This window comes from Acartia tonsa, chromosome 7 (assembly GCF_053477335.1).
Source record: "Acartia tonsa isolate MP-2025a chromosome 7, ASM5347733v1, whole genome shotgun sequence".
NCBI classification, from domain to species: domain Eukaryota; kingdom Metazoa; phylum Arthropoda; class Copepoda; order Calanoida; family Acartiidae; genus Acartia; species Acartia tonsa.
In genome coordinates, this window is record NC_137266.1 from 47,344,587 (window position 1) to 47,416,675 (window position 72,089).

The 72,089-nt window shown below is 32.6% G+C and overlaps 1 protein-coding gene across 1 annotated transcript; it reads right to left on the reverse strand.

Annotated features, from left to right (window-relative positions):
* Nucleotides 1–2,499: 2,499 nt before the first annotated feature.
* Nucleotides 2,500–42,238, reverse strand: LOC145323874 (uncharacterized). Its single transcript, XM_080166461.1, has 6 exons — nucleotides 41,938–42,238; nucleotides 36,837–36,917; nucleotides 30,781–30,864; nucleotides 29,865–29,958; nucleotides 13,398–13,517; nucleotides 2,500–5,899 (listed from the first exon to the last, which is right to left on the reverse strand). Exons 1-6 carry the CDS (start codon nucleotides 42,079–42,081, stop codon nucleotides 4,680–4,682), a joined length of 1,743 nt encoding a protein of 580 aa, XP_080022587.1. The 5' UTR covers nucleotides 42,082–42,238; the 3' UTR covers nucleotides 2,500–4,679.
* Between the last annotated feature and the right edge of the window lie 29,851 nt (nucleotides 42,239–72,089).

Sequence of the window (72,089 nt, forward strand, 5' to 3'; positions counted from 1 at the left end):
ACTAAATAAAAAACGGTTCTCAGCCATACTTAAAAATTATGTATAGCATCGTATCAAAGAAAATTTTTAATGATTATAAAGATAAAAAATCATAGAATTTATATCAGTTTTAGCTCGGGCCTTTGGCCCCTCAGTGCCAACATAACTGAGTTTAATTTTATAATTTCTCATTTCAATATCCGCGAAAAGCTGTCAATAATACAGTTGGATAAATAACTATTATTCCCTCAAAATGTCTAAAATGTGTATATGCAATATTATAATTTTACTGGGGAAGCTTTTTTATAGTGCCTATAGTGGCATACTGGCCTACCATTGGTCAATTAAAGTGTATACTGGTCTATAATTTGTAATTTAGGCTGTGTATTGGCCTATCAATGGTCATTTGTATTGAATGACGTCATTTTTATACAGAAACTATAAAGAAATATGAAAAAATATATATATGCTTTATTAAGTTTTCATAATGACTCACAATGCAATCTACAAGTACCCCACAATTTTTACCTTGTATTATTGCTGCGCTACTAATGTACAAAATTGTCCTTGTTGTTTTTATGTTTTTGTAAATGGTACATCCTAATCAACGTTAAAAATCTGAAATGTTTCTTATTAACAAACAATAATAAGGGCGGCACCCATATAAAAAAAAACAGGCAGGGAGGGGACATTGGACTTTATATTACACTAGTACCCAAAGTTTTATAACCATGTCATCACGGTTACTTAAATATTTTGGGTACCATTGTTGAATTTTAATTGGTTGTATAATTAATCTGCAGAAGGGTAACTTTGAATGTCATCATTGGGGATTTTAATCAATTTATCGCCCATTGTTTTATCCCTTAAGATCCCTGCCTGATACTCATTGATTCAGGGAATGGTAACACTGTCAAAAATTGTATTGCTATAGTGTTAACATAAGTATTTAATTACACTGTCGATATTACGTCAGCTATAACCTTTTTGGGCCATTAACTGAAGTAAATATTGTCTAAAATTATATTTATTCGACATAAACTATTAAAAGTGCACGTTTGCAAAATTTTGCATGTATATACTCCATTATTTTATTTTGTCATCTTTAATTGACTATCCAATATGTCCCTGTCAGATTCTTGTTTTTCGTTACGGAGCTACTCGATAACTCATTGGATTTCATATAAGTCTTTGTTTTCCTATGTTAAACCAAAACAAGTATGTTCATAAGAAGAAATTGTATACATTTTGATTACAAAATAAAAAAAAAGTCAATTCAAGTTTGAAAGGTTTTGACAATAAAACATTTAAGAGGACAATTTTTTTGTTATTTTACTCATTTGTTTTTGAATAATTTGTCTTTTTTTAGTCATAGACATACTTTCTAAAGATGATATCAGTTGTTAAAATACAAATTTGGCTTATTAAAAACAATAAACTCTCTCTCTGGTTTATCAGAACACTTTTAGGACATTTTTAAATACTAGTTACCAGTAAGTTGGTTTATACACATCTTTGGAATTTCCGGATTAGCAACATTTTTAGCACATTTATTAAATTCAGCTTTGTTAAACCAAGCAGATTTGATAGATTGTCTATTTATATAATCCTTTAAAACCATTATAAGCGACAGAAAAATATGGATGATACTGACCATTATTAGAGTAATACAGAAGAGGTGGAATTGGTTAAATAACTTTATGTCCACACTTCGAGGACCCTGTACCGTCTTTCAATTGGGTCTTTGAATATCAGCCAATAGTATCGTAAATATTAACACATCCAAGTCGCTTCAAAAGAGCAGAAGGCAAGTTGCTAGAGGACGGAAAAGGTCTTCAAGACTAGGGCATGGTAGTTATCTGTGTTATACATCAATAATTATATTTATTCCGACCTCAGGCAAGTATTTGCTTAGCTAACATCGTTTTATAGTATTGGGATCTACACAAAAAAGGTTGACTAAAACTGGACTAAAACCTTACATTTGTCCCTTTATCATATCAATCTAAGTTTAAAGCCCTAAGATTATGTAGTAAATTGTAATAATAAGTTGGATTATGCACATACGGACGTACGATCAGACATGACTTATAGAGTAACTTCGCTAAATATAAAATAAAAAAAAGTTTTAACAATTTTAACATATATGTATTTGGTGTTAGTCTGTAAATAGTCATAATAATAATTTTTTATACATAAAACATAAAAACTACATAAAAATAATTATGTTTGTTAAGATCGAGTCAAAAATACAAAAAAGTTTTCAGTTAAATTTGAAAAACAGCACAAGAAGCTAGAAAAAAGAGCTACAAACAGTCCTTATATATAAAGTAGCAGGAAGCCTATCTGTATGTGTTGTGTACCGAAGGATCTGGCTGGACCGATATGGTTCTCCTTTACAGTAAAGCTTCTCATAGGTCCCCGGAAGGTTTTGGGGGAGGGTGAAAGTAAGGGGAATCGACTCCCCCCTACCTCATTAAGTGCCCCTAGAGACCTCTAAGGGCGTAGCCGCTAGTTAACTGATAAAGCGAATAAAAAGTATTAACAATTAATAAAAAAATCCTTTCTTCGTATTTTCAACTTGATCAAAAAAATTATGTTTTTCTTAACATAATCTAACATATAACAATTAGTGCTTAATTTTACAACAGTGTATTTTAATAAAAAAGTATTTCTAAAATCAAATAATAGAGAAGGATAGACTAAATTTTATCTATTATTTGCCTTTAAAAATAATTAATTTTCTCCCATAATATAATGTTATTAAAATTTAAGATTTTTTTCATAACAAAATTAAACATAAAATACTTATTGATTGTCTATTTTTAATCTAAAAGAATGATTAAATTTGATTTATTTATTGTTTTAAGAATATTTGAATTGCATTATCTTTTTTGTCTGATATTGAGATCAAAATAATATTATTACAGAATTTAACAAGGATAATAGTGTCAATAAAAAGCGCAGCACTAACAAGCTGACAAAGATTTCAAGGAAAAAAACAAATTTTATCCTCTTTTTTAACTTAGTAAAGATTTTCGTCTGAAGCTAAGGATCTTCTAAACCGCTGGTCTAAATTAATTGTACATTTGGATGAAGCCTTTAAGATGAAATGAGGGTGGTTTTAGGCTGTTTTTATTACATCATTCGCCCTCCATTAGAGGCTAGGGTCAAAGCAATTAGTAAATTATATAGTTTGAATAAAAAAGAATATCCTGGAAAAAGCTGTCTTTATATAACTGAAGAAGTTGCCTTTATTACAGAGAGGAAAAGTGACTATTGAACAGTAGGACGGACGTACCAACATACAGTTTTCAAAGAGTAGCTGCAGTATTCATAATAAAAACTTGAATTTATTTTTTATTCATAATTAATGAATAAAAACAATTCCAATTAAATATTTGTTTTTGATACTTACACTCTTTGAAAATCAAAAAGATTTAACATTTTAGTAATCTATACATAACCGGGGTAAAAAAAGTATAAAAGAATACTTTATTTAAAAACACTAAAAAGCTACCCATATACAAAAAGAATAGATAAAAATTCTTTCATATTTAATTGTAAAATACAATAGCCCAAATAAAAAGGGTACCATATAAAAAAAGTGTTTATGAAAAAAAGTATAAAAAATGTACTAAAGTACTCTACCTTTCCGAGCTTTCCAAACTTTTTATGTATGTAAGATGACGAAATAAATTAAATTCAAAGGCATTATAGGCTCAATAAAACAAATTAAAAGAGATTTACTGTGCTATTTTGTATAATTAGCTTCATTGTAAAACAACCCATGGTATCAAATAAAACTTAAAATATAATACCCGTCTTTTTTTGTAACAGAATTCATTAAAAAATTGGCCATCCATTTAGACTTTTGACAGCCTACAGATCAATGAAAATATTCGTTTATATTCTTCATTAAATAGTAAGGAATTTGATAGTTTAGAGTGTTTTAAAGTGATAATTTAGTATTGTCTAACTAAATCCTATGTAAGAATTAGTACCCAACTGGTTCTTGAATTCGATTTAAAATTCTAAAAATATAATTTTTTTTTTTGAGGGAAAAATTGCTATTTCAGATCTTAGTCAACAAGAAAATGTAGCAAAGCTTCAAAAGATTACCTAAAATAGTAGTTAAATAAAATATTTTAGAACTGTTTTGCTTTACGAAACACACCAGCTAAGAAAAATGAAACTGCAGACAAACAGACACACGCAAATTGTAGAGTAGCTTAGCTGCTTAGAATACTAAAACGTTAATGTTATTACTTGAAAATATTTTTGGAATGTGCAATGAAATTATTATTTTTGACTAGCTAGGCATTTTAATAAAATATCTTATATACACTGTTAAATTTAACCAAATATTAAAACTTTTATTACATTCTTAATTGTAATTAAAGTTTCTTAATAATAAAACTAAAATTATCTAAGTAAATATAAAAGTAAAAAAGCTCAAATGGTTATAATATAATTTACATTTAGTTGAAACAAAGTTTTTTTTTATGAAAAGTTAAATGATTCATGAAAAAGAACTATTTTGTTTCAAATTATATCTGAAAATGTAGAAGCAAAATAGTTCTTCATAACCAATCTTCACTAAATAAAACTTTAAAAAGTATTTTCTTTATACTAAATCTAAAACATAATTCTTTTTTAAAAATTTTGATATTCAAATAGTTTTTTTGAGAATAATTTTATCACAAATTATTAGCTGACTCTTGTAGCAGTCGCAGTGCCTCATCAATATGAGGATTAGCAAAATTGTTGCCACTGCTGCTCTTCAACTGGCACTGGGCGTCGGACGCAGTGACAACAAGCGACTGGTGCGCCATCTGTGGCGTTGAGGGATAACTATTCCCTGCTGCAGGTTGGCCGTTGCTAGCTCCAACAATGTGCGAGTAGATACGAGGGCTCTTGGGAGGTGGGATTGGCGGTTTCACTTTTTTCAAGCTGCCGTTGGTGGTTATCTGACTTCCGCCGCCGTCAAGGCGTAATTTTCCATATAAAACCGGGGAATTTCTACCGCTACCGTTGCCATCACCGCAAGCTCCTACTGGCTCTTCGATAAGAAGGCGAGGTCTGGGCCGCTTGACCGTTCCATACTCGCACTGGCCGCCATTAGTGTCAAGTCTCGGCATAGCGCCAGCCGGACTTATTCTAGTGTCAATCTCCATGGTGTGCATGCGCGGCGGTATCTGATGGCTGCCGCCGTCCTCGGGACAAAACCGGATAAAACCTTCATCCTCGCCAACCAGAACATTTTCAATGATATTAATCCTTGATCTTGACACAGAGCTGCTTGTTTCCAGACCTTCTTCCCGCAGCGCCAGCTCGTTTTCCCGCAGCACCATTTCATTACCGCCATTCCCGCCGCACATTCCGTTCAATTCCATCCGCTGCTTTTTGAGCCGCACACTTTCTGCCGAATGGTACATTGAATCCGATTCTCGCTTTTGTTGGTAGTTTCGCTCATTAGCCGCTATTTCTGAGTAGAATCCAGAGCTGGGAGTCGAACACGAGCCCTCTCGGTACACAGGATTCCCCGGGTGCAACTGTTTCACATCCAAATCGGAATCAGTCAATAGATGACCGTTGTCATTGGGGCTACCACCTCCAGGTAGATGGCGAATACGGCGGGACATGCTTCGAATTTTTGTGCACAGCGTTGCCAAAATTGCCAGTAGAATCAAAATAATGGTTGCCAACACTAGGATCAGAATGTGTTCTAATGAAAATTGCGTGAAAAGATCATCATCATCTTTATGTTCAGATATGGCGGCTTTGTCCAGTAGAATGGCCTCGCTCTCAGGTATACAGGCACAGGCCTGCTCAGAGTACACCTCTCCATACGGACACGAGGTTTCCAGGGACTTGAGAGGGCAGCCACAGCTACAGCTTCCTTCATCCCATACTCGTCCTAAATAGTTAGATAGATAAATAGGTAAACATAGAAATAGATAGATAGCTAAATTTAGTTATTTAGATAGAAAGCTAGATTTATAAATACATAGAAATTGAGAGGAAGAGAGATTAGAAATGGAAAGAAAAAAATAAAGATACTTATTGATTGATAAACAGATATACAGATACATAGAGAGAAAAATAAGTAGATGAACATCTACACCTTTATATAGGTGTAAATGTGGTATTCGGCAACCGTGAGCCATGCCTATGGCACCCCTGATCTGGGGTTCGGTGGAGGGTCAATGGCCCTCCCCCGAGTCCTGGGGAAGGGGTCTGATGACCCCCTCCCTATGCTTAAAATTAATGATTGAATCTGTCATGTTTATTATGGTTAACTGTATTCTTAATTCTCCCCCACCCTTTTCAGGGATGGGGGATCATTATTGCCCAAACTGACCACTGTATATGTATTATAATGCTTTTATGTTATGATTATTTATTCCTATCCATGTAATTATTGTTTGTTGTATATAGCTTTAGTATCCTTTAAACCTTCAATAAAGTGACAACTAAAATAGATGTTGATTACTATCTAGTGTAGCTTCTCTATAGTAAGGTGTCCACGTCTGTCACACTGCCGTAATCTAATTGAACTCCGGTGTCTGCCATTTATCCTCGGCGGATACCACAACTTTTGGTGACAGCTGTGTGAGATTACGGCAAACCACAAGTGTAGAGCAGACGCGCATCTGAGGCCAAGGTACTCCCAGCAGTGAAACTGGCAAAACTGACACAAGCAACCTGAATTACCCACCCTGGACAGCAAAGTCTAACTCTGCATCCGGCAGTTGTGGAAGCAAGACAGCGAAACCTGACGAAGAACCGCGAGAAGCGCCGACATCTAACGGAGAATCGAGCGTTCAAAGGGCTGAAACAGGCCTGCGGACCGGCTGAAACAAGCCAAATAAGTGTAAACGGCTGAAAATAGGCCAACTTACTGCAAGAAATAGCAGGATCCGAACCAGTGGCGCTAGCAGGACGGGACATTCCCTGCCGCCATCAGCCGGATTCGGATCAGCAGCGCTAGCAGGACGGGACATTCCCTGCCGCCGATAGGCTGAAACATGCCACATAGCTGCGAGCTGCGAGCCAACATACGAGTGTAGTGCACCAAAACAGAGAAAACTACGTCAACTCCAAGTATCCTGAGAGGCTACAACGCAGCCGCCCATCTAGAAAAACAGATATTATATCACATTTGCAGGGATTACCACCCTGGTGTGATGGCTAAACAATAGATTTATGAGCAAAGCTTGGCAAACAAATTGTTGTGTTGTGATAAAACTAAAAATAGAACAGGCTTGGATTTATTGTGTATTGTGATAACAGCTAAAAATAGAACAGGGTTAGTAAACAAATCTGTTATGTAATTGTGATAAGGACAAAAATAGAAGCTAGATGTAATATAATAAAGACCCTGATACACAATCAAATCACCTCAAACCTCCAGCACAACAACAATACACCCCTTATTCCAGAGGAAGGGGAGGAGCCCCCCTCCATTGAAGGCAAATACAATCAGGGTGATATAATAGATAAGCCTAGGATTAAGAAGAAAAGGCATTATTACACCAACACACAGTTACCCCCCCCTCCCTCACAGGGAGAACGGACGGAGTTACCCCCGTCCCCTCACGCGCTTCCCCCCTTCCTACCCACACTAGACTAAGTCCGTCTGTAGTGTGGGGCTAGCGACCGGGCACACAGAGCGCCTTTCACGGGTAGCGCAACAGAGTGCGGAAATATCATAAATTCAACGGACAAAGCGGACCAATGAGAGAGCGAGTTGAGGGAGAGTGCGCGTTTTCCCCGTGTGCGCGGATTTGACGGTGCGTACGCGCGTTGCGAGGACAGGAGATTTCACGCACACACACACACACCGGAGCGGAGCTACTCCATAGCATCCAACAGGGGTATTTTTAGCAACTAAAGAATTACAAGCTTCCCTCCTTCTAGCTCTAGTGTGATAAAGGAAAACCCAATCAGTTCCTGACAGCAGTTCAGACCCTCAACATCTACCTATTCTACAACCTCAGAACCCAACTAGTGCCAAAGTACAGCTAAGTTATACAGTTGCAACTAAACTACCAACCTAGTGACACAAACAGTGTTGGCTGTTAGGCTAGGAAGCCCCAAGTGACAAACCATTCATTTTTAGTACTGTATAACTTTGTGTCCCGCCGTTGAACCGTTGACCCGATGGACCAGCCGCAAGCCCCAGGAGGTGAACAAGCCCCAGGATGGCTCCAGGATGACCCTCAGCCGGCCCCAGCTGAGTACCGCAAGCTGATGCTGAGCAATCTGCCGGAGTATAGAGGGCCGCCCAAGCAATCCTGGTCGTCACATATCTGCAGACTCGAGATGTCATGGGCGGCTTACCGCGTGCCACCTCATGATTCCCTCAACCGCCGCAACGCCCTCCTACTGTCACTGGTAGGGCAAGCGGCGGAAATGGCGTCCCATCTGTTTGGCGAGGCAGGCCAAGCCTTGACCTACGAGCAGGTCAAGGCCGAGTGTGAAATGCTATTTCGTCCTGCTTTTGAATCCCAAACGCTTAAACAAGCGTTTAGGGATTACAAGCAACACTCGACAGAACCGATACAGGCGTACATATCCACTAAATGTGCCCTGTATCGGGACGCCTACAGCCATGAGGATCTTGAGTTGTTGGTGGACGAATTAAATCGTGGAATTCGTAACGCCAATGTAAAACGCATCATGATGGGACATGAAATTACGAGTGTACCTGAGTACACTCGTAAGGCCATGTTTACCGTCACCATGATCACTAAGCAACTGAAGGAAGGTGTGTGCCTAGTGGACTCTACCGACGGGCTGACTGGATCTGCCAGCATCCAGTTGCCCCAGTATGATGAGTCGGAGCCAATGGAGATTGGCGCCTTGGCTCCGGGTCTCCACCAGATGGGGAAGGTCGCTCCAGATGACAAGGTTCCAGGCCGCTGCTTCCGCTGCCAGGGGAGAGGCCACTGAGCTCGAGACTGCCCAACGCCTGTGGAAGTTAGCCTAGAGGAGAGACGCACCCAGCCACGCCGTGACCGTTCTGCCAAGTGTGAGCGTTGCCACTATGACGGTCACACGGCGGCCGATTGTAGAGCTGACTGGGCCCAGGTAGCCAGCCGCAGGCGCACCGCCGATAAGGGTGCCCCTCCAGGGAAGCCCAGCAGAGTGGCCCACATGGAAGGGAGCGCGCCCCCAGCACCACAGCAGCAAGCAGCCGCCCCCAAAGCTGCGGACCGAGCCGATGGGATGCCGCAGTTTGGGACTGTCCCAGCTAGGATCAACGTACTGGGCAGCGCGGCTGAACCCAACCGGGTTGGCCTAGGCTTCAGTCTTAACCACCTGGGGCCAGAGCTGATACAATCCAACAACATAGCCGAGCCAGAGATGTTGAGGCCCCAGCCTTTTAGCCTCAACATGATGGAACCTGTCCGACTGAGCCTACCCAGCAAGAGTGGAGGGGCGCTACCCAGCGTCCCTGAGACGGTGTACGGGGAGGCCCTGGCGGCCGCTGAACGAGAGAGGCGAGAGGCGCTAGCCAGCGCCTCCGCATCGATGTATGGGACGCCACCCGGCGTCGCCACCTGGGATGACGGGGGGGTGCTATCCAGCGCCTCCCACCTGGTGCCTGGGGCGACAACCGTCGCCGCCACCGAGATACCTGGATCCTGGAACGAGCCAGCCTCCCACCTGGTGCCTGGGGCGACAACCGTCGCCGCCACCGAGATACCTGGATCCTGGAACGAGCCAGCCTCCAACCTGATGTCTGGGGCGACAACCGTCGCCGCCACCGAGAGACCTGAGTCCTGGAACGAGCCAGCAACCCCAGAGGAAGGGGTGACACCCGTCACCCCCAGTCAGCCAGCGCCGCCAGCCTGCAGGGAGAGCCCAGCTACATGCCATCCAGAGCCCCCTGCCAGCCGAAGGAACCCAGCTGCTCAACACCAGGATAAGTTGAATTTGTTAAATGTTTTGTATCCAAGCCATTGTAAAACCCCAGCCTTGCCTGTGCCCCCTGCACCAGAGGCTGGGGAGATTGAAATTTGGGAAAATAAGGACTTGCCTGTGCCACATGCACCTGAGTTCCTAGGGCAGGGGAGGGAAGTGAGTAAGGGCGAGCCTGTGCCACATGCACTTCAGCCCCATGCCACTGGGCATGCCTTGGACAAGGGAAGGGAGCACTTGGGGCTAGGGGAGCCGACACCCAGGCAAGTGCCAGTTGCTTGCCAGTCTGTCATTGGGGAGGGTATCGGGGTGCCCCGGCCGCACAAAGATAACGCTCAATGGAAACTTGTATCTAGCCAGGAGCAGCCCAGCCGTGTCCAGCCACAAGAAGCAGCCGTGACCAGAGCTGAAGATCCCCAGCCGCGGGTGCGAGGTAGATGGTTGCCTGGAAGCCTCTCCCATTGGTGGATGGTCCTGTGGGGCCTCCTGCTGGCAGCCGTGTGGCCTACAACCAGCTACGTCCTGGTGGGATGGGACTGTGCCAACCCCACCCATGTCACATCCTACAATAAAGAAAAGATGTGTAACACGGAGCCCCTACACCAGGAGGTGCCCCTGGGCCATGAAGTGCACGTCCTGCAGCAAGTCAAGGTGAGGGAAACAACCGGGTACAGTTGCCAGCTCACCGTGTCCCAGTGGACGTTCAGGTGTGGGGTATGGGGTCACCTCAAGGTGACCTCGGTCCCCACCCTCATGAGGCCAACCAAGATAGACCCAGAAGCGTGCCGAGACCTGGCCAGGAACCGAGTCTACACGCTGCCAGGCAAGACCCAGCCACTGACGTTCCAGCTGAACCATCCCCTGTTCTTCACCATCGATATGGTGGGCGCCCTCGTCAACAGCCCCGAGGGGGTGGGTTGTGAAGGGGAGGACATCCACTTCGAGGGCCAGCTGTACCGCAATGAATTAGTGCTCCAGGAGCGACGGCTGCTGGTCAAGGAAGAGACCTATGTGGTAGAGGATGGACGGGTGGAGTCCCAATCTGACCACCTGACCCTGGAGTGTCCCCATTCTGAGCTGTCCTGCATCACTGGGGAAGCAACCTACGTGTGGGACCACCTGGGGAGAGATTGCCCCTTGAGGCTGATCCGCAGCCTCAAGCCCAGCCTAGTGATGGATGCATACCTGGTTGACCACCAGGCCCAGTTTTCATCAACATGACCAACCCCACCTCGATTGTGAACTGCGACTTCGAGGCCCATGCCACCAACCATCCAGCGTTGTTCGTGGCAGCTGACCCAGCCGCGGCTGCGCTGCCCAGAGTGTCGGCCAGGGATGTTGACGTCCCCCTACAAGCCCAAATACATGCAGGTTATATTGGGTTTACCCTGGAAACGCGCATGAAAAGCACAGCAGCAGAAGAAGTAGCGGCCAACTGCTGGAAGCTCCAGCAACTAGACCCGGCCCACCCGGTGCGTGTCCAGGGGAGCACGTTCTCAGTACTGAGGGGAGACATCCTGCTGCAGCTGACCTGCCAACGCCATAAATACGTTGTCCGCGAACACAAGGAGTGTTGGGACAAAGTGCCAGTAGAACCCACAGGATTTGTAGACGCTGTGACACGAGTATATAGTGAGCACGCCACCAAGATTCCCTGCTCCTCCACCTACCCCTTGACTGTGCACGCAGAGGAAGGCTGGATAGAGCTAACCCCCGCTCCTAAGAAGAGGCCACCCCCGCTGGATACGCCTACGCAATTGTTGACAGAGCCCTTAGATGACTTCAGTTCAGGGGGCTTGAATTCGCAGGCTGAGTTGAACGACTGGCAACAACTGCTGGCGTTCCCAGCATACAAGAGCGCCATGCTGACCGGCCTATCCTATGGCTCCTGCGTTCAGCAAGGCAGCTGTTCGGCCACAGGAGACCATGGGATAGTGTCCTACAACATTGACCGACTGGCGGAGGAAGGAGAGGCCACCCTGGATGTCTGGGCTGGATTTAGGCAAGCTATCCACGAGTGGGGAGATGGCGCAGCCATACTGTGCTTGCTGTTGTTGATCCTCAAACTGCTGGGGGACCTAACCATCATTTCTCTGGCAGCAGCACAAGGAGGCATCCGAGCAGCCCTGAATGCGATGTCACAAGTGTTCCTGTACCATCCAACTTTGTATAGGAAAGCTATGGCTAGAGCCAGGCTCCCCCATGCCAAGTCCAGGGACTTTTCAGTGGACTGGGATGCCATTCCCATTGGCAGGGAAGCAGCCGAGGAGATGGTGTCTATGCAATCGACTGATAGCGGGCATGACCGCCCAGGTAGGCCAGGACCGCATTCTGGCAGACCCCGCGGCCCCTCAGGAGGACAGGCCGCTGCCCAGACGATCAACCTGGCAGCCAGCGCCCCAGCCGCTGCCAACAACAACCAGCAGGCCCCACTGCTGACCGTTCCGGCAACACCTGTGCCACCAGCCAACCTGACACCTGCTGGCGCTGACCAACGTGTCCAACCCAAGCCAGCCTCTGCCTTCTATCCCACATTGGGAGCCCATCAACCCTGAGAAACACTCACCACTAGGATTCCATTGAATCATTATCGTTTGTACATATCTTAGCCCTAAGGAGCGGACCGAAGGCCTCAACCACTGTCGGAAGTCTGGTAGGGAAACCCTCTCCCAGCCTTCCGAGGGGAGAGTTGTGGTATTCGGCAACCGTGAGCCATGCCTATGGCACCCCTGATCTGGGGTTCGGTGGAGGGTCAATGGCCCTCCCCCGAGTCCTGGGGAAGGGGTCTGATGACCCCCTCCCTATGCTTAAAATTAATGATTGAATCTGTCATGTTTATTATGGTTAACTGTATTCTTAATTCTCCCCCACCCTTTTCAGGGATGGGGGATCATTATTGCCCAAACTGACCACTGTATATGTATTATAATGCTTTTATGTTATGATTATTTATTCCTATCCATGTAATTATTGTTTGTTGTATATAGCTTTAGTATCCTTTAAACCTTCAATAAAGTGACAACTAAAATAGATGTTGATTACTATCTAGTGAATGCTAGAGAAGCGTAGCTTCTCTATAGTAAGGTGTCCACGTCTGTCACACTGCCGTAATCTAATTGAACTCCGGTGTCTGCCATTTATCCTCGGCGGATACCACATAAAGACTGACTAGGGAGATATAAGGAGAGAAAGGAAAAAATACTGAGGAAGATATAGATAGAAATATACTATTACTAGCGGCTGCGCCCCTGGCATCTAGTGGCTATGTATTCGAAGTGGGATGGAATTGGCAAAAATAGCTCTAAAAATGCATGACTTAAATATAAAAAATAGCATAAAACCCAAGGAACCTAGGTTAAGCATCCCTAATATGGAGATCTTAATAGGTTTAATAGTTATTAAAATCTTAAGTTTCAAACAAATAAAACCTTACTACTTTATATAATAGGATATAGATATCTGTAGATAGAAAGATATGAATTGTATACCTGTATCAAGACACTCCTGGCGGCCTAAGATATCATGGCATTGGCAGCTACACATCTCCTGCCTGTAATCCTGGTTGGGCCGGCAGTCGGCAGCGGTCAGCTGGCAGGCGCAGCTACATTCTGGGGATTTAATCAATTTACTTGCTGCTTTTTTTATTAAGTAGCTACTTTTTTCCTTGAGTTGGTTATTTAGTTAGAAAGTAAAGATCCAATCCAATGCAGTTAAAGAATATTGTCAAGATGTGCGAAGCGCCAGAAAACTTTAAAATTCTTTTTAAATTGATATATAAGGGGGATGTCACGGTGTTTCATATTTATTTTTCCAGTGAAACCGGTTATTATCTGCTGGGTTCTCTTATAATTTTTCAATTTAATATCCGCTTGAAGCTATCTATAATACGATGCGATGAATAACTAATAAATTTTTGTAATTGAATGGGTGATTTTATATTATATGGTGTTGTGCTTGACTAAAATGGTGAAAAAAGCTTTTACATAAAGTAGAGTAGAGTAGCTAAAAATCTTATAAAAACAAATATCAATTTAGAAATAAAAGAAAAATCCAAACTACAAAGAAAGTTTGAACGACTTAAATCGTTTATAAATGTTTGTTTTTGTTCTTTTCAAACTTTTTCAAAACTTATTTATTAAAACGTCTTTACATTTTATTTTCAAAAGTCAAATTTTAGAAATTATTCTAATATTTTTAACAAGGACGATTTTAATCTTATGTAGCGCAGCAATGACTAGCTAACATTTTACCAACATTAATCGGATAATGATAGTTAAAATGTACAAATTTTAATTCAAGTAGACATTTTAGGACTGATATTTGCATGGTCATTATGAACAACAAGAGTCTTATTAATGACATTATATTAAGTCGATATAATGACAGCAACAAATTTTGCCAGGGAAAATCACTTTCCAGGAGTGGAGAGTGCAATGGCATTATAATTAAATTACTATCAATCCTACAAAGAAAAATTACACATATAAGAATTGAGAAGAGGGGAGGATTTAATTCTTTCTTCATTGTCCCATCCCTGTGTATTCCTGAGTTTATAGAAATAGAGAGGTCATTGTTTGACTTAATTCTCTTTGTAAATAATTTCAATACAGCAGCTAGGATTAGGATAAAGTTTGCACAAATTCATTGGGGTAGAGAGGCCTCTAGAGACATTTAACGGGGGAGGGGAGGAAGTCGACTCTCTTTTCCCATTTTCAAATCTAGTTTAAAGGGAATATATAATAAAATAAATTTAAGGGGGGAGGCGTTTTTCTCTAGAGCGATCTGTCTTGGAAGGGTAGTGGTACCCTCCCCTAAAATAGTTATAAATATTCCCAGGACCTTTAAGAAGCTACATTTGAGGAAAACTATATCAGTCCAGCGGTTAGCTAGATCCTTCGGTACGGACAGGCATATGTTACTTTTAAATAGGATATGCCAACAAAAAAAGTTTCTATAAATGATGAAAGAGAATTTGATAGCACAATGTTTTTAAGAATCTTTATCGCCGTTTCCGAGCTTTTAATACTGATTTATGTTTCCTTTAATGTTTGCCCATTTATAATCATGAATCTATAGGGATAGCTTGTTCATTTTTAAGCAAAAAAAGTTAAAAAAACAAGAAAAATAATGTTCATGCATATTGCATATGTAGCAAAGATAGTCATTGATGTAGATACACAAAATGGATGTACAATAAACGTGGATATATTGAAAGGGATAAATTTGTTTTTCAATTAAGCTTCCTTATATGAACCTAATTTATTGGTCAGTTCGTTCATTCATTAGAAAGGGAGAAGAGGTGGTTAGGAAGGTAACGTTATTTTAGCAAGCTGCGAGAATCAATTTATCAAAGTGCATAAAAATCTAGTGCAACATCCAAGTAATAATAAATCGATTACAAACAAACAAATTTTTGTAAACTCAATTGATACAGCCAGACGAATGTTAAGTTAACTTGAAACTGTGCAGAATATACTAACGTAATTGTGTTTGCTAGTAAGATCTTCAAACAGCAAAGTATGTTACATTTACGTTTTAAAAGTGTGCCTAAAAGTCAGAATATTAAAATGAAGTACTTTTTTGGTTGATATGTTTATCTCTTGGGCACTTTTAGGTCCCGAGGCATGATTAGATAGAAAGGTATAGGGACATAAATTAATATACTAAAGAATAAAAAACATTAAACATTTTTAAAATTTACACGGGTGAAGTATCATAGAGCTAGACTTTGTTAGACATTAATCTTTAATTAACCATTTTCTAATAATGACATTATGCCCACAAATGATATAACACAACTCATAAAGAAAATATTACCCAAAAGTGAATTTGATTTGCGAACATTTGTCTGTGTGTGCCTATTCTAATTCGTGTCCATTTGAATAATAAGCCCATAGGCTAATTTGTACAAATATTCATTAGGAGGGATATGACATTTGAAGACATTCCACTTACATGCCTTTTTCATCAAAACTTTGCAGAAAATGATAGAATTTGTATGATTTTACTAATTCAAGAGAGAGAAAGAGAGTTAAAGAAAATATTTATATGAGAAGAAATAAAAATAAGAAAGAAACAAGGATGACAACATCCATAAAAGCGAAGCACTGAAACTGTAGGACAAACGGACACTAACACTTATATAGTGTCAGAACTGAATAATCAGAATATAAATGTATAAGAGTTGAAGCAAAATTGTAAGTGTAAATTTGTTGAAAAACTGCTTAATACAGGATAATGTTTATGGACATACTTACATTTTTAGGACTTGATTATAGAGTTGCTTTGCTTGAAACATTATACTTTGTTGTCCCAGGAATAAACATACCAAAAATCAAATCAATCGGATGATTAGATCACAAAAAAATTTGTTGTTAAAAAAGTAAAAAAATCAACATGTTTAAAATGGACGTACGGACATTCTTGTAATGATTATAGAGTTGCTACGCTTTCTAAATTGTACCTAACTACTAAAGGAATCACCATGCAAAGTTTGAAATCGATAAGACAATTCTAACATGCCTAAATTAACTAAAAAAGCTATCCGTTTGTGACGGATGTACGGACCGAAAAAGCAAATTATTGAAAAGCTTCGCTTTTAAAAATGACAACAAAATTTAGTATGATCTTCATAAATTTACAAGTCCAAAATTACTTCAGAGATAGACTTTTATTTCTTTCGAAAATCATGGCTAATTTTTTTTCTATTCTAAAATGACATCTTACAGGGAGGAAGAGACCAATGGCAGTCAAATTAGTTATTTACGAAAAAGTTTGATTGAAACAGAAATTTAATTTACTTTGGCTGCTTTTAATAGATTTCAAATAGATTTTTTTGACCTAGGATCATTTACCCTTTCAGTGAATTCAAGATTTAATACAATTATATTTTTTCAATGTTTTTATCCGTTTGAAATTTTAAATTCTTGATGATTGATCTCTAAATCCTTATACAACATTTGAAAGCAGTTTTCATTGTGAAAAATAAGAAAACATTCTTAAATTTAGTTAATACAAAATTACAAAAGGTTTTTTCTACTATTATCAACTATCCGAACCGTAAATAATATTTGGACCAAGGTCTCCTTCTACTCTAAGCAATGGATTCTTTTAAAAGTAACATATTATCAGTAGAATATGTTTTTGATCCATATTCGAACTCATTACCTTCCCAAAAAGGGAATAAATAAAATTTTTCAAGCTTGTATTTTGTGATATTTGCAGAAGCCTTATTCATACAAGAAAATTTTCTCTGGATTAAATGAACACTGAAAAGTAATTCATAATAGTAACACAACAATTTCATGCAGTCTTTTTTTCAAGATCTTTGAAATTCATTTGTGATAAGAGCTATTTTTGAATGGCTTTGAGATAGAATCAAAAATTTTCTCGTATTCATTCGAATCCGGTGGATAGGAACCGGTTCTCATCCATACGAAAAAACTATGTCTAGCATCGTATTATATCCAACTTTCTACGAATATAAAAATGTACAATCATAAGATTAAAACCAGTTTTTTTAGCTGGTGCCTTCGGCACCACGTGGCTAAAAAAACTAGTTTTAATCTCATAATTGTACATTCTATATCCGCGGAAAGCCGTTTATAATACGATGCGAGAAATAACTATTATTTCATTTTTGTTATTCATTATGTTTTTGAACATGCACATTGTGTTCGAATAATTCCTAATTCTAAAAGGAGGGAAGAGCACTGTTTATAAAACGTATCCCCAAAGTTTTATAATAACGGTTTCTTATTCGTTGGCTTATTAACTTTAGGGACTTTTATTGAACAAATTTATGTTTTTTATTCGTTGGGTTTTCAAACATGTTAACTACTAATTGTAATCTACAGAAGAGGTAATTTTGTGTATAGCAAAGGGTCCTAGGACAAACGTAGGCGTCCCAAATGTCGGAGTGGACAAACGTCGGAGAGTACATAATCTAACCTATCTTAGATCATCTCATAGGTTCTTCAAATGCCTAACCCCTGCGGGGGGCATTTTTGTACATTCATATCTTAACCTAACCTAATCTGTATATAAACACTTAATTAAATTAATATTTTAACACTGCGTCTGTCCATTCTGACGATTTGGACTCCTGCGTTTGTCCTGGAACCTAGCAAAGAAGTATTTATATGGGTAAATGTGGAAAGTTTAATCGAGTTTTTCTGCTATAGAACTATCCCTGTTTCTGCTTAATCAACGAGTTATCCTAAATTTGACACCCAAATGTTACAAGAAAGATATTTCACACGACCTTAAGCACGAAATAATTGTTGTAGACCCGCCCACTTATTATAAATTTAACTTTGCAGGGATAAAGGAATAAACAAAGTAACAAAAATAGACCTTTGAATTATTTTCTTTAGTGTGTACTATACGTTTTATCCTTTTATCTGTTTTTTAATAAGCTCTATGAAAGGTCAAAATTCCTATCATTTATGTAACTCTTATTGTCTGATAATTTATATATAGATTTGATTGGTCAATATTTCTTGTGATTTTTGCCTCCTATTGGCTATTTCTTAGAATTAAGCATAATTGGCGTCTCATGGTTAAAAATATACCACCGATCAATTGTGACATATTTGGGTTAGGGTATTATTAACATTCTCCATGGGATAAGAAATTAGCGTGGACTTCCTTCCCTTCCAATTGCCAACTGAAGGCTTCTCCCCCATTCCCCCTGGAAAATTTATGTCCACACAGGCCTTTTTACACATCCCTGAATCCCTGAAGATAAACCACGAAGGTTAAATATCTAACAGATAAAAAGACAACCAGTTACAGTGATATGGCAATTCAAGAAAAAAATTATCCTTTACTTACAGCAAAATTGTTATAAATTTTAATAGCTATTTGTGGCATCGTATTATAGACAGCTTTCGACAGATATTAAAATGCAAATGAAGGCTGGGGCTAACAAAACTGGTTCTATTCCAGCGGAATTTAATCGGGTTTGAAGCCATATTGCAAAAGTTATTCTTATATAGAAAAGGAAAGATGTAGTATTTTAGTCTTTTTGTGCTTAAAAAAATAACTCTTAAAAAAAATAACAGTAAATATCTATTGTAATAATGTTTTCTGAAAGTGTATCTTAGATATAAAATAACACTTTATTTACCCTTTTATTATCCTTTGCTAACGACATTAAATATTATTTATTTTTACTTTTATATTTTCTCTACACTCATATATTTTCACTTTTATAGGTTTTGTGGGGAGAAAAACAGGTAAATAAAAGGAAAAGCGTTGTTTTAAAGTTTTAAAAATTAATGAACTTTTTTACTTTTTTACTTTACATTTTTCTAGATATCTATATTGAGGATTGACATACTAAAACTCCCCTAAAAAACAGCCTACAACCTTGCCATAACCCTTTAGAAAACACCCTATAAAATTGTAGATATATTGTACCAGTACTTTTAGAGATCTTATTAAATAAACAAAAACTAAAATATAAAATTAGTGCATACAAGATTTCAAATGCTATTTTCTGTAAAATGTCCAGTTTCTATAAAATCCATTTAACAATTGATATAATTTAAAATATTTTAATATCCCAACAAAAAATTGTCTGTATAAAATCACAAAGGACTAAAACCAAACTTTAGAAGGCCGTAATTGTTATTAATTTAAAATATACTAAAATATTTTATTTTCAATGTTTGAAATGTCAGAGATAATAAATTTTCTTCAGATCTCATATCACTGTTAAATATTTTTTTAAGTATAAAATTTTGACCGAATTCAAATCACAGTGAAGCCAAAAGCACAATAGTAGCACGAGATCGCAAAAGCGGTTCAAAAGTCCCTAAATCTTAGCAGTATATCAGCATAAGTGCTTTATTGTCTAGTGAATTGAAATGTCATGGAAAGTGTCTTGTATTAAAGTGTCAAGTTGAATATTAGTCTTCATGTTTTGGAAAGATTTGCAAAAAAAAGCCTTAAACCACTCTAAAGACTTAAATCTTAAAAAAATGAACTGATAAGGGTTTAGGTTTTCTATTGTTAAAGTAATTTTAATTCTAATTTTATTTTTGATATTTTGTCTTTAAATCATTTTTGTCCAAAAAAATGGTTATGTTTATTCTATTCTAGACATTTTTGTCAATGAAAAAACCCTTTACCAGTAAACCTGCTGTTTTTCTAAGTTATGTACTAACAATAGACCCAATTATCTTAAGATTTGTGTGCAAAATTTGAATGTAATTAAAACGTTAATTAGAAGCAAAGTCAATTTAAGACAAAGTGTCCTCACAATGTGTCTAAATATAACATAATGAAATTGTAATATTTTTTAAAATGGCAATAATTGAGTTTGTTAGGAGAACACATTTTGGTGGGAGAGGACATTAGGCTATTTATACTGGTCCCCAAAGCTTGATAATAATGTTTTCTTATTCGTTGGCTTTAAAAAAATGGGGACTTTCATGGAATTTTGATTGATTGGTTCATTAAGTTCAGTTTTCCAAACGTTGAATTCACTAATTGTAATGCACAGAAGGAGTAAATTTGTGTATCATAATTAGGGATGAATATCAATTTAACCGCCAATACCTTATCCCTTTAGATCCCTGCACATTTGATGGCTTTTAAAAGAGGCATCACTTCAATGTGAAATTGTATGTAAAGACTTGTATAATATTGTATCAGCTATGCTATTTTTGAACATAATTATAGTATGAACACTAAATCTTTAAGATAGCTTTAGTAAAAATGAGATGAGAGGTAAAATGTTTTGGCAAAATCCTCTAATTTGTAGTTGGAAACTAATACCCAAACTCTAATTTAAAATAATCATATTTCATGTCTCTTTAGATAGCTCAAACTCTACAGGAGCACCGTTAGCCTTACTTAACCTAACCTCTCCTCAAAAAATGCAATCATACAAAAAAAAAACATACAAGGTTAGAATAAAAAAGATTCATAAAGCCCCGCATGGTTAAGGAACAACAAGGAAGTTGCTAGAAATAGAGGTGGGAATGGAATTAAACTTATAAAAAAGAGGTTTCTACCAATGTAGTTGCAAAGTACTTACTTTAGCTGTAAACATTTCTACAAAAATTTATAAAATTTTGAGCCAAAAATCAAATTTATGTCAAAAGTTCTGGTTAGTTTTTTTTCAAAATAAAGACACCCCCCCCCCCCCCCCACCGTATTGAAAAATTAAATGGTTTTGGGGGTCTGTGAGAATAATATACCCCACAAATGTAAGAAACAAAGAAGCTAAAAGTTTTTGAAAAAAATGCAAAAATTTTGCAAATATGATGGTACACCCAAATTTTATCTAAAACTGTTTGAAATTTAAATATCACGGTGATAATTTCAAGTAATATCAGGGAAACAGGGTTAGAACAATGGACGATAAAATAATCTTCCCCCCGAAAATCTTATGTGTAAACATCTTTCATTTGATAGATAGTAAATTTAAGAGAAATATTATTCTTAGTTCATAGGATTTATTCCAGTTCAAAAATAGAGTTTATTGATTTTACCCTAGTTACATATCCCTTTACCCCATTCTGAAAACTTCAAAATAGGCCTGACCAATAGAGATTAAATAGAAGGATAATATTTAAAATTTCGTTGTAACTTTCTTTTGTGTTATTCATTGGTCTGGCTGTTAGTCCGTCTGTCGGAAATGCTGCAAATTAACGAAAAATCTACTTCAACTAGAATCAATTTTCAAAACTCTAAGCTTCGTCCACAAAAATTTTACAACTCTAAATGAGATATCTATTTCTTTTAGCTTACAATTACTTTAAATTTTTATGAGAATTACAACTTTTTGTAAAGTAATGTTGCTTTTTAAATATTTTTAATTTAATAATGATAGAAGTTGTGCTTTTTGCCTCAATAAGGTTGGGTTTTAAAGGTTTGGAAATTGGCAGGGAGGTGTCGGGTTCGAGTTCCTCTTGCATTAAGTTAATCTGAAGATGTTAGAAGTAGTACCTAGGTAGTACTATAATCTGTAAGAAGAATCCTATCGGTTAAAAAAAGAACATTTAATCAAAGACTTGTCTAATTTTAAGAGGAGTATTTTAATGGGGTAGGGGGCACTTTTATCCACCAATAATAGGTATGAATCAATAATCAAGCTATTATTTCTATAAACTAACGTCTCATATTGGCAGGAATCGTCATAAAATGCACATAGGCCTACATTAATATGTGTTAGGGGAAAAAGGAAAGACTATGTCCAATAGTAGCGAGGAATTTTAAATGTTCTTTTTTCAAAAGACAGATTAAGCTATGTTTTTAGGTAGCATAGCTACAACAAACTGACATTTTTGGCACGTCATGACGTTCGGACTGACAGCAGGACAAACAGACATACAGTAGCGTAGCAACGCTACTAAAAAAATGCATAAAATTCAGTTTCAATTTGATTTTATATCTCTGTAAATCTTTCTATTTTCAATGATGGGGAAATAAATTTAGAAAACAGGGCATACCAGTATTCTTTTGTATTTCTTATAAGAATAAAGTTCTTGTAGATAAAATTTGTTAATAGATCCTTCCGATGGCTAATTAGGACGAGAGACATATGGAAAAAAATGCAGTCAATAATCAGCAATTTTTTTTTTTTGTAAAATATCTCCCTTTCTCTGATTCTAATGTCTTTTCTTTAATATAGTTTTATAGCTAAAAGTATATATTTTAGTTTTAACTTTCAAGAATAATTAAACAAAAGTAATTTTAGAATATTTTTTAGCTTATGGGTGTTAAAATGAAAAAAGCAACTTTAAATGTTATTTAATTTTGTGCTAATTTTGGATGGACATACATAATTATCATTGTTTTAAAAGAAAAATTAATATATTTTCTCGTATTCATTTGAATCCGGTGGATAGGAACCGGTTCTCATGAATACGAAAAAACTATGTCTAGCATCGTATTTTATCCAGTTTTCTACGAATATAGAAATGTACAATCATAAGATTAAAACCAGTTTTTTAGCCGGTGCCTCCGGCACCTCGGGGCTAAAAAAACTAGTTTTAATCTTATAATTGTACATTCTATATCCGCGGAAGGCCGTTTATAATACGATACGAGAAATAACTATTCTCGTATTCATTCGAATCCGGTGGATAGGAACCGGTTCTCATCCATACGAAAAAACTATGTCTAGCACCGAATTATATCCAGCTTTATACGTTTTTTAGCCGGTGCCTTCGGCACCCCAAGGCTAAAAAAACTAGTTTTAATCTTATAATTGTATAGTCTATATCCGCGGAAAACCGTTTATAATACTATGCGAGAAATAACTATTAAATCATATTATAAAAAGTCATATTTAATCTAGATTAAAACGAGGATGACAACATCAATAAGTTAGCGAAGCTGAAAAAGTTATGGAAGGAAAGACGGACAAGGAAATTTAAAGAGCATTAGTTAAAATCAAGAATCATGAGACCTTTCACACATATTTTTATATTTTATTCATTTATATTTTGTTGCATTACTGATTGACCGATGGATAAAGGAAATTACATATTGAATGCTCATTGGTAAAGAGAATCTTCCTAAAAAAATGAGCCTTTTATCTTGAAAAACAGCCGAGAAAATCAAATTTCTATCTTGATGTTACGGACTGACTGACGGACAGACAAACAAAAAAAGATTATAGAGAATATTTACTACAAAAAAAATCGCAATTAAAGTTAATCTGTCTGGCTCTTTTGAAAGGATTTAAAAAGTTTACATTAATTAAAAATTGTAAATAAATCAAAAATAATCCAAATTTCAAATAAATTATACTTATGTTGTTCAATTTGATATGGAAATATGACAATTTCAAAACTAGCACAGCAATACTTTAGACAGTGTGACACGATTTACAGATATCTTTTTTAATGCACGAAATTTATCCGAAAATGTAATGCCGTTTTTGAGCTAAGGCATAACACTTTTTTACTCTTTTTTCTATACTACCCTATACGAATCGAGATGCCTTTAGAATAACACAACTCTGCATTTACAAATTGTCGCTAAAATGACCCAATCACGTTCGTCCTTTTTAAAATAACCAATAATATGCTGGTATTTTGACAAGAAGAAACGCAATTTGTTCATTTTGTCGGCAAATTTTCAAATTCAGAAATTTAAAGTTGTTTCATCAGCCCTAAGTCATAACATTTAGAGTCAATTCATATGTAAAAGATATACACATTAAATAAATAATAAAAACATATCATGGGAAAAAAGGATAGGATTTTTGTAAAAAAAAATATCATACTGTTAGTAAAAAAGGTAGACAAAAGCTAGATTGGTTGCTAATGCTGCTTATATCAGCCAGGTGACGTTAATAATGACTGGAACCGAAGAACTCTCGGTCAACTAGCTGATGCGCAAAGGTCTATCTATCAAACCCTGATTCAAAAGAAAGAGTGTTGAAAAAAGCATTCAAAAAAACTATTGAGACGATTGAAATCAGTATTTCTACAAATCTGCAATTAATAAAGGATTATTGGAGTTAAAACACTCTTTTTGAGTAAAGCATTCTAATGTCCCCATTGTTTTAAAAGGGGTCCAACCCTGCGGGAAGCTTTTATGATCCTTACTTGACCTAACCTATAAGTGGCTCTGTATTTTTTAGTCAGAATCAATGTTTTTTTTTCTCAGAGGCTATAAAAAAGTTTTAGAATAAGGAGTGATTGGTTTGGATACTTTACTTGTAAAAAAAAGATACCCAATGTTTTGTTAAAAGTTTTATTTTGGGGGGATTATAAAGACACCGTCGCTGAAATCTAACTTCAAGGTTGAATAACAAGAAATCAGCGAGGACAGAGATATGAAAACTGAAGATAAACCATCTTGCTTCCAACTTTTCTGCCAATTGCTCTCTAATTTATTGTAATCCTTTAAAGCTCTGATTATCCTTCTTTTAGACTATTATGTTTCTTATCTTCATCAAATTTTAGTCAGAAACATTAATAAATATATATTTATAGACTTGTGCATAATTTAAAAACCCACTATCTCACAATTTTGACTCAATAATTACCATTTTAACCGACACAAAAGTTTGAGCAAAATAGTTTTTTTCTTGAGATTAATTATCTTTGCCTGAGAAAAATAAGTTGCTTAAAAATATTGAAGCAATTTTTGTCAAATTCATTGCTAAGTTTATGTTTATTTATGAGTGCAACCCTGTGTAACATATGGGCTGCTGTTATATCAACAAAATAATGTTGTCGTTATGTCGATAATATGTTAGCCAAGTCACTTGTAGACATGTTGATAGGAATAAGATTGGATGGATATAAAGATAGAAAGAAAGACAAGTTAAAGACAGAAAGACAGGCAGACAGACAGACAAATAACAAAGGTAAAAGATGGGCAGATTTATAAACTGATATTCTATAACATAGTGCAGTTAGGTTTTATAAAAATGTATTTTAGACTTGAAACGATTGAGTTCTACATTAAAGGAAAGCTTCACATAGGTTCCTGGATGGTTTTTGGCTATTTATTTTACATTTAAGTCTTGGAATGATTTTAAGATATATTTCTGTATTTTCCTATCTTTTCAAATTGGGAGTACCAATATGCTTGAGGCACAGCCGCTACCACATAATACAGACAGTAAGATATGCATAAGATAGTCAATAAGATAGATAGACGAATGAAATATAAAGAAAATAGAAAAAGTTTCAAAAGCTAATTTAGGCAAGCGAAATCTTATAGAAATACTGTTTGAAAACATTTTGAAATGTTATGAAAACAAGGCAACTATTTATATGTAACAGTATATGAAAGGCTGGTTCTTAAGTATATTAGTTACAGTAGTGTGACAGAACTATTGCTGGCTAACATAGACTGGTAATTTACTGTCATATAACTTTATCAAATAGCCATGATAACTAACTCATATATAAGGACTTATTGGACATTGAGTGGCTTTTTAGGCTGTTTTTCAAATTCAGCTAAATTTAATGTGTCACTTTTTTGCAGAGAAAGGTCAATTAAATACATAAAATTTGACTACAAAAAATATTTTCCAAATAAGTAATACTCGTTGAATTACAGATGCCTATCTTATTTAGCAGCTGAGTAAATAAAATGCCCATTGAAAAGCTAATTCTATCCTAATAATAAAGAAACAGGATCTGTGTGTGTTTACCGAAGGATCTCGCTAAACACTGAATTGATATAGTTCTTCCTTTCTTCAAAGGTCTTGGGAAGGTTCATGACTATAAATCGCCCGCCCTAGATAAAAATTAACCCTCTTCCCCCAAAATTTTATTTTATTTTTAAATCTACAAATGAACGTGGGGATAAGGACTCGCCTCCCCTAAAAAAAGCATATTGGACAGACAGCCAGACTGACAAAAAGTTGAAATATTTCTTACAGCACATTTTTGCATAAACACTCTGAACAAACTTGGCATAGGTAAATATTCGCCGGATTTATTGACGTTTAAATTCTAAGATATCTGATAAAAATTGGCGGGTTTTATAGACAAAGTTTTATAGAAGTATAACATCACAATACCAATATCAAATAAAGTATAAATCATCTGTAATACAGTATAACAAAACTTTCTAAAACCTAACTTAATGCTTAACGATATTTTTGAGAATAAAAAGTTAGGGTTCATTTTTGCAAAAAAAATTAAGCAATTTTTAAAGCAATCAATAGCTATATAACCACGAACTTTTTGGCAGTCAAAAAGTATATTTTAGACAAAAATAGATTACTTTTTAAAAACATCAAAAGCAACATTAAATAAAGAAGAGACAAACTTTGAAAAATTCTATTGGGAATTAAATAAATTATTAAACATTTCTTTTTATTTCAGACAATTAATGTTTTATAGATTTAAAAATCAGTCAGTCACTTTAATAATGAATATATTTTGGGAGAAACGTATAGACAGTGCGCTACAAAAGGTTAAATAGAACTGAAATTATTTTTTGGTTATTTTTACCCCACGTCTGATATAAAAGTAAACTATGTGACTGTGAACGCAGGGAGGGAGGGGACTGTTTATTGCACTAGTTCCCAAAGTTTTATTGTGGTGTTTTTTATTCGTTGATTTAACAACTATGTGGACCTTTTAAAGAATTTTAATTGGCTTGTTTTAAGTTGAGTGTCCAATAGTTTCGACAACTAATTGTAATCTACTGAAGGGGTAGTTTTGCTTATTAGCATAAGGAAGTATATTAATACATCGGCTTTTGTCTTATCTCTTTAAATCCCTGGCACGCATACTTGTGTCCAAAATTTAGGTTTTCAAGTCAACAAGCTTATAACAGTGTTTCCTTAATTTAGCAAATAAATCTCAACTTTAGCATTAAATGCAAAGCGTTCCCATACCATGTCAGAACATAAAACGTTGAATTGATACCTTGTCCTCCAGCTTTAGCCTTCTTCAAATAACATTAAAAAATAGACTATAAGGGAATGCATTGGCCTAGTGCCAGGCTAAATAAAATACTTTTGGATTATATTATGTCCGTCAATAAAAGGCCATAAAAATAAACTATTATTACTAAATAACAGCTTATTGTTACTGTTAACCTCGATATGTGCTATTGTCTAAAATTCGCTTTATTTGGTAAACCTAAATTGCCTCAAACTTATTTATCTACTTTATATATTTGGAATATATAAATGCTTTTGAGGGGATAAATATTCTGTAAAACAAGTATCCATTAATCGCGAAGCATAATATTAATAGCAAATGTAGAGATATGTTTTCTCAATAATTTTAAGTAAATGCCTCATATTTGTCAGTAGAATCTTCACAATAAATTTCAAAGGTTATCTCAATTAGCAGCCAAGTAAATTATAATAATTACTTATAAATACAATAGCTTAATGGATCAATATACAAAAATAAATAGGCTGGTTTGTTATTTTAATTGATAAAAGCAAAAATACCGCTAACTTTTTTTTCAGGCAATAAGTCTCTCTCTTTGAAGTGCTTTATTTAGTTTTTAATAATTTTGTCAGTTATAACTTGAAATGAAATATAAATAAAACCGTTAAATCGGATATATCTTCAAGCTACTTCACTTTATTGATTTTTGCCGTTTAAGTGGCCTTTTTGATTGATTGATTGATAATGTCATAAAATTTATTTTGAGCTGTTATAAAAAATATTATCATAGCCATTGCGCCATCCAATTTTAAATAGTAGTAACTTATTTGCCCTGAAAGATCTTGTAAACAGCTGGACCATACAATTTTCGGATAAGTTTTATAAATGATCCAGAAAGATTTAGGTAGGGGTGAGGTATAAGTCAACCCCCTGTATAAGAAAAAAAAAACAACTCCAACCAATCAAATCCAAATTATCAACTAGTTTCATCATTGTGTCTTTATTACTTAAAATGTTTTACCAACAAAATTATTCAAATATTATGAAGAACACTTCCTTAAGTTAATTCTTGTTTAATCATTTTATGCTTTTTCATTTCCTTTTCAAATAAATTAAATCATTTTATTCAACTTTAAAACCCTTTCCAGTTTGGCTTAGAAAACGATTAATATTCACTGGATTAGAACCGGTTCTCAGCCTCTTAAAACTGATTTTAATCTTATAGTTTTTTATTTTAATATCCGCAGAAAGCTGTTTATAATACGATACGATAAAAAACTAATATTCAACTTTTAAATCCTTTCTTTTAACTTAGCATTAAAGAAACAATAAAAGTTAACGAAAATAACCAAGCTATGTTTAAAAATATAATTAAGCTGATCGCCAATATATTCATTAAGAGATGTATAGTATGAACAATTTTATAAATAATTTGAGTCAAAGTCAAAATCATGAAATTGAACAAAAATAAATGTATAAAACACAGTGCAGTTTAAATCAATAACATAATAGTTAATTATCGCATCGTATTATAGATAAAGTGTCTGTAATACGATGCAATAAATAATTTTTCAATGTGGCTGATAGTCGGTTCTAATCCAACGGATATTATCGGTTTCCAAGCCATAATAAGTAAAATAGGACAGGAATTTAAAATTTTGCCTGAATTAGGAATATTGTGCATTTAATCTAAATATTTGAATATCAATGTAGTCAAACAAACTGTACAAAAACCAAAACAAAATTAATCTAAATGTTTAATCCTAAACCCGCTGTTTCTTGTTAAAAAACGTGATACCAATTATTTTTAAAAATAGAATTCAAAGCATCCTCTCCCCTTTAAACTTTAGTGTTGCTATTATATCAACACAATTCGTTGGCCCAAAATCGGTACTTTTATTATATTTTTATTTGTTAGTCCAAACTTTTCTAGAGTAAGTTTAATCTAAAAAAGGGTAAATTTTGTTGATCAAAATTGGGGTATAAATTACTTATAAGAATCTTGAGATCGCAATGTTGTATCTTAAGTCGTTAAATTCCATCAATATATTATAATTAATTTCTATGCAAAGACATACATACAGGACATATCAGAGTTATAGGGTAGCTGCGTTATTAAAAATACTTTTCTATTCCCTTTTTAATGGAATTCAAATCTTAAATCAGACACTTTTTTCCTTTTCTTGTAGGGGGACGGATGGACGGATTAATTTTAAGAATAAAATCCTCATTTTTCGGTCTGATAGTCACACGGGGTTGGACAAAGATGGACTATTATAAAGGGATTTATAATAGAAATGGTTTGTCTCGAAATAAATTTAATAGTAAGTATTTTGGTTATAAAACATTATTCTTTTATTATTCTTTTAAAATGACTCTAAAATATGACGCCATACTGGCCTGCCACTGGTCAATTAAAATGTATACTGGCCTCCCATTGGTAATTTAGTCTGTGTATTAGCCTCTCATTGGTCATTTGTCCTTTTTTCATAGGCACTATAAAGATCTTTGTTTACCCTGCAAATTTGTTTTAAATGCTTATATTCCCTCACTCTGTATGCCATATGTATGGCTGTAACTCTTTGATATAAATAAAGCAAGCAAGTAAATAAATGCCTGTGTGTTCTTCAACCTCCACCATTGCACACTCCTTCCCACACACTCCAGAGTCTATACCACACTGGGCCATGATTATGGGGATCTCAACAATCTAGATAGATAGATAGATAGATAGATAGATAGATAGATAGATAGATAGATAGATAGATAGATAGATAGATAGATAGATAGATAGATAGATAGATAGATAGATAGATAGATAGATAGATAGATAGATAGATAGATAGATAGATAGATAGATAGATAGATAGATAGATAGATAGATAGATAGATAGATAGATAGATAGATAGATAGATAGATAGATAGATAGATAGATAGATAGATAGATAGATAGATAGATAGATAGATAGATAGATAGATAGATAGATAGATAGATAGATAGATAGATAGATAGATAGATAGATAGATAGATAGATAGATAGATAGATAGATATATAGATAGATAGATAGATAGATAGATAGATAGATAGATAGATAGATAGATAGATAGATAGATAGATAGATAGATAGATAGATAGATAGATAGATAGATAGATAGATAGATAGATAGATAGATAGATAGATAGATAGATAGATAGATAGATAGATAGATAGATAGATAGATAGATAGATAGATAGATAGATAGATAGATAGATAGATAGATAGATAGATAGATAGATAGATAGATAGATAGATAGATAGATAAATAGACAGATAGATAGATAGATAGATAAATGGATAGATAGAAAATAGATAGAAAATGTGTAATTTAACAGCAAATGGCAAACAAGCAGGACCATATTGATAGAAAAAAGGTAGACAATGGATAGAAAATGTTTACCTTAACTGCTAATGGCAGACAAGCATGACCATATTGCTGGCATATAGATAGAAAATAAGGTAGAAAATGGATAGAAAATAAAAATGACTACCTTAACAGCTAATGGCAAACAAGCATGACCATATTGATGACAACCTCCATCGCAGCGTTTTACTGATACATGGGTTGGAGTTATCTAAAACAAAATAAAAAATAAACACACAGGACGCTCACGAACCTTCTGAAAATTTAAAACTATAGAAGCTTCGCTTATAACATTGTTCCTAATCCCCAAAGAAATAACGTTTCCAAAAAAAAATTAATAGGACAATTATATCATATAAAAAATGTATACCAAAATATCTTTGAAAATATACTTGATTTAAATAGACATTTAGTATTGATTTTGGATTTGCTACGCTTTAAAATCAGGAAACTTGATGAAAGTTTGAAATCAATAAGACATTTCTATCATCTCTAAATCAAAGATCAGGGCATATCTAAATGTAGAAAAGTTTCGCTCTAAAAACAACATAAACCCTACTATAAAGCGTTTTTATCGCTAAAGGAAGCAATATTGGCGATAAGAAAAGCTTTCAAAGATCTCTCTGAAACATATGAAACAATTCAAATTTTAAAGTCATCTTTTTTGCAGATATATTGGGAAGTTAAAAACAAAGGGTAACACTAGAAAAACTGAAGAAATAGTGTTTTTGTAATATATACAATGATTTGCCCTTAAAATAGCAAACTTTCTTTGAAAATCATATTTCGAAAGATAGATAGATAGGTTGATATTATGTATTTTAACATAAGCATACAAAATAATATTAATAACATTTTTACACATATTCAAATATTTTTATGCATAGTTTGGTACTTTGATAACCTGGGTTGGACGTTGCAAAAGTTAAAAATACCAGTTTAGGACAAACATATTCAGATAAATTTTTAAGGTTTTAAACTATTTAAAACTAATATCAAGTACTAGTTAATATTGTTTCAAAAATTCAATTAGAGATAAAATTAGCAATAAAAAAATCTGCTAGATTGCACAAACAATTTGAAAAGATCATTGAGTAGTCTAGCAAAAAGTGTTTGTCTTTTAAATTGATCTGTTACTCTATTTTAGTTTGAATTTTTGTATATCATTATTTTTGTTTAAAGAAAAGTTCCTAAAAACTAGCAGAATATTTTTTATCATTTTTTTTCATAAAGATTAAAAGTGTTACGGTTTTTAATTAAAAATTATAAAATATTAATAAAATTTTTGTCATATATTATTAATAAATCACTATTCATGACTTATCTGTTAGAAAGCTCATTCATTTTTTAACATTGTGTTCGAACCTAGTAAAAGTTTATGACTCTGATTATGACGTAAAAAAATAGCCAATGAGAGGCCAATATAAATTTTACCGTTGGTCAGTTACAGTGTATACTGGCCTCTCATTGGCTAATTTTTCTTACGTCAGAGTCAGTATTTTTACTAGGTTCTTGTGTTCTCTAATTTTTAAACTCCATCAATAAGCAGTCAGTTTCCTTGAACTTACATGGACGGATTAACTATTTGACGTACGTACGGACAAACATATCTTATAGGGTAGCTAGCTAAGTGATGGATAAATGGTGGAATTGTTAAAACACTATTCAGGAAATGAATGAAATTAAAAAATTAAAAAAAACAAATTTTTGTAGTAAGACTTCTTATATTTGTCAAATGTCTACTTTTTTTGCTAAATTTTAAAGGTTAAACAAGAAAGATTTCGTACATAATTTAAATTGCGCGCTCTTTACCCCGCCATATAGTATCTGCAGTATAAAATACAGAGGAACGGACGTACAGACATACACTAATTATAGAGTAGCCTAGCTGAATTTTTAAATTCCATTTAAATTCAAGATTCCATGTGCCATATGATTTTATATTACAGATTTATTTATTTTTAGAGAAAACTATAATATTTTTGTATAGATTCTCATATAATCGAAGAATATTATATGTATATTGTATAAGTTTTTCTATTTGTCTATTGATAAAAGTTTTATATAGTAAAAAAAACTTTGGTAGACTCGTTTAATTTGAAAATGGTTCAATACCACCCCCTTCCCACATTATCATTATTAGAATTTTGTGAAATGTTAAATTAAGAATACTTGTATTTGAAATAGCTCTTGTATTAACTGTCGAGAAATTAAAGTAAAGTAATAGAGAGGGCAAGGGTTAAATAATTGTATGTATTCGAAGTCGGGACCCTGTACCGACTTTCAATTGGGTCTTTGAATATTATCCAATAGAGTGGGGGGAAATATTAACACAGCCAAGTCGATACAAAAGAGCAGAAAGTAATTTGCTAAGAGACGAAAAGGTTTCCACCACTGAAACTAGTTAGTTGTCTGGTTTATACATCTATTCTTATACATTTATTGTCGAAAATGATGATTGAAATAGTAGGTTGTCTGACCCAATTACAAATTAAGAGATTTGTCCAAAACTTTTTCTCTTAGACAAGATATTGATATGAGAATAAATAGAACAGATATTAGAGAAATAGGATAGACAAACAAGGATGACAACATCCAAAAAGCGAAGCTTTAAAATTAGAATGTAGGTCAAACGAACAATAATTCTTGTAGAGTGTCAGAACTTGATAAGCAGAGCATAAATTCGTAAGTCTAAACTCAATTCACAATTGTACATAAATTTGTTGCAAATTTGTGAAATAACATGATTAATTAAAAAGACTGAAAAATTTTGAGGCCAAACTGTTTTCTTGTGGTGACATTTCTTATTGATATCAACAGGATCCCAGTCTGTCTTAACCAAAGGATCTCGCAAAACCGATATGGTTCTTTTTTCAAATGTAGGTCCTAGTAAGCTTGTTGTTGCTGCGCTATTTATGGACATTTTAAACCTTGTTTAAAATGTATTTCTGTAAAAGGCACTTTACAATTTTTACAACTCCTTTACTTTATTTACTGTACTTTGTTCAGAGGATGGGAGAATAAATATTCTATATTATTAAGTAACAGAATGTCCGTCTGTCTGTCTGTATGCGGGCATGCAGTATATCCAGTAAGATCTTACAATCGTTTTTCTAGTGCAGTATGGCTTCGAAACCGATTAATATCCGCTTGATTAAAACCTGTTCTCAGTCATACTGAAAAACCATGTATATAATTTTCCACGAATTTTAAAATAAAATTATAATTTAATACCAGTTGTTTTAACCTCTGGGCTAACAAAGCTAGTTTAAATCTTATTTTTCTATTTTCATATTCGCGGAAAGCTGTCTATAATGCGATGCGAAGAACAACTATAGATTCTACCTTCTTTTAGGGTATATCTATCTCTGTTGCATGTACTCCAGTGTAATTGATTTGAATCAATTATATTGTTTACTTTAAAAGGCATTCTCTTGTAATACATATATTTGTTTACCCAAAAAGCTCATGGAATTTTAAAGGACACTTCGGGTTTTAAGCATATTCAATATTTTTTGTAGTATTTTTAAAATGGACCTAAAGGACCAAACCAATGATTTCTATTCACTTCAAACGTTGTGGACGATTTCTGCTTCGTTTAGAACCGGTTTTATTACATAGGAAAATGCGGGATCATGGCCTTGACTGAATAACCAATAAAGTCAGAAAAGGTGGAAGGATTGGACTTTAAACCATAGATCATACTGGTGCCCATTACCCAAAGTTTAATAAACATGTATCTCATTGGTTGGCTCACAAAATTATGGAACTTATTTTCAATCTTGATTTGTTGCTTTAAACTAACAATGTCCACAACCAATACTATTGATCTACTGAAGGGGCAGGTTTGTTAATTATAATATGGGATCTGCATAAATCTCCGTTGTCATATTCTTTAATACATCAAGCTAAAATAAAATTAAAAGTCGAACTTTCACCAGTGTTTCGTAGTGTACCTTTAAAGCCCTGTAAAGATATGCCCATAACTGGCAGTCATTAATTAGTGGGCAGATAGAAAAAGATAGTTTGTTTAAGTATAAATACGTCCACTAGTTGTTTAGCGGGTGATGTGTTCGAGTCTCAGCACAAAGGCTTTTGATATAAATAAGTTAAAATGTTTAGGAATAATGCTCGGTCAGTCGCGTGATAGTATTAGAAAATTACCATTTCTCCTATTTTGAATCTTTGAACTAAAGACGTTCAATCCAAATGTCATTGATTAATGCTTGAATAAAATTTTCATTCTAAAATATCAGTCAATATTATGAAGTTTTTAAAAATATACTTAAAGCAATTGTAATAAGATCACAATGAAATGAGAAAATAACACTTAACTATTAAACAGTAAAAGTTAAAAATATAGACAATTTAGATATTAGGTTTTAAAGTTGTAGATTGTCAGTGTTACCAATGGATTTATTATTACTTGGATCTTACACCAGTTTTTCTAAAATAAAGTGAACTCTGTATTGGGCTAAAATAACGATCTCCACTATTCCCCTTTTTTCCTACCCTATCCCCTCCCTTCCAACTGTATAAACGGCCCGACCAATAAATGTGAGGGAAAATGCAACCTAAATTGACGACAATTTTTCTCCTGTCATAATGTCCACGTATATTATGCATCCATTGCACTACTAAAAAAGCACAATTTGTTATTAGTTTTATAATGGCAGATAAGAATTGCTAACAATTTGACCAAACTCAAATTATCCGCCCAAATTAATGGTAGATATACAGAACTTTGCCTTTTTTATACATTATTTATCTCTTAATTGATACTTTAAATAGTATGCTTTTTATGCTTTTTTTGCTTAGTAAATATTTTTACAATATAACCACTTTGTACTGGCCAAAGTTGGCAAATAATTTTTCTTCAGATGAAAAATCTAGCTTTTATAAAACTAATAAGAATGCCATAGCCAAAAATAAGCCTCATTTGGTAAAAATGTCTAACCTTTTCTCAATAGTACAAATTGACAAAGTTAAAAGTGGCCATTCCAATAAAAATTAAAAGTTTTGAAATCAACATCAATTACCAATTAAGTAGGCTGATATAATCAGGGATAAAGGAGTAGTAACATGGTGGGTGCTTTTTAGAAAAGTTTAGTTTTGGTCAAGGGCAGGTTTTATGTTATTTTGCACCTTCACACTAAGAACATTGTTGAACACTGAACCCTCCTCTGTTATCGTTTAAATGATTTGAAAATAACTATGGTAAAGTTTTTCGTTTGCTATTATTAGGGTCAGTTTGTGTTATGTTATATTGAGTACTATGTAGCCCCACAGGTTTAGTGTACCACAATAAATTACTCCCCCCCCCCTTTCATTTTCAATTTATTTCAAAAAAAATCTGGGGGCATCAGTGCTTAACAGACACTTTGTTATCGGTTAAGATCACAGTCAACTTTAGGACTGTCTATAATATTTTTACTTTAAAACTTTATAGTAATTGTTGAAATATTTTCAATTAGTATAATTTACGGATCATGGAGAGAAAACGAAGAAGTGGGATTTACCTAACCTAACCTAAAATAACTTAATAAAAACGACTGCGAAAATTCGACAATTTTTTTACATGATCCTAACATACTTATCCCTAATCCCTGAAAGGAGGAAATTTGGCTCCACCCATAAGTTAACTTTATTGCTTAACAATATAATAGTTTCCATTAAAATTGTAAACTTTAATGTTAATTAAGCGCAGCTTTTCTACTTTCAAGGCGTTACCATTCTTGTTATTAGTAATTAATGGAATTAATTTCTTTAAATGATAAGGCATAATCTAGAGTAGGTAGTTATTTTTCGCATCGTATTTTAAACAGCTTTCCGCGGATATAAAAAGTACAATTATAAGATTATAACCAGTTCTTTTAGCCCAATTATGCCGAAGGCACGAGCTAAAAAAACTGGTTTTAATCTTATTATTGTACATTTTATATTTGTAGATAACTAGACAAAATACGATGCTAGATCTAGCATATATCTATATAATTTTTCAGTTGGCTGAGAATCGGTTCTAATCCACCAGATATCAAGCGGTTTCGTACGATATGTGAAAAAAATTCTATAATAGCAAACTTTGCACATACATAGCAGCAGTATTTACCATTTACAATTTAACGCCGAGGCTCGAAGCCATAACAACAAAACACTTATGAACGCGCTTCGCGCCAAGATTACCTGTGTTGCCGCGGAAACGTTAAGAAGCGGGATGGGAATCACTGTATCTCGTGGGGTACATGCCTCACCCAAACTCAAGGCCTGAAATAAAACAATAGGATTAGTTTTCATGAAAAATTAGGCATTTATTAACAACTTTACTTCTCTGAATCAAACAAAAAGTAGGATGTCTAGCTGTTTGTTTGTACTCAAATATCTCCCTAACTGCAGGACCGATTAAGATCTTCTTTATAAGATGACTTAATAAGTATCCTGGACATATTTTGTCCATTTTGAGGAACTTACTTCAATCCTTAAAAACAAATCTTCTATTTAAAACAAACAAAAACGACTTTTTCTGTTGGAGTTAGGAAGAGAGGTATCTAATCATGAATAAGGTAAAGCTAACAAACGAAATAAATCTAAAATAATATTTGTAGGGTGGGGGGCAGATAAACAAGTCGTTTTCACTACGAAGCGTTGCACATCAAAATCGCGTGAGAAAAAAACATGTAAAATTATCAAATAGTTTTTTTTCTCGAATTATTTCAGTTGTTGGTTACTAGTATCTGTTATTTTTCCTTCCTTTTTATATACATATTTATATTTTTCTATGGTAAAATATAAATAATATAAAAAAATCGTCTAAAATCAATTATTATTGACCAGCTGTTTTATTATAATAATATGACATGTAAAAATGTTAATCAAATTTTTCCATAGAAATTTGGTATTTCTGTAATAACTTTAAAATAATAATATTAAGAAATAATATGGAAAGTAACTGCACTTTCAATGTTTTAATTAAAAAATAGTTTGTAAATCTGATCATCAAATGCTGTATAAATGTCCAAAATCAGTAAATAAGAATAATTTCACGTTTTATACCTATCGAGCTGACAATTCTTTCATGTAATATATTTTTTTCTTAATTTTGATGAAACGCTTAACAAATGGATTATGAACGGTTATCCTTCAACTGTTTTATACACATCTAACCTATTGACAATTAGGTATTGATTTTTTTAAGAGTTTGGATTTTAAAAGACTTTTTTTTAATTTGTAAAGTTTATAATAGGTCGTTTGTTGTCTGTGACAAACCAACATACAAAACACCCTTTGATTGGCTGGTATTTGTCTTAAAATCTTAAATGTGTGTAAAATTTTTTTAATAATGTACCAAGTTATTTTTCCTGTTTTTAACTATAATATCTAAAGCCTGACATAACAGCAGTAGGAAATAATTTTAACATTAAACACTATAGATGTATATTCAATTAACTAACATTGCATTGCATTTAGTTGGTAATTTGTTATAAAAAAATGAAAATAATAGAACATAATAATCATATCTGAGATAAAATGTTTTTGAATTCTGTATTGAAAAATTTGAATTTAAAATGGTTATTGCTTTAAATTCAAATATAAGTACTAAATAGCATAAAAATAATTAAATTTTCATTAAAAGTCTTTCTAAATCCTAACTTTAAAACTGCGTAACTAAGTGGCATTTCAAAAATGATTTTAATCAAAAAATAATAATTATGAAAAACATCTCAATATTTTATATTTTTCTCATATTATTTTTTAATTGTTATATTTTTTACACAACAAGGACAATTATGTTTACAAGTTCAGGAGCAAAAAAAAGAGGAGAAAAATTAAAATTCTGCCAAGGAAATTTTCACAAGTACTATAAAGTAGGATAAATATGTTAGCCTGGCAGTCTGTATCGGGAAAGTATTCTGACTATAACTTCCTTGTTTAAGGACAAATTTTTAAGAATTAAAACAAAATTTTCATAACTATTATTCTTATTAGTATAATTTTTCCAGATGATAAGAAAATGGACAATAAGTTTATGTAAACCATCAATGATGGAAACAAAGTTACCCTGTCTGAATATTAAAGTTATTAGTTTAAACGTTTTGGACACTTCTGATTTGAACCAATCAATCAATTTTTAGTAAAGTTCCCAAAGTTTTTTAGCCAACGATTGAGAGATTGTGTTTATGCAACTTTGACTACAAGTGTAATTTTCAGTCCAATGCCCCATCCTTTTATGTTTTTTTGGCGTTATCCTCCTAGGAATTTTTTCTTCAATTTTTTTCAATTTTATTGACTAAATAACTGAGTTAGGTTAGGCTAGGTTAGGTTATATAGCTAGGGGACCGAGCGCCCGCGGCTAGACAGGTTAGGGGGCCGTTTTTTTCTGGGGGGGGGGGTATAAAAATTGTCAAATTTTGAAAAAAATTTCCTAAGAGTATAACACCGTTTTTTTGAGTTTAAGCTACTTTTCCTAAAATGTCGAATGTATTGGTTCTTTAGATTTTAATCAAAGGTTTGAAAAATTGTTATCTTAAAACCCAAGAATACAGTTTTACAACCATAGCGTTGCCATAAACTTATGGAGTTCATTAGAAACCGTAAAAATATACATTTTCAAAAGCGAAGCTCTTTTTTGTTAATTTAGGCATGTTAGAATTTTCTTATCGATTTCAAACTTTGCATGGTGATTTGCATGGAAGCGGAGCAAACCTATAATCGTTACCAGAAAGTAAGTCCGTACGTCCTTTTAACACATGTTGCTTTTAAACAACTTTTTTATGTGATATAATTATCCTATTTATTTGATTTTTGGAATACTGATTCCTATCACAACAAGGTACAATGTTATAAGCGAAGCATCTTTATAATCAAGTCAAAAAAATATAATTATATCCCTAAAAAGTATACTGTACTTAAGCAACAAATTTACTTAGAATTTTGTTTATTTTCATACTTAGCTAAATGAAACGAAATAATATTTGTATTTTTGTTTAAACATTAGATATTTTGGACTCAAAAGTCTATTTTTAAAAGTCTCCTTTCCTATATGATGGTTTCGCAAAACAGTAAATAAATTCAAACGATATTTGGTCATTGTATTTCTTTTTAAAAATTTCGTGCTGAAAAATAGAGAATAATCGAAAAAGATTTTTTATTTTAGTCTTTTAATATGGTAAAATTGGAATTGATATTTTGATGTGAATATCTCCAAATTCGATGTTTATTGCACAACATGTTTATGTAATCTAATAAAGTAATACTCGCAGCTGGCTAAAATAACGATACCCTCCATCCAACACTTACCCCCTCCCCTCTTACTGAATGAATGAACTGACCAATAAAAGAAGTTCCTATTAGCAAGCTAAAATGAAGACATATTTTCACCTGTCTATCCTTTATCCATTATCTACAATATTTGATTAATTACTACATAAAGCCTGCATAGAATTAAACCTTAGACATGCAAAAAAAAAGTAACTATAGAGTATTTTTAAATCCATTTTTTCTTTTAAAAAATATATATATTTCCAAAAAGCCATATTAGCAGGTTTGTGGACGAATAAGTTATTTTAACCGCCGTCAATTTCCATTTTTGGATTGTGTCCAAAATCAGGGATATGACAACTGAAAAAAACAAGCTTGTCTCCAAAGTTTTCCACCATTAAAAAAAATGTTGAATATCTTAATGATATGTTGACTTTAAGTGCGGCAAGCAGTAGTTATCATAAAAAAAAAACGCTGCAAAAGTCCTGGAATATTTTTAGTTTTAAAAAGTTTTTCAGTAGACAAAATATCCCTTATCCCCCAAATCCTTCATTGTTAGATAATTTAGAACTTTTGTTGATTTTAAATGGGGACATTCATCCTAGTTAAAGTATTTGGATGTTTGTGGGATTCGTCTTATAATTTCAGGAAAGCTTTGTATTGTTCTAGGGCAGGTTAAATGCTGCTTTAAATGATTTACAACAACTATCAACCAAAAAATACTCCCACTTTCATAGAAAAGTTACAAAATAATAAAAAAATATTTAAAAAGAATGTTTTCCAGTATGGCTTAGAAACCGATTAATATCCTCTAGATTAAAAAACGCTTCTCAGCCATACTGAAAACTCCTGTAAAGCATAGTATTAAAGACAATTTTCTTCGAATAACAAAATTAAAATCACAATTATTAGCCCCTATTAGGTCTAACAAAACTGATTTTAATCTTTTGATATCCGCAAAAATCTATCTATATTACGATGCGATAAATAACCAATTTTACATTGATAATTATTAAGAACAAATTCTTTCATATCAAAATTTTTGGAAAGGAAATATTTTTGATCAAATGAATAATTCTACATAATAAAAGATTAAAATATGGTCAAATAATCTTTAAAAGGAGGTTTTACATAAAAATATTGATAGATCCTGAAAAATTTACTAAGATATACTTTAATTTAAAGTAAGTTTTTGTTTATCTGTTAAAATCTTATTTACCACTAAATTAATAGAAATAAGAAGCTCCACATAAGTCACGGATTGATTGAAGGCTATTCTTTTATGAATTTTAGTATGGTTTTAGGCTATTTTTAAGAACTCTTATTTAAAAGGGACGCATCAGCTAGTAAAAAATGATAAAAGCTAAAAAAATTAGGTTAGAAGACTTTTTTGATAACTATTACAGCATGATAAACTTTTTTTGTGAAAAAAATCAGCAAATTAATTTTTCTTTGGCTACAAAATGATTTTTTTATTTAATGTAATTTATTAATCTTGTTCGAACCAATAATTTAAACGTATAAAATTTACAATTTTGTACGTTTCAGTAAAGATAATAGTTAAAAAACCAAAATTTTGAATGATAAAAGAAATATCTTAAGAGATTATACAAATTTTTATCAAAGAAGTCATAAAGTCAAAATTTTGACAAAATATTTTAATATTTTTGTGTAATAGGATTAAAAAGTCTACAATATGATTTAAAATATTAGATATTTAATCAAATTTGCGTCTAATTTATACCAAATAAATCGAGAAAAAGTTAAAGAAATTATCTATTTTAAAATCTTATTTTACAATACCTACACAATCAGAAAATAATAATAATATTTTTGTGTAAAAGGATTAAGAAAGTATAACAATATAATTTAAAATATTAGATATTTAATCAAATTTGTGTCTAATTTTTACCAAATAAATCGAGAAAACGTTTAAGACAAAAATAAATTACCTATTTTAATATCTTATTTTACAATTCCTAAACAATCAGAAAATTAAGTTAAAATCATTTTGTCTAAAAAAACTCACCTTTTGCATATGCCCCGACTGGCATTCATTCGTAGGATAGGATCTTTTCTCAATCGCATGCCGTAAAAAGTCACTTTTTTGTCCACCAACCACTTTTGTGGCGAATAAAATTATAACCAAAAATAACATTTTTATAACTTTCATTTTTACGTTTTTTTTCTTCTCACAATATTGTTATTTTTAATATTTTAACATTATTTAATCACTTAATCATTTATTTAATTCATTTTGATTGAATTATTTTTTTTATTAACGCTTCGCGCCCCCAGGGTCCAACTTTGATATAAATATAATAGCAACTACGGAAAGAAATTGGAAGATTTTCTTTTGCTCCTCTGACCTTCCCCTTTTTCTACATAGTTACTTCCCCTTTCTTTACTCCTCCTCTTTTCCGTATCTCCTTGCTCTGTGCATGGCGGGACGAGACAAAATATTTCGGATTAACGGAGAGCTCTCACTCCCTATTCGTCCCATCCCCCTTTTCTCTCTTTCTGCGCAGGGTTTTGAGTTGTAGGACAATTGTCCCGCAAAGAAAAAAATACATAAAGATTATGAAATGTTATCTTTTGGTTTTGGATATTTTCTACGTGAATATAAGATTTATTAAGAAATTTACGAGCCATATTTTTCTATCCTAATTCTCTATCTATACTTCTATTTAAGTAGCAGGGTGTCTTAGTCTATCTGTTTTCTATATTCTGAATATATTTACCTCATAGACAGCTGGACCGATCCTTCAATAATTTTCAGAAAAGTTTTACATGGGTCCAGGGAAGGTTTAAGAAGATGTGGGAATTCGAAATCTTCATTAAATGTGGGGGATGGGAGGGGGGATGTAAAGGAAAAAGCAGAATAATTATATTCTACCCCAACCCTTGAGATTTTTTACCCTCTCGCAAAAAAAAGCTTGGATGTCATTGTACCCCCACCCCTACAGGCTAAGGGCGAAACCACTTTTAAATTCAAAATGTAGAAAAAGATTGTGAAAAAAACATCTAATTTGAATCAAACTGCTTATCTAATTGAAGCAATATATTTAGGTTTTCTTTACATGTAAATGTAAATACAGAAAAAAATGTTAGCGAAGCTTCTTTAAAATAAGACTATTGGTACGGCTACTTTTAAATTTATCTGTCCGACGCTTCCTCAAACCTCAAATAATTATTTTTTGTTTAATGTCGGATTTCAAAAAAATATGTATTTTTATAATACTAAAATGATCTAGTGTATAAAAAAAATTCAGTAAACTATAATAGTTATTATAAACAGTTTTCGGGAGATATTAAGATGAAAAATTATGAGATTAAAACTATTTTTTTAGCTCCGAGGGACGGAAGGCTAGGGCTAACAAAACAGGTTTTAATTTTTAAATACTTGTGGAAAATTGTCTGCAATACAATGCTATACATTTTTTTATCAGCCATACTGGAAAAAAGATTAAGAATAGCAATTTGGTACAATTTCATGATAGAATTTTATTAAAGACAATTAAAGACAATACTGTCCTTGTCAGACATACTCACATTTTTGGACTTTTTTAAAGCAAAGTGACAAAGATAATAAAAACATTTTGAATTTCATATTCTAAAAAGAAAATGATAACCATCTGTCTATCTGTCTAAATAAAGCTTGGAATCTTGATCAATAGGGTTCTGCTTTTCAGAGAATAAATTTATTGGTAAAGCATTGGTTTTAGGCTATTTTTCATGAGGAGTGGAAAAAAAGTAAAGATATATTATAAAGATAACTACCTGGATCCAGTGTTGGGGACATTTTTCGTCCGTTAGTAAATTGCATTCTGCTCTTTTGTAGCGACTTAGCTGTGTTAAAATTCCCGACGCAGTTGGCTGATATTTAAAAACCCAATTGAAAGTCGGCACATGGTCCATAGGGTAGGGACATATACAGTTACCCCCTCTATTGTTTTACTTAAATCTACCAATAATTTTAAGGAATATTCTACTCTACACCTTTAAATATGAACATTTTTCAATGAAAATGTTTTATTTTGGAACATAATATTTTGTACTACATAAAAAAAGACTTTTTCCCCTTTGTCGTGTGTCAGTGTGCTATCTCTTCCCCATTTAAGATTATCGCCAGAAAAACTAATAATAACTACAGCATAAACAAGGAAAATAACATCCATAAAAGCAAAGCTCTAAAATCAGAGGGTATGACAAACGAACATGCAGAGTGTGAGAACTAAAAAAACAGAAAATTGATTTTTAAGTCTAAACAATATTGTAAATAAATTTGATGAAAAATTACTTAAATTCTATAGAGGATAATGTCAAAAAAAATTTCTTGGATTTTATTATTGAGATGTTTGCTTATAATATTTCACCTTTTTGTTCGAGGAATCAATATTCTAAAAAAACAGATGTTTAGCCTCACTTTCTTATATTTATCATTCTTGTTCTATTTTTAACAGTGATTTTTGTGTTAATGGAACACTTTGCAGCTATGAATGCTTTGTGGAAGTGATAAAACAATATATACATGTGTCGCTAACACACACCTACAATAGAGGGGTGATACAATATATTAAGTTATTGAGAAGCTGCGCCTCTGGCAATTAAAGGAACCAAAACATATTTTATGTTTTCATTCTTCTGCAGATTATTATTGGTTGAATGGTTTATACACTGCTGGTTTAAACCAAAACAATCAAGATTTAATTATCAAAGCCATAAAGCTGATAAATAAGAGAGAGTATTATTTATAAAACTTTGGGTACCAGTATTATAATTTAAAGTCCAATGTCCCCTCTTCCTCTGTCCACAATGAGTGTTGCTAATGATGTAAAGAATATCTAAAAGCTACATAAAGATGAATCTATCCTAATATCCTATCATATAAAGTAGTAAGCATTTTTTTAAAAAAAGGATCTCGCTAACCGCTAAACCGATATGGTCCTTCATAACAGTGAAGCATTTCATAGGTCCTTTAATGGTTTTAGGCTATTTCATTTTTATAAAAAGTCTGGATATGTTCTTTTGCTACTGTTTTGCCCTTACACATCCCATCGAATGTATAGTCTCTAGTTGCTGGGGGCGCAACCAATAGTTAGTAATATATCTTCAATAATCAAACGGTAGGTTATTAAAATGTTTTAATGAAGGATAGATATGTAGCGAATCATCTCTGTACTAACTATTTTGTAGCACCAACGTTGCCTAGTTTATATATTGAAATTTCAAGTTTTGAGATATTAATAACTCACTCCGCGGGATTTTTTCCTTTCAGAAAACTAGGTTTTTCTTTTCTCTTGGGGAATTTATTCATGAAATAAAAAAAACTCATTTAAAACAGAGTTGAAGCTTTTTCTAATGCCCATAAAAATGACGCCATACTGTCCTACCATTGGTCAAATGAAGATACGGAAAAACTCATGTGTGACGACATAAAAATACTTCTAAAACGGATGGTTAAGAGCAGTAGGAAAGGAAACCCTTAAAAAAGAGATGGGTTTTGATGTATTTTTATGGATGCTGTGAGTATTGGTGCAAAAAATATGACGTAACAAAAAAAATTAGCCAATGAGAGGCCGTTATTGACCAATGGTAAAATTTATAGTGGCCTCTCATTGGCTATTTTTTTTGTTACGTCATATTTTTTGCACCAATACTCACAGCATAATTTTTATGACGCCAGACATGTTACTTTCCGTATTTCATGGTCAAAAAAATGTATACTAGCCTGCCATTGGTAATTCATCATTTGTCATTTGTATTGTATGACGTCAATTTTTATAGCCACTATAAACAGCTTCAAGCAGAGTTAATTTTTTTTCTTTTTACTATACTAATTGTTGATAAATATTTCATAAGATTGTCTACGTTAATATATTACAGTTTACTTTTTTATATCTCCTAAAATAAATAGTAAAAGGATCTCTGTCTGTCTGTACCGACGGATCTCGCTAACCTATATGGTTCTCCTTTACAGTTTATCTTGTCATAAGTTTTGAAAAGGTTTATAGCTATTTTTGGAGGTTACAACCCCTCCTCAAAAAATTCCGACGGATCTCGCTAACCTATATGGTTCTCCTTTACAGTTTATCATGACATAAGTTCTGGAAAGATCTATTTTTATTTTTGAAGGTTACCACCCCCCCTCAAAAAATTCCCATCCTGATTTTTTTTTACTTTTTTGGAGATAAAATAAAAAAAGGGTGGTCGAATTTAACCCCCAACCACCTCAAGTGTCTCTAGAAGCCTCTAGGGGCGTAGCCGCTAGTAAAATAATAAAACAATATGACCAAAAACTGTAATAGATTTGTAAATGTATATTTTTAAAGATGAAATGCACCTGGAAACCTTTTGTGCAAAAAAAAACCTAAAGGTTAGTTACTCAGCCATAAGAGGAGGGGTAATTATTATTTTATCTTTTATTGTTAATGCTTTTTAGGTCAATAAACTTTGCATTTTGTATTATCATTCATTATCATATTTTTTGTGTTTATTGATCTATTTAAATATTTACTTAAGTCTCTATTTGGCATAATAGATTATGCTCCTCAAGCCTCAAGTAAGCTTTTTAGGTGAGGAAGAAGGAGGTTAATAATCAGTTTATATAGATTAATTTTTTAGAATTTTTTTTATAAAGCATCACGGAATAATTTATACCTACTAGTTATAGAAATCATATATAGAATAAAATATCTTTTTATCACCTTTGCTATGTGCATTTTTCTATTTTTTTCTCCTTTTTTTATTAAATTTTTTCTCTTTTTATATTCAATTTTTTTTTATAATATTTTGTAATTTGTGAATAAATCCCAATTTTTCCATGTTTGAAAAAGAAATATTTTCAACAAATATTAGTTAAGTATGTCTTTTGTGATTTTTACTGAAGAAATATTTCATAAGTTAGGTATAAAACTGTTCATATAAAGATTTTAAAATCATAATATAGTAAACTACAAATATGTATAGTAGTTATAGAGGTCTCAAGCGTCAAAGCCGATAGTCAGATATATTTAGAAAGTAATAAAACATTGAGAGATCGAGAGATAAAAATAATTCTAGTATGGCTTCGAAACCGATTTATATCCACTTGATTGGCTCTAGACTATACTGAAAAATCATGTATAGCATCGTATTACTAAAATTCTGATCAAAATGAAAACCATCAAATTAATACCAGTTTTGCTTGCCCGGGCTTTCAGACCCTCAGGGCTAGAAAATGGTTTTAATCTTTTTTTTTTATTTTGATGTCCGTGGAAAGGTTTATATGATACAATGCAAAAATAAATATATTGTTTTATAATGAAGCTTCGCTTTTGCTGCGCTACATATGAACCCAATTGTTTTTGTTCTTGTTCACCCTCTTTAAATAAATAGCACCATTTAGGCGCTTTTTATGAATCATTATAGGCATTATAAAAGCATATAAACTCACCTATATCGCCTGGCTTTTCAATATATTTGAGTTTTAGATGGATATTAAGATATATAAGTTTTCCGGAATTTTAATGTTAGGGGGAGATTTGAAATCTGCATCAAATCTTAAGGATTTTTTATAAAATTCGTTTTTTGTATAATTCTTTATCTAACAGCGGAAATGCATTTTAAGTTAATTAAGTTAATAGAATAGGTGGATTTTAAACTACCTGCGCTCTAATTGGTTGAATGATGTACGCCATCCAATCAGAGCGCAGATTTTTTAAATCCACCAATCACAGATGCCAAAATTAATTAACTTAAATTGCATTTCCGCTTTTAGATAAAGAATTATAGAAAAAACGAATTTTATAAAAAATCCTCAAAATTTGATGCAGATTTCAAATCTCCCCCTAACTTTAAAATTCCGGAAAACTTATATATCTTAATGGATATTCTTACAATTTCAAAATTTGTACCACTTTTTGTAACAAAGCTTCACTTAAATTCTTGAATTTCGGTTGAAAGGGGATTTTCTATCCCAAATATTGTTTTAAAAGTTTGGGCAGACAACTTAAAGAACCAACCATTAAAAATTAAATATAAGTCCCCAAAATTGTTAAGCCAACGAATAAGAAAACGTTATCTTATAACTCTGGGGACAAGTGAAATAAACAGCCCAATGTCTTCTCCCTCACTTAATTGTAAGTGACTTATTATGAAGGGATGATGCTGTTTTCATATGGACTTTCAGACAATAGACATGCATAAATTATAGAGTAGCTACGATATTAAAGTTTTACTAGTAAATTGCGAAAATGATAATATTGTTTTCTTGCATTTTGGGGACAAATTTATTTGTAATTTGGTCTTTTCAAGATAGTTTTAACAGCAAAGAAAATATCATTAAATTTGCATGTTAAAAAAACGTCTTTTAGAAACGAAGTACTTAACAATTCGATCTGTTGGTCTGCAGATAACTTTAGGTTAATGTTATATCATATAACCCCACATAAATGTACTCCTAAATAGGTTAGTATACACTGGAAAATTTAATATAAGGAATTTGCTTACCTTACAAAACTAGTCTTCAACCTGCCCTAGATCATTTTGATTTAACAATGATCATTTCAATCAAATATGTTACTGTATGAATGAATTAATGATTCTGGTTAAATGTTAAAATTTCTTCCAATGCACTATCTCTCATGTTAGTGTACTCTTTATGTAGAGTAGTTAACATAGTGTAAACCCCCATCTATAAAATTAAATTGACAGTGTCCTAGCAAACACGCTAGTTGTCTGGTGCAAATTTCTGCCAAAACCGCGTCATAAAGTGTTTCAAAAGTTGTTATTCATAAACTTGCACAATTTGAACTTGAAAACAAAGGTCTTGCAATCAAATTGTTTGTTGTATTTATGGGATCTAAAAGATTAGACATTGCCGATAAATTAGTGTACACAAAATTACCCCTTCTGTTTATTACAATTAGTGGTTGAAACGTTTGGATATTAAACTTCAACTAAATGAACCAACCAATCAAATATCAATAAAGTCCCCAAGATTGTTAAGCCAACGAATAATAAAACGTTATTTTAAGACTTTGGTGACTAGTGTAATAAACAGCCCAATGTCCCCAACCTCCCCGCCGGAGAGTTATATCCCAGACAACTAGCGGATGCAGATTTATTGAGGCTAAAGTGTAGAGACACTAAAATTGACAACAACATAACACTCGTAGCAGACACATTTAGGGAATTTTAATATATTTTCCAGTACGGCTTTGAAACCGATTGATATCCGCTGGATTAGAACCGGTTCTCAGCCAAAATGAAATATCATTAATAGCATCGCATTAACGACAATTTTCCGCGAAGATTATAATAGAAATTATAGAATTAATACAAGTTTTATTAGCCCGTGCTTTCGGCCCCCTAGGACAATCAAAACTGGTTTTAATTATAATTTTAATCTTATGATTTTTAACTTCAATGTCCGCAGAAAGCTGTCTATAATACAATGCGATAAATAACTTTTCTACCTCACAAATAAAGGTATATTTAATTAGCAAACTAATATTCATTGACTTAAGTAACATGATGTTTGACTCTTGTTACTTATAGACTAAGCGCTTAGTAATATTAGTAATATGATTTACTTTGCTTAGTCTATAGGTAACATGATAGAGGGAGATATATAAAGTGTTAAACTGCTAACTAGATTGAAAGTTGCCTTAATTTTTTTTTTCTTATGTATGACATTTCTGAAACAGTTGTTCTTAATTGGTCCTTGCATGGTTTTAGGCTGTTCAACTATGTGAAAATTTTAATCATGAATATCCTGCAAGTTTATTTAAATTCCTTGTTTGATAAGTTCTACTGTTTATTTCCCCCTTTAAAAATCCCAGGGTTAAAAGTCAAATTTCAATCCCTTAAAAATAGAATAGAATTACGTGTTATAGACACCTAGGGATTAAAGTTGGGTTTCTTGAATCTTTTTTCACACTTCATAACAACACAGTAACAGCTTATCTGAGGTTTAAAAGATACTGTTAAACTATTGTAATACTTAACTCTAGAAATTGCTTGAAAAATTTAAATTTGTTGAATTTTTCTACTAAAATGTGTAAGCTGTCTTTTAATCTTAAATATCTAAATAATCAAATCTGAAATTTTATTATTGCTTCGTGCCATATATTGGTAAAAAGTCTAAATTGTATACCTTAATTATTTACTGTACGCTGTTTTTTAAAGCTTTTTAAAGATTATGGTCGTTCCTTCCGTCCGTCCTTACCGGTTACCTCTTTTTGTTAATTAAAGGGCGAATATAGGTTTGATATGATATGGGCTTATTTCAAGCGTGCAATTATATAGATTATAAATAACTTAAAGACATTGACATATTTAACTGTATAAGTCCGTTTCTAGCCTAAAACCGAACTGATTCGTTGATATAATTACGCCATTTCGCGTAACTTGTGTGGTTCCCTAAGAAATCCAAACATCCCTGCATCACACAAGGCTGCGTCGGAAGGTTGTATTATAACGCTTTTGTTCAATCATAGTCATAATGAAGATGAAAGGAATGGGAAAAAAAAGGATGCTGCAACTTTTACTTTTGATCAAATAAATTTTTCATAACATAATTTTGTAAAAGTACATTGAAAAAGGGAGGGCTGAAAACTAATTTTAAAAAAATATTTCAAAATTAAAATATTATTTTTGTTTGCTAAAAGTTGCATCATGTTTGTGTCTTTACCCAGGCTACAAAGGGTAAATATATTTTACATATTATATATTTTTATATAAATAAATTGTATTCATCATGAATAAATCTAAAATCTTAGTAGAGAAAATAAATTTAAAAACTTAATATTTATCTTTATGATGCACTATAAAGCAAAATTTTTGACGCTATTTAAAATTTGAATAAAATACTATATAATTAAATAAAATAAACATTTTAATTATCATTTAAGATGCATGCCAATGAAATAATCAATTAAACTTAAGAGAACTAGTCAAAAAAAGTCTTGTAAAGGGCTAAAATAAACAATTTTGTAGGCCATCTCATTTATCATATGTTGAAGAAAACACGAAAATTGTAAAATCTACTTAAGGATTTTTTTGAATTTTTAAATTTAACATAGATATTCTAAAACTATGCAATGGCACCTTTGATATAAGCTCATATCATATCGAACCTATATTCGCCCTTTAAGGCAGGTTAGAATTGTTCCATCAATTTTAAGCTTTTCATGTTGATTCCAACAACAGTTAGTTACCATTTTGGAAGTATAGCAACTATAATCGTCAATATTTCAGCAATTTGCAACAGGTCTATGTAAATTTTGGTTAGATTTACAAATCATGTTCTGCTCTTTAGGTTCTGACACTCTACAGTAGTTATTTTTCATTTTTCATTTGTCTTTCTAACTCTCTCAGTATTTTACATAAAGTTGACTTTAAAATGATAGTATTTAAAAATATTCCAAATTTATGTAAAAGTAACTTAAGAGTGTAAACGTGAATATGTGTTTAGAATAACAATTCATTGTTTAACAAGGATGACAACATCCATAAAAGCGAAGCACTGAAACGGTAGAACAAACGGACATTACACTTGTATAGTATCTGAACTGAAAAATCGGAACATAAATGTATACATGTCGAATCAGAATTGTAGGTAAATTTGTTGAAAAACTGCTTAAAAACAGGATAATGTTTATGGACATACTTACATTTTTGGACTTGATTATAGAGTTGCTTCGCTTATAATATTGTTCTTTGTTGTCCCAGGAATCAATATACCAAAAATCAGATCAAACGGATAATTAAAACACTTGAAAATTTGTTGTTAAAAAAGTAGAAAAATCAACATGTTTAAAATGGACGTACGGACATTCTGGTAATGATTATAGAGTTGCTACGCTTTCTAAATCGTACCTAACTACTACAGGAATCATCATGCAAAGTTTGAAATCGATAGGACAATTCTAACATGCCTAAATTAACGAATAAAAGCTAACTATCTCGGACGGACGGACGTACGGACGGACGGACGGACGTACGGACGGACGGACGGACCGACCCTAATTATAGAAAAGCTTCGCTTTTAAAAATCCTTTTTTACTCGAGTAGAAAACACACCACCCGGCCCCGATAAACATCCCCCCCTACACAATATCACAAAAGTGTTAAAACCAGGTTCACTGCAATATAAGTCATTTTGTAACCTTCTTTAGTTTTCTATCCTATTAAATAAAAAAGTAAGGTACAACGCAAGGGTATAGGTTAGCTTTATAAATGTCTATGGATGGTTATACGCTATTTTCATGACCTCCCTCGTCCTTTCCTAGAGCTAAGGGCGAGGGAACTAGTAACAACATAATTATAAGTTTAATCTGCGGGAGTGGAGTTATACCAACATTTTCCCTATCCCGTTGGAACCCTCTTCCGTTGTCGGAGCGGAAATTCTCTGCAATATCCTTCACAGCGTGTTCTATGGAGTAGGGTTGGGCCGGATATCCGGTGTGGCCGGATATCCGGCCGGATATCCAGTCATTTTCAATATCCGGCCGGATATCCGGCTCTATAATTTTTTATACTTTACACCAAAAATCTCTGCTTTTTAAAATCTTAAATGGCTATAATTTTCTTATTATTGAAGCTAGAAGAACATTTTTTCTGAATAAGTTTAATTTATATAAGATTTCTGAAGAAATTTTTTTTACTACTTTAATATCTGGTAATTTGGCCGGTTATCCGGCCGGTTATCCGGTAATTTGGCCGGATAACCGGATATTTGCCGGATATCCGGCGTTGGCCGGATATCCGGCCGGTTATCGGATATCCGGCATTTTAAATCAGCCGCATATCCGGTATCCGGTATCCGGCCAAAAAAGTATCCGACCCAACCCTACTATGGAGCTTAACTTCCCTCATTGTTTTTTTAAGCACTGCTTCTCTATAACGTGTATATGTTAGAACGTCCTACTTTCATTTGAATTATACTATTGTGATTGTCATTTTTTTCTAGGGGGGACTGTTAATTACACTAGTACCCAAACTTTTATGATAATGTTTTTTTTTATTTGTTAGCTTGAAAACTTTGGGTAATTTGGTTTCTTAAGTTAAGCGCTAAACGTTTTATCCAATAGTTTTAATTTACAGAAGGGTTAATTTTATATATCATCATTGGAATGTACTTCAATTCATCATCCATTGTCTTATCCCTTAAGATACCTGTTTTTAGTAGCGAAGCTACTCTATAATTCGAAATGTCCGTCCGTCCGTCCGTCTGTCCGTCCGTCTGTCCGTCCGTCTGTCCGTCCGTCTGTCCGTCCGTGTAAGACAGAATAGGGGAAACGTGATTTTCTCGGCTCCTATTAAAGATAGACAGCTGAAATTTTTTGACAACATTCCTATTATTAAGCAGCACAATTAACTATAAAACATCAAGGGCGGTCAGACCCCTTTTTAGCAGGTTTTAGGCTATTTTTGTATGTTTCATATTTTTATCCATAACTTCAGTGTTTATGGTCCGATTTTCAAAATTTTTTCAGTTATTGATATCAAAATTAAATTTCCTGTCGTTTACAGAAAACAACCATGACAGCCACACTGCCATCTTGCAGGTTTTAGGCTATTTTTGTATTTTTCACATTTCCACCATATCTTCAGTGTTTATGGTCCAATTTTCAAAATTTTTTCAGTTATAGATATAAGAATTAAATTTCCCGTCGTTTAAAGAAAACATCCATGACGGCCAGACTGCCTTTTTGCAGGTTTTAGGCTATTTTTGTATTTTTCACATTATTCTCCATATCTTCAGTGTTTATGGTCCGATTTTCAAAATTTTTTTCAGTTATAGATATCAAAATTAAATTTCCCGTCGTTTAAAGAAAAACCATGGCGGTCAGACTGCCTTTTATCAGGTTTTTGGCTATTTTTATATGATTTACATATTTACCCATATATTTGGTGTTTTTGGTCCAATTTTCAAACTTTTTTGGGATAAATCCACTTTAAATCTACTTTTACGTATTTCCATCCACGATTTTTTGTGCTTCGCTACTTATGGATGTTGTCATCCTTGTTTTTTTTATTTTCTCACTGAAAAAAAAACAAGGACAACTATGATAAAAAGCAGTAAAAAAAAGTAATAACAAAACATTTCCACGTAATCTTTAGCATTCCATTGATAAATTCCTTTAAAGTTATCATTTCACGTAGGAAAAACTTGTCAATAAGATGTAATTTAGTTGATAATCAAGACTGTAGGGATAAGTTATTGTTATGGATATACGGAAAGTGTTACGTCATAAAAATACGTCTAAAGAGGAAGGAAGAGTGGAGAAAATGGAAAGGAGATGAATTTAGACCTTTTTTCATGACATCACAAAGGACACTTTCCGTATCTCCTATTTCTATGTTTCCTTATCATTTATAAGTGTAATAAGAAGGCCTTTATTTGATCCAAAACAATCAAAAATGTACCTAAAAATGCATTATTGCACTATTGAATCTTTTATCTATTCCAGATTATATTATTTATAAGCCTCTGTATGCCGATTTTTTTTATTGGTGTAAAAGTTTGGACACTAAAGGATTGTATCAATCAATCAAAACTTAATAAAAGTGCCCAAAGTTTTCTAGCCAACGAATAAGTGATAAGGTTTATAAAACTTTGGATATCAACCCAATGTCCCCTACCTTCCTGAATAGATACCTATTTTAAAAATAAAAATCTTTATATATTCCTTAACTCCCGATTGTTAATGATACATCTAAAAAGAAATCAATGAAATAAAGAAAAAGTGTACAGCAAAAAGTGGCATTGTTTATGCCAAACAATAATTATTCAGTGACATAGGGGTATGTAAATTTCAGATAAACTTTACATGGCTAATTAACATTTACAATTCGTTATCATAAACTGTTAAGACTTCCACAGAAAGTTTATACAATCAAAGGATTGATTTTAATGTGTTTATAGGAACAGCCTAATCGACATAGGTCTTGGGATGGTTTAAGGCTATCTTTTTTTTTTTTTAAATAGTGGGATTGTTTAATGCCATTTTCTCCCTTATTTCTCCCTTCGAATACAAACCCACTAGATGCTAGGGGCACAGCCGCTAGTACAATATAAAACATCAATCAGAGCCTTTTTGAAGTTTACTCATGCAAATATTCGCAACCAAAACTCTACAATGAAAAAGTAAGGTTTTTTTTCTTTTTTGCCTAGTCCTTTATCCCCAAAACTGGTACAAAAAAGGTCCCCAAAGCCATGTGCTTAGTCTAGGGGTGGTCTCAGACCTTAAAGGGTTCACAAAAATGAGCATACTTTATTAGTAGCGCAGCTACTATAAAAGTAGGATTTGTCCGTACGTAAAATTTATAGGGAAATCTTTCAGCATAACAAGCAACTGAATCTATTAAGTTCTCCATTTAGGAAGCTTTACATAGGCTTTCAGATGGATACATTCTTTCTCATTTATAAGTTTTGGGTTGGTTGGCGGCTATTTTGTTGTATTTAATTTAAACCAGACCTAATCTTATGCGTTGTTTCATATAATTCATATCGAGGTAAACATGAAACAAACTATGAATTTATGTATTTTTAAATCTTTATAATAGATATGAAAATGAATATTAAAATGATAAGATTATAAGAACAAGAAAGCTTTGCTTTAAAATGACCATACTTTAGTACCCCCAGGGTTAGAATTAATTGAAAGAATAAACAGTGAGTTTCAAATATACTGACTATAAAACAGGAAAAATAAACCCTATCTATAGAATTTATTTTAAATGAAATATTTTAGGTTTGCTAGTAAGATAGATTAACCACCTATATGGTTAATACACAACAAATTTAATAATATGTGATAAAGAACTTAATGTATAATAAAATCAAACATTTATTGCAGAACTCCAATTACTAAATCTTGAATAATTTAAGGTAGTATGTAGATCGACCCACATCCATAAATTTCATTTTTTAAGAGGGAGGTGACAAGTTTTCAACCCCCCTCCCAACCAAAATACATAAAACTTTCCCAGGACAATCATAAAACTTTTATTTTAAAGAGAGTCATGTCTCTCAAGTAGTTTGTGAGATATTTTAGTACAAAAACACATACACTCATCCTACCTCTTGTATAAAAACACTTAGTCAGACATAACATATTGTTAAAGTGTATGTCTAACAACCATCTCTAAATACATTCTTGAACAAATTATATGTTAATTTTTCTACAATACGAACAGTAGGTAGAACCAGTCAGTTAGAGAAGGTCAGGACAAGACAATTATATATAAGTAGTTGGCCCCTTTCTTATCCAATTTAGAACTTAAAAACATAATTCCCCGGTAAAAAAATGCTAAGAATATGCCTATGGTGTTAAAAATAAAGGCCATAGATAGTATTTTCTGACATATGTTTAAGTTATTGGGCCATTTTTTAAATTTTCTGAAGCTAATTATGGAAATATTATAAGATTTATGATAAATGCAAATCAAAGGAAAAAGTAGTAAAGAAAAATATTATTACAAATCTTAAGGGGGGTAAAGGGAGATAAATACCCCCATACAGAAACATTTCATTAGGACGGAGTAAACATTTTTATGGAAGGACTATTTTCCCTTTGCCCCTTAACTTTTTAAAACTTCTAAATTATATCACAACGTATAAAAGTGTATTAGAAATTTTAAGAATAAATTTGATGCCATAGAAGTACCATCCTCTAAAAATTAGCCTTTGCGAGTATTGTAATGGTTTGTTGTTAAATATCAATTAGTCAGCTTAGGCAGGGGGTGCAAATTTTAACAGCGTGCAGTAGATTTCGTTTTCATTACAACATTTGTTTGACGAAGGGGAAATGTTATAAAAATGTTTTTTAGGAATTGTACAAATACAGATTTGTCATCTTCTTTTATCTAATCTAACCAATATCTATCCTAACCTGAGGTGGATTCATTGTGAAAAATCCTCCAAAAACACATAAAAAAATCTACAAAAATTAAATAAAATCTTCTGTTAATAACCCTTCTATGATTTTGTTTAATTTTTGTAGATTTTTAATGTGATTTTGGTGGATTTTTCACGAAAACAATTTTGCCCTTACTAAGCGATTAATGGGGCATTTTTTTTTAAAGAATCCACCTCTGTTATTTTGGTACCGCTAGATAAGGTCGCTCCTTCAAGAACAAGATAGGAATTTACATTCTGTAAGATATGCGTCTGAATTTCTGTGAGCAGATTCATTTAACGATCAGAAATTGGACTGCCCCAAAAATGCTTTATCGCAAATAACTTTACTTTTAATGTTGATGTATTAATAATTGGAGCTTGACATAATATTATATGTTGTTCAAGATCTAGAAAACTGTTAGGTCAATAATTGTTTCTTGGTTATTTTCAATTGAACTCAAATGTGAAAAATAAATATTAGAGCAAACCCCCTTCGAGGCTAGAAGCGAATCAACTATAGGTTATACATATTTGCATAATTGATACCAAATATGTAAACCATGAAATCAATGTAGAATTTTATATTCATAGATCTTGTATGTATAAATTGTTCATTCAAAAATGTAAAAAAACTCTTTGCAAATTTCAAAGTTGTTTGTTTAAATCTAATTTTATTGAATTTTTAAAAAAAATTAACAGGGGGTCATTTTTAGAGGTTGTATTATGGTTATATTTCTAGAAAAATTTTAAAATCTCTATCCTATTATGAGATTCGAAAGGCAAGAATAAATAATCGTTCATTTTTTAAATTTAGAAAGATAAAGGGGATGCCAAAAGAGGTTTGAAATTATACTTTTGTTGCTAGATCTTTCTTTTTGCTTTTGTAGTTTTGTGAAAACAAGATATGTTTTGAGTGATGCAAAAAATAAGGGTTAAAAGTTCAACTGGCTGAAAGGAGCCTTTTTAGGCATTGAAAGATATTGATGTTCTACAATAATTTTAAGGAATGAATCTTTATGATACCATTTTACTTTATTAATTTAAATGAACAGAACTTATAATGATACTTCGGAAAAATTAAAATGTATAATAATCATCACCAAAAGTTAACTCTTCAGTATACAATTCCAATGGTTTATGTCGACTATAACTTTAATAAAAAGTGATCATGGCTGACATAATATCCACATATCTATAGTCAAATAACATATAGTTACATAATATCATGATTGTAGAATATAAGTGGATATTATGACAGGGGAATAATTTTCGTCAAATATTGGTCAGTTTATTCATCCAGAAGGATTAGAGGGGATGTGGTGTAGGAGAGGGATGGGTTGGATCGTTATTTTAGCCCGCTACAAGTTTCACTTTATTAAAGTACATGCTAATCTGGTGTAATATCAAAAAAAATGATAAATAGGGACCATTTTTATTTAATTTAATGATAAAACTTTCTTATAATATAATTCCCTATCTAAGAATGTATATAGGAGCCTAGCTCTTTGATTTCAATTCTTTTTCTCTGACACATTCAAAATTTTATAGAGCGTGCCTTGAATTATTATATGATGGATTGTCACAATATGCAGTTTACAAATGTGTATGTAGACTGTATAGATTGAACACTTTTTGAGAGCGAAGCTTTTCTTTATTTAGGGTTCGTCCGTCCGTCACAGACCATTTTCGTTAATTTAAACATGTTAGAATTGTCCTATCAATTTCAAACTGCATGATGATTCCTATAACGATTATGAATGATTTAGTAAGCATAGCAACTCTATAATCGATACCTAGCTGCCGATTTCGTAAATACTATTTAATCTTTTGAAACTTTTGGAAGTTTCAAAAAGCCAATGAAATTCTAAATATTTATTGAGACACTCAATTTTACAAAAATCTTCCAAATACTATATTAAAAATCCTCAAAATATCATTGAATAACTTTATGACAAGAACATCTATCAAATAAGAAAAGAAAGTATATATTCTAGTAAAATCTCTCTTTATTAATCTAATTGGAGTATGAAGTCTGTGAAATTTTCCTGGTCTTTTTCAGAATTCTCTCCCTAAAATGGATAATTTATATTCATGGCTAAAGGAAAAAGTTTTCCGCGGATAGTAAAATGCAAAATTGTGAGATTAAATCCGTTTAGTTGAACCCGCGGGACCGAAGACCCGGGCCAACTAAAATTGTATTGATTTTATAATTTAAATTTACTATTTGTGGAAAATTATCTAAAATACAGTACAAGATTTTTCAGTATGGCTCGTATTGGTTTTAATTCATCCAGCTGGCATTTATCGGTCTTAAGGCCAAACTGGGAAAAAATTATTTATACTTCTGAAATGAAGTGTCTTTATTTTAGTTTGGGTAGATGATTGATGGGTGATTCCTGAGCAGTAATTTTAGTCCCATCTATTTAAGACCCTTCATATCACATTTCATAAAATTGTATATTTTCTCGTCGAGCGATTACAGAGATTTTAAGCATCAGACAAACGGGTTTTAAGCCTTAGTTGTTCCCCTATCTCTGATTTTTGCCTCAAAGGTTACTAAATTGTTGGTTTTATTGTTGTAATGTAGGTATTTTTTATCAAGCATTAAATTATTAAGCTGAGGCACTTTCTCTCAATACGCAACTGGTTTGCAATTATCCCCCCTTCCTATTGTATAGCTTAGATTGCTTATCTAGACAAGTTAAAATCGTCTTATCGTTTTCAAACATTTTTGGCCATTGCTGTATTAATATTTATACAATGCAAAGAAGGCTTAGAACTCTATAATTAAAACCAGAAAGTCTGTACGTACATATTTCAAATATTTTGATAATTTCCAATTCTAACAGATTTTCACATTACATGGTTATTCTTGATTGTTAGTTTAGTGATTTATAGGACAATTAGGCACCATTTAAAAATCAACAAACCTTCTTTATTATAAGCTTTTAAGATTATTATAGAAGAAAAATGGTTGCAGATTGTTCAATAAAAATAAAAAGGATTTAGACTTTTTTTGCATCAAATATTTACGTATAATGTTGATATCAATTGTTAAACATTTTTGTATAGATCTCCTTATAAAGAATAATAAAGAGTTTATTAAAGGCTTTTTAGGAATGTGCCTTATAAGCACTATTTTACCTTGTTGAATGTCATAATATCATTAATTATTCAATGAATACATTTATTTTCAAATAATAGGATTAGATTTCATTAATTTCTAATATTAATCTGTCTTTAAATGGTAATGGCCGTCAGTCTTTTTATCTACTTCTGTGTCTTTCAAACACGTTCAAATTAAAAAATTGGTCCCCAAAGATTCCTAAACGTTCTCTTATTCTAGGGACTAGTTAAATTTTGGGACTTTTATTACATTTTGATTGAGTTGTATAAACTATCAGTATTCAAACGTTCTCCAGCAAGTTTACACATTAATATATCGTCCATTGTTTTATCTCTTAAGATCCCTAGTGGCAATTCATTTTCAAAAAAATACATACCCCGATACCAAAATAAATATTCCATTAGATTTCAATCATTTTATTTCAAGTTGGTAGACCTTTCCCCAACACACAGTATGCCAGACCCCAAGGAGACTAGGGTCGCAGCAGCCAATGAATTAATAAAGTGACTTTTTAAAGGTATCGATTTTATGTCTAAATGTTGAACATATATGTATACATTATACATATCATGGATCCAAAGGGATAAGACATTGGCCAATAAATTGATCTACTTCCCCAGTGATGATACACAAAATTACCCTTTCTGTAGATTACAATTATTAATTGAATCGTTTAGACATTTAACTAGATGAACCAACGAATAAAAATTCAATAAAAGTACCCAAGGTTGTTGGTCCAACGAATAAGAAAACGTTATTATAAGAATTTAGGGACCAGTGAAATAAACATCCCAATGTTCCCTCCCTCCTTGCATGCATATACATATATGAATGAGAAGAGGGTTAAAATAAACCATTGTATTATGTATCAATGAATTAGAGTAGGGAAAATTAAGGATTTATACAAACTAACAAAAAACTGCGTCGTGTAATCATACATAATTTAGCAGGAATTTTAAGGGATAAGACTGTGTATGATAAATTTTTGTACTTTCTCGAATATTATTACTCTTTCTCTAGGTTAAAATCATTGGTTGAAAAGATTGGACGCTGCTAGTACTAGAGTATGAAAATCTCCAAAGATTCTATTTATATATGTACACTTAATATTGTAAATTCAGTACTTTCTATTAATGAACCAACAGATTATTACAATACTAATATAGCTTTGCTATTTTTAAAAAGTGATTTTTGCTAGATCATAGGCACTCGAATTTGACTGTCCAATGATCTAAAACAGACCATTATATTAATGGATAACCATGATCATGTAAAAACAGGGAAAAAAGAATGTTTATTTCGCTGAAAAAGTTTTTTTTACAGTTTCATAACATTTTTTACACGAAAACAAGTTATTCATCTTATTTTAATATTTAAAAGATAGAAAAATTTAGTTTCAGTTTTAATGAACATTCACTTATGTCGTTGGGTGATTTTAGGCTATTTTAATGATAGATTTAACTCTTTACATAGTCTTAGACTATTTTCTACTCTTCCCTGACCCATTGAATACTGAGCCCTTAGTTGCTAGGGGTGCGGCATATTTTAAACATATAACATACAATCATATACCTTTATGAAAGAAAGTGTTATAACAACGATAATATTAAAAAAGGTAATAACAGTTATTTCTCGCATCGTATTATATACAGCTTTCCGCGGATATAGAATGTACAATTATAAGGTTAAAACCAGTTTTTTAGCCCCGAGGTGCCGAAGGCGCGGGATAAAAAAACTGGTTTTAATCTTATGATTGTACAATTTTATATTCGTATAAAGCTGGATATAATACGATGCTAGACAAAGTTTTTTTCGTATGGATGAAAACCGGTTCCTATCCACCGGATTCGAATAAATACGAGAAATAATCAATTAAAATATGAATCTGAAATAATCTAAGAACTTGACAGTTTATCTATACCTGGATTCCTGAAGTTAAAACCACAATGATATAAAATGTTCCATTTCCTAACTCAAATTCACACGTGACCAATAACATAAACCAGCACGGATATTAAAATGATGATGATATAACAGAGTGAATATTCTCTTCAATAGATTTTTTTTCAATGTACCTTTTATCCTATGATATAAAGTAGTAAGGTTTTTTTTAGCTGAAATTGGAAATCTTAGAAAGCACTGGTACGAATTGGTTGTAATTTTAAGGGAGGCTTTTAACTAGTTTTTTATATAGGGAGGGGGCGCTTTTAAATAATGGTGATATAATTAAATGAATATTATCTTTTTTAGTTTTTTTCTATACTTCTTAATTGAATGGTTTCACATATCCTTCCAAAAAATCGATTAAACGAATATAATGCTTTAATGGAACTCCTAAACCGACCAGTCGTTATAGAGTTCTTAAAGAACATACTGAATTTATATAAAAGCTTGTAGCATATTTTACTTGTTTTTTAACTTCAATTTTAAATTTCTTTTCCATAGTTACAGAACAGAAAATATTTGTAATAAAAACATTTTAAAGAAAATACGTATAATGAGTATCGTTATTGAAGAGATTGCATTATAGAGAATTAACATAATCAAGAGACGACGCTCTGTTTTAGTTTCAGTGATTTGAAGCTCCCCACTACAAGTAGCATGAGAAAACTAATCAATCCTGACATTTAGAAACTTGTATAACTAATTGAAGTGGAACATTATTAACTTTATTCTTTAAAGGATTCATAATATGTATTATTATGTAGCTGGATGTGTGTGTTGTCCTGTAAGATCTCATAAATCGCTGAAAACCAAGCGTTCATATTCTAGGGAAACTTCAAATTTCTCAAGGGCTGGTTTTAGGCTATTTTCCTCTCCCAAAAATAGTTTTTAAAAAAAGGAAAATATAGAATATGGATACATGTGAATGATATAATTTGTTGACCAAAAAAACCTTGTAGACGAAAAATCATTTTACGAATCATATATAACTAACGGCTTCGCCCCTCAACTCCTCTGGATATAATATAATGATAGGGAGAGGGGTGATCGACTCACTACCATAAATTCCAGTTTTAAAACAAAAATAAAATAAAAATATTTTTTTAAGGAGTCAATTATCCCTGGAAATATATTGCTAAATATCACATTGTCAATTTATGATAAACCCCAGACTTTTGCAATCATATTGTTTTTTTTTATTTTATCAGAAAAGCTTCTATTTAAAAAAGTATAAGTTAGTCTGTCTTTACTCAAAGTTCATTTGAACTTAAACAAATCCTGTTTTTCTAGTTTTTCCTATTTGAAAAAAAATAATTATATATTTATACTATTGCATTATTTATATAAAATAGCTCTGTTGGACGTGAAGTGATTGTTCCTATCTTATCTGATTTTCTTTGGATTAAAAATGTGTTTTATCTATAAAAAAGGAACCCTTCCAAGAGAAATCGTCCTTGCACTTTTTCTTTGAAAAGTTTAAACTGGGGGTCTATTTACCTCCTACTTCCTCCATCAGGTTTTCTAAGGACATCTAGGGTCGTAGCCGCTATTATTCTTTTATATTTTATGGATTTTGCTATAGAACATTTTGCGTTTATTACAAAATGTGCTTTACTTTTGCGGGTTTTCTAGAACACTAAAATATGTGCCTAAAGCATTAGAAGATTTTCTAGGCATAATTTGAGTAGGGATAGGCCTTATTAAAAAACAGATAGTAAAACTTACTTTTATATAAAAGGAATCTGGAACCTGTACAAAAATAACAGAACTAAACAGGCTTAATTTGTACAAAATACATTTCTAGGACTTTGAGATGTTTACAGATAATTACAATATATAACTTCAGTTTTTTATTGTCAAGCTTTTTAAATTTTTGTTTATAATACTTATATTTAGGCAGTTTAGCCTGTGCTTTTAACAATAAAAGCACTTAAATTTTATTTCAGAATAAATTTTACTTAATTTCGAAAAAGAATTTTTATATCTTAAAAGTAGCTTTAAGTAATTCAAAGTTCTGGTTTTATCATTATGGAATAATTAGCTTGAAGTAGTTTTGTTTGCTACGACGATCTTGCTTACAATTCCGATTTGGTTTTTATTTTCCAGTAAAACATCGAAACCAATAAATATCCCGGTGGATTATATCCTATTCTTAGCCCTACTGAAAAATCATGTATATAACAGTATTACAGACAATTTCCCACGAATATTAAAATAAAAATCATAGTATTATTACCACTTTTAGCTCTTTTTTAGATTTTTGACAGCTTTGAGTCTATTTTGAGGCTTGAGACAACAAAAGCAACCACACCGGGCCCCCCCCTCCCTTAATTTTGAAATGAAATGAAATATTTATTTTATGACACATAGTAAAATAGGCATACATATATACATGACATAAATAATCACAAACAAGCAGTAAAATTGATCATGATTAATTAATTACAGTATAATAACAAGGTTAATAATATCCACATAAGACAAAAAAGTTAATATACGTGTCAAAGGACTAAATAATCTCTCTCGAGGTGATATTAGATAGCCTTTGCAAATATCATAGAAAAATAAGCTAAAAGGTAGTGTGAATCTTTTTATTAAGACGAGAAAGTAAACATTTTATAAGGGTATATTACAGGGATATGAATAGAGAAAGGATTTGCAGACGGAAATGGTAGGATGATTGTGTGAGTGTGTGTGAGTTCATATTAATGATTAAAATACTTATAATTAAGTAAAGAATGGAGAATTAATTAATCTAAGGCTTGTAAAACAGACAACATAGAGGTTTTACATTCTTAGGTGGCAAGAACGACAAAGTAGTCTATTACATGTTATATCTATTCTTGAGAGAATACATTTTTTAAGCTGCTTCTTGAATTGATTTAGGTTTAAGGCATTTTTTATATTGTCACGGTCATTAAAACTATTCCATGTATTAGGTAGAGAACAAAGAGGAAGCCTCTCTACTAAGTTGATTCTGGAAAAAGGAACAGTGAGATTATTATTGTTCCTCAAATTATTAGTTTGTTTTCCCTATTACAACAGAACCAAAGCCAATAAGTCTAGGTAAGAATTTAGTAATGTATAAAATACATGGGATATTAGAAAATTATTAAAACAAATACCCATCATCTGACCTATCCAAGCCTAGAGCCAGGAAATTAGAATCAGGATTAAAACATGTTGACCGTAAATTCCCACACATCCTATGTCCAATATTTGTAAGCGTTTTGTGTATTTTTAGTATTTTCAAACTTCACAAGATACCTACTCTAAAGAATAATCGGTAATGTAACAGTATTATTGCCATTATAGGGAAAAAGAAGTTTTTTTTCTGTTACCTCAAAAAGGGGTGAATTACCCCTTAAATTTTAAAGAAAAAATAACTTAACACTCTCCTCAAAAATGTCTAACAAAGGACAATAGATTTTAGCTCAAAATCCAACCTACTTTTAATTTTTATTAAGATAGATGGGCCAAAATTCTTATAAAAAGAAAAAAAACCTTAGGCTTTAAGACCAAGGTGCAGCTCTGAAAATTTTACAATTTGTAAGTTTTTCCTTGGTTAAGGAAATGGATTTGTAATTTAAAGGGTGTTATTTAAATGGATATAATAAAGGGAGGAGTAAGATACTAAAAGGATATAAGAATATATAAAGTTTTATTCTATACTTATTTTTAAAAGCGCAGCTACTATATAATTTCATTACGTTAGTAAATACCAATTTTGGGTGGAATTTTAAGGTATAAAACCAAAAAAATAAATTAGATAAACTTTTTTTTAAAGTTTACAATTAAATGGGCTTTTGACAACATATTAACGTATTACAAAGTATTACATTATTTATCCCTTTATCCTGGGGGTGGGAAATAAACAATAATATTTAGGTGGGCGGGCTATACTAATCATTTAGTATTTTCTTTACAGGAAACTTCATATGATTCGTATGGAGGAAGGGGGAGGGGCCAGATATTCTGAATAGGAGTTATCGCATTATTGTTTATCGCATCGTATTTAAAACAATATTCGCTGATAGTAAACTGAAAAATTATATGATTAATACCATTTTTTTTGGGGCCCGGTTTAACAAAACTGGTATGAATATTATGATTTTTATTTTAGTATTCATAGAAAATTTATATGAAACGACATGTTTTTCTCGGTACGGTTTGGAACAGATTCTAATCCTAAGAAAAATAAAACCTTTCTTTTTCCTTAAAATTTTATACAAAAATTTACAAAATCCAAATAAATCAAGTTAGAACAAAATCTCTCTTTGAATCAGCTTTACATTATTTTCCTAAAGTTTTACCATTTCCCTTCAATTGATAAGGGGTTAATAAAGGGGGAGTTAAAATGAAAGGGGAAGGAAATAAGGCAACAGGTCTAATATGAAAAGAAAATAAAGAATTTCTATCCATTTAAATAAAAATAAACATACATATGCTATCAAAAATATTACTTTTTTCTTCAAAATAAATTTTTTGTTATCAAATTTATTCTTTTCATAGATTTCATATTACTAAGTCGGATCATGTTACTTGTAGGTATAGCGCTTATCACATGTTACTTATAGGTATAGCAAACTCATACATGTTACTTGTAGGTTTAGCAATATCCCCCCTCCATTCCCTATAGAGATACTAAAATGATTATGAATAGAAACAATTAAGATTAATTTGTTAGCTAAACATTTTTTAGTAATGGTATTAAATATTTGCAAAAATTATTATTAAATAATTACACATGATATTGAATAGCAATAATTCCAGAGGGTGGAGATGAATTTTTTAAATCAAAGGTTTAATTTAGAAATTAGTGGAAATTTCTCAGGAGAAAAAGAGTGGAAGGAGTTTTCCTGGTTTAATTTGGTTCAAGATAAAGGAAGTTGTTTGGGGTTTTGAAGTTCTTTAGAAATGACAAAAAAGTTTATTTTCAATAAAAATATAACTAACATTGTCTGCCTATCTCCTTTTTTTGTATCTCCCTTTAACATGTTACTTGTAGGTTAAGCAAAGTTAAATATGTTACTTGTAGGTATAGCGCTATACCTACAAGTAACTAATCCACTAAGTCTCTTAGATAATAGGTTTGGGTGTCTAGAGTAACTGCGCAACTAAAAATCATGTAAACCAATGGATGCGCATTAAGTGCAGTCAATATTCTTTAAAATGGCTGTAACATTTGGAATGATAGTGCAGCTATTACCTTTTATGATACAAATAAGGATTTTAATTGCCAATTATCTGAAAAGTTTATATCCTTGATCTAAATTTTTTTTAAAATTTTATAACTCTGCCAACCCTAAATGTTCATGCGGTTTTTAATATCTTTGTTATGATTCAATCCACGCACATAACCATTGCTTTAATCGTTTTCCAGGTCCCATAACTGTGCTGCTAGACCTTTATTTTTTTTAAATCGGTTCAGAAATAAGGATTTTAGAAGCTATAATATTAGAATATTAGTTGTTTGATCCTTATCCTATTGGGGAGTCTGATGGAGGTCAGGAACAAAGCCTAAAACCAACCCTAAGACATTTATAAACCTTCCCTTAAAAGTGTAACCAAATTGGAACAGTATTAGCAAGCTGTTTTCGTTATCGGCCGGCTGGAAATCGGCCGACTTCGGCCGGATTCGGCCGATTAAAATAATCGGCCCACATTTTCTTCATGTTAAGTTTAAAAATATCGTATTCGGCTATTCCTCAGCCGATTTAGTCGTCTAAGGTGGCAAAAAAATAGTCCTGGTCGTAATAAATTCAAATCCATTGACCAATCTAAAATCGGTCCACTGGTTGTCACGTAACGATGATTTTAAAGTTGTAGACATGATAATAATTGCATAAAATAGAAGTAAAGTTAAAAAATACCGTAGCCGGTTATTCCTTGGCCGACTTAGTCGGCCAAGGTGGCAAAAAAATAGTCCTGGTCGTAATAAATTCAAATCCGTTGACCAATCTAAAGTCCGTCCACTGGTTGTCGCGTAACGATGTTTTTAAAGTTGTAGACATGATAATAATTGCATAAAATAGAAGTAAAGTTTAAAAATACCGTAGCCGGTTATTCCTTGGCCGATTTAGTCGGCCAAGGTGGCAAAAAAATAGTCCTGGTCGTAATAAATTCAAATCCGTTGACCAATCTAAAATCCGTCCACTGGTTGTTGCATAACGATGATTTTAAAGTTGTTATAAATGCTGCGTATATTATAAATACTAGTGACAAAGCGGCCTTAGGCCGCCTTAGGGTCCGATTTATTAGAAAAAAACAGAGGGACATTTCAAATTATAGAGTAGCTTCTCTACTAAAAAATATTTTAGCAGAAAATCTTACATGAACTTTATATGTCTGTCTGGTACACAATCAGAATTATGATTTACTTTAAAATAAAAATAGAAAGCAAATTTGTCTGTGAGGATTTCGCTGACTAAAAAGCATCATATATTCAATTATCTTTGTCAGTCCGTCCGTCCATTATGCTAAAGTTTTAGTAATTAGATTTTATGGTTTTAGAGATGTATGTTTAAAGATTTAATATTAGATTTTTATTAAGTTCACTAAGTTTATGGATGTTATCATATGTTTCTTTGTACTCTAATTGAAATGTCTGTCTGTCAGTAAGAAACCGTAAAGGAGTAATTGTGAATTTCTCTTCAGTTATTAAAGATAAATGACTGGAATTAAAAAAAAACATCCCCATGCTGATGAACATCCAGTATATAACTTACTTTGTCCGTCCGTCTGTTGGAAAACTAAAGACTTATAGATAATGTTATCCTTGTTAAGCTTTAAAATTTCTTAGAAATTCTTATCCTTATCCTATCAAGAGTAAAGGCACATCAAGTGTAAACCTCGGTGGGTTAGGGCCCCTTGCAAGAATTAAGCTTATGGGAAAAACTTATCCCTTCTAATTTACAATCTTTATAATAAAGTAACAGGATATACATTCTACTTGTGTCTGTGTGTACTAAGGGATCTCACTGACCACTGAAACGATATGGTTCTCCTTTACATTGTAGCTTCTCATAGGAACTGGTAAGGTTTAGAACTATTTTGGGGGAGAGTACCACAACCGCCCTAAGAAAAATCACCCCTAGAAAATAATAAACCCCTCTCAACATTTTTTTTTACTTTTTCTTTAAAAAACTGTACTTGAAAGAGGTGGTTTGACTCCCCCCTAACCCAAGGGTCCCTGGATGCCTCTAGGGGCATAGCCGCTGCTAGTTTATCTATAATACAAAGTCTATAATACAAAGTAGAACGATGTCTGTCTGTTTGTAGCAAAGGATCTTGCTAACTGCTGAACCGATCGGGTTCTCCCTTACAGGGTAGCTTCTCATAGGTCCCGGGAAGGTTTATATCTATTTTCTTGGGGGATGGGACACCCCCAACTCCCCAAAAAATGTAAAATACCCCCCCCCCAAAAAAAAAAAATATTTTTTTTCTTTTTAAAACTAAAATTAAAACAGTGGGGTCAACTACCCCCCCCCACAAAAAAAAAAAAAAAAAAATACGAAAAATTGGTTTGATTAAACCTCTTGGGGCGAAGCCGCTAGTTTATAAAATATGGAAGTGTATTTTCAATGCTTGATATGTACTCGATATGGGAAAGCACACTAAACATCACTTGCTTAATTATTATTAAATATATTTTTTACACGAAGCACCTCTATAATTAGAAATGTCCGTCTGAGAGTAAAACATAATTCTTCATCTGCTATTAAAGATAGACGGCTTTAATTATGAATTAAAAATGTATTTTTCCACTTTATATGCCGTCGGTCTGTCAGTATAGCTTTTAGTATTTCCAGGGAAGACTTTATTATTTTATCTTATCTTCTATTCAAGTTTTGTATGATTTACAACATACAACAATAAATAACTAATAAAAATATTTTTATTTGTAAATACATTGTCATTTTGATTTCAATGTCTCATTCTTAATACCTAATCTACTTAACTGATTGGGTTCTCTATTTTATATAAACTTAACATCGGTCCCGTGATGGTTTTAGGCTATTTAATTTTTAGATTTAAGTCTTGGGATGGGTTTAAGCTTTTTTTCTAGTCCGTAGATGATAAAGGGGCAAACGCTAATAATATATAAAGTTTTTTTGTCTGAAGGTTAAAATCTCAATAACTACTAAAGCAATTGGGTTCTCGGTTTTAGGTAAGCTTCAAATAGGTCCCATGGGGGCATTAGGTTATTTCATTTTTAGATGGTTTTAAGCTATTTTTTCTAGCCTGTTTCTGCCCCTTTAATTACAGAGCCCCTGGATGCTAGGTACGCATCCGCTAGGTATTCATTCTTTTATTCAGAATTAGAAATATGGATTTTGTTAAAATTTCCCTGACAATTCTATGCCCGTTTTTCTTTGGGGGGGGGGGGGGCGGGGGGTTCACTGTATATTCACAGGGGAAATATTAGAAAATAAATATAAATATATGTATTAACTTGCACATAAAGATTACTTCAAGTTCAACTACTTACGTTAGAATTTCTGTCTGGCTGATTTCAGTATTTATTTTATAATAAAAGCCTTTGATACTATGAACGTAATAACATTCTGCCTTACCGTTTTCTTTTTTTAAAAACCTCTCTCTCACACTTGCTTTTTCTTCCATTTTTCTTTTGATTTCTTTATTTGATCTTAAGATACGTATTTATAATAATGCTTTTTTCATTCTTTCAAAAATGAAATTTGAATTAAGGAATTTATTTTCCAATATATATTTTTTTATACAACCATCACAAAAGGGTTAAACAGTTTTTAATTTTTGTTTGTAAATCTGAACACATTAAAAGTGGCGCTAGAATCAATTTGTTTTAAAACTAAGTTTTCTTAAATTTACTATATTATGAATTTAAATTTTCTGTTTTAAGAATAGTAATTAAATACTTCAACATTATGTAAATAGCAACATGAAATAAAAAAGATGAATTTATTCTTAATAAAGTAAAATATTGGGTCTTATCGTTCTGGGCAATGAGAGTTTATTATGGATTATTGGAGCACTATGAGTTTTAAACATTTATCCCTTGGAAGACTTGAGCTCATATATAGACATTTATTTCCTATATAGATCTGTCATGGATCTTGATGCAATAAAGCAGGCTGTTTTGTAAATGTTAAAAATTGGAAGATTTCATTAAATAAAAGTAATTGCAAATATACTTAGTAAATAATAATGTCGTCTTCGAAATGAAAATTTTACTCTAAGAAAATTTTTGAACTACAAATGTGATTTAGATGGATTTTTTACCATAAAATTACTTTTTCATAAACTAATTATTATTTAACTACTTTTTTTAAAGTAGCTGCACTAATTTTCCACCCAAAAAAAATTATTGACTGCACTTAATGCGCATTGTTGATTTTAGCCCTTATTGAAACAATATTAGGGATAATAAAATCAGAGAAAAAGGGTTAGGTCATATAGCTTTGATTGTAAACACACACAGACATACATATAATACAAAGTAGAACGATGTTTGTCTGTTTGTTTGTCTGTGTGTCTGTTTGTTTGTTTGTAGCGAAGGATTGCTAACTGCTGAACCGATCGGGTTCTCCTTTGCAGGGTAGCTTCTCATAGGTCCCGGGAAGGTTTATAACTATTTTCTTGGGGGGTGGGAACCCCCAAGCCCCCCCCCCCGAAAAAAATGAAAAATACCCCCCCCCCAATTTTTTTTTTTTTTAATTTTCATTTAAATCTGAAATACGAAAAATTGGATTCATCAAACGTCTTGGGACAAATTTGTATTCGTTGGGGAAATGAAAGTGAGTATAATCGATATACAATTACTTGGATGTTGCACAAGATTTTCATGTACTTAATTAAAGTAACACTCCCATCTGGCTAGAATACCGATTCCTCCATTTTACCCTATCCACTCCCCTCAAATTGGATGAACGAACTGACCCATAAATGATCTTTCAAATTATTATTTTTAAAATTTTCCTTTCTTCTGCTCCTTTGAAACTTTTTTTTTCATTTTTCTTTCTATAACTCTCTTAATGTGTAAACGTATATTTTGCTTTTGTTCAAGCAGTATTGCTTTTATTAGACGTAATTGTTTCTTGTCCTCTATCTATAAACAATATAGCTTATTTTAATATCACTATATCCCTAAATATTCGTGAATGCATAATAAATATTTTTCCAATAAATAGTTTATGTTTATCATATAAACATGGTAATTTTATATTCAATAGCTGCC

Excerpts from the sequence above, each read along its gene's own strand:
- LOC145323874 (XM_080166461.1), bottom strand. The coding sequence starts at position 42,081 with ATGAAAGTTATAAAAATGTTATTTTTGGTTATAATTTTATTCGCCACA. Across the intron at positions 29,959-30,780 it reads GTTTGCCATTAGCTGTTAAG|ATTGTTGAGATCCCCATAAT; the intron begins GTAGTCATTTTT and ends CTATCTATCTAG. Across the intron at positions 5,900-13,397 it reads CCAGGAGTGTCTTGATACAG|GACGAGTATGGGATGAAGGA; the intron begins GTATACAATTCA and ends CTAACTATTTAG.